Genomic DNA, 71,615 nt, shown 5'->3' on the forward strand with positions numbered 1-71,615 from the left:
TTGTATTAGAGGTGTGTGTGTTAGGGCTGAACCACACTGAACAAGAGACAGGTGTATGCAGCTCTCCATGTCCCCGTTCACAAAGGAATCAAACATCCTGCAGCATGTACATGTGAGTGGTGGGTGGCCATGCTTGTGCCGCTAACACACTCTGGGTCAGAGAACAACTTACAGGCACTAGTTCTCTCCTTCCACCCTGTGGGACCAGAGGATGCAGCTCAGGTAGTCAGACATTGAGCCATCTCACTGGCCCAAAATGTTTGGTTTTTAAATTGCTGTTTGAGTTACTGACCTGGGTTTTATCTTTAAAAAAAAAAAAAAAAAAAAAAAAAAAAATCATCAAATGAGGGCAGGGCAGGGCATGGCGGCACATGCCTTTAATCCCAGCACTGAGGAAGCAGAGGCAGGCAGATCCCTGGCTGTGAGTTCAAGGCCAGCTTGGTCTTCAAAGTGAGTCCAGAATAGCCAGGGTGACACAGAGAAACCCTGTCTCAAAAAAACAAAACAAAACAAACAAACAAAAAAAAAAACAAACAAAAAACAAACCCGTCAAAATCAAAACCAAAGCCCCAGGGCTGGAGAGATGGCTCAGAGGTCAAGAGTGCTGTCAGCTCTTCCAAAGGTCCTGAGTTCAATTCCCATCAACCACATGGTGGCTCACAACCATCTATAATGAGATCTGGTGCCCTCTTCTGGCCTGCAGGCACACATGCAGGCAGAATACTGTAAACATAATAAATAAATACATCTCTTCAAAAACAAAAAACAAACAAACAAACAAAAACCCAAACCAAACAAACAAAAACAAAAAAATCATTAAACTAATTTTAACTTGGGGTTAGGAAAGATTTTCCAGCAGTTTTTAAACTGACTCTAAGCATGCTTCCATTTTTACACTGTATATGCATGTAAAGGGGAATTCTTAGCATTAATGGATCTAAACCAAAATATCAACCAACTCAAAAATGTTGAAGATGCTTTGTGCTATGCAGTACCAAATACTCAGACAAGATTGAATTATTATGTAAAAATAAATAGGTACATGTATCTTGCTAATATGAAAAATTACTTTTCGTGGGTTTGTTTTTCCAGACAATGTTTCTCTATGTAGCCTTGGCTGTCCTGGACTTACTCTGTACACCAGGCTGGCCTCAGATTCAAAACAATTGCCTGCTTCTGCCTCCCTGAGTGCTATGATTCCATGCATGCACCACAGCGCCCAGTTTACACTCATCTTTCATAAGTGGTAAAATTACACATAGACCAAAAAATTGTTTTAGAATATGTCTATGATTTATTTTCAGTCAAGGCTTAAATTGTATACATATTTTATATATTTGTATATCTAGGGTTGCATAAACATTTCTCCAGCTAAAGGGGTTGCTGGGGATGGGGCACAGCTGATGAGGAATTCCTGTACTCACTCAAGCCAGGGAACTGCTCAGCTTGCTGCCCTGGGGGCAGCGAAGGTTGGATGGCAGCCTTTGCCAGGCAGAGTGGAGGAGTGGAGGAGGGCGAGGATTAGTGTTTCTCACAGATAGCAAGAAAAGGAACGCTTAAGCTGAGCTTGCCCTGTGCTGTTGCCAAATTCACCAGCCAGGTTAGCCCTTTCTCCATAGTCACCAAAGAAGGTGAGAGGAACAGGGCGGCCACTGATGCCACACACAGGCGGGGGGGGGGGGGGGGGGGGGGGGGGGGGGAAGAAACCCCAACGTGAGAAAGCAGGGGAGCAGGGGCAAAGAATGCTCATGGTCCCAAATACTCCTTTTAAATTTGTATGGGGATATGACATTCATGTGTGGTTTGTGTCTTAAAGCAAAAACAACACGCGCGCGCACGCACACACACACACATACACACCCACACGCACACACACACATTAACCAAACAAGAAAAAAATACATGAAAGTAGAAAGAAGTGATTTCTACTTCTGTGTAGGATGCAGGAGCCTTTAGCAAGGCAGAATTTCTGCCAAGAGAAACCGGAAAAACCAGGTTTAATTGGGGAAAGAAAAAAAAAAAGCTTTCAAAATCGCCATGGAGCTGGGCGAAGCAATAAGCTCAGGAGGGGCTGAGGTGCAGAGAAGGGAAAGCTGAAGCCTGAGTGGCTGGCTGGCTGGCTGCCACTTTGCTTCCGGGCCAGCAGATCCGCTGATGGGCTGGGAGTGGGAGGCTGCCCCGCTGTAGGCATTGTCACAGCCGTGCCGTGGCACACGGGACTGTTGAAAATTAAATGGCAACGCTACTTGGGTTTTCATGTCTCTCCCTCTAGGGTATAAAATCTAACATGTGGCAGAGCCCGTCTGTCTTTTCACTGCTGTATTCCAGCCGCGCACTTGGCACACACCAGGCACGTAGGAATATCTGTCGGGTTGAATCAAAATGGATCTAGTTGAAAGAGTGGATGGTCTTGGCTGCGGATTCCTAAAGCACCTCAATCCGCCCCTGGAGGCTCAGCTCTGTTAGAACTTTGCCCTCCTGGTGTAGCTGTAATACCTCCAGGGGTTGGAAGTGGGTGGAGCCGGACGGTCTAGCTCAAACTCTAACTCGCAGGCCACACCCAAGCCATTATTACCCCAGGAGCCCTTGGAGTCTCTAAGCACAAAAGAACCTAAGGCCTTCAAGGAAAGAGTCTGAGACTGTTCTGGGAACCTTGCGGGTCATCCAGTCTGTTTCCCTCTTCCCATTTCACTATCTTTCCAACATCTGGAAGGTCTCTCAAGTCCACCTGCGCTCCCACACCTACCGCGAGATTCCGAGGCCAGGCTTGCCCACTTTCACTCCCGTGACTAGGCCTCTGGCCACTCTCCCGATTCTCAGTGTCCACGGAACCCCTTGCCGGAGTCCCCTGTAGGTTCTCATTTGCAGGATGCACTGAGGACTCAACTTTGGTGGGGGGATATATATATATATATGTATATATATGTATATATATGTATATATATGTATATATGTATATATATACATATATATATATATATATATATTTTTTTTCCAGATAGAAAAAGCCCAAAACTAAAGCCCCCAGAGCTGGGATCCACTCCTAGTCTTGCTGCACGGTCTTAGGCCATCTGTTTTCTAATGGACTGAGTCAGTTATTTTTGGCTCAAGTCCAGGCGAGCACCGGCAGACAGCAAGCTCAGACAGTCAGGCCCAGGAAGACTGATCCGTGTGATCAACATTTATACATGGCTTAAAACCCTTTGGGTGACAATAGGAGTGGGTGTGGGGTGGCCATGGGTGTGGGCTAGCATGGAACCCTAAAAAGTGACATGGGAGCTTCACACCCTCCTTGTGGTGTTTCTCCAACCCAAGAAGGTTTCAAGAAGAGGTATTGAGTTGGCTGCCGGACCATGCAGTAGAGGTTTTGTTGTTGTCATTGTTTTAAAATATTGTAAATGATCTTGTGTTTGAAGGAACGTTATGATTTTGGGTTGAAACACATCTGTGCCTCTCCTGGGTGCACGTGGCTCATGGGCTTGCAGTTCGGACACATCTGAGGCATTACCTAGAGAGGGTGAATGGCTCAAGTCTCTACAGAGGCTTCCCTGTACCATGGCTGTCCTAAGCCCTCTACACCCGACGGCCCATTTAACCCACCCAACAAACCTATGGGATGCGTTTCTGTCTCTCTTTGGGCTTTATTCCACGTGAGTGTGTCGTGGCGGCGAGTTAGAAGGCAGGGAAGCATTTTCTGGCTGCCAGTTCAGACTCGTCTCTTCCCAGAATCCCAGCAGGGCATCAACAGTCTCCAAAATAACATTCTCTTCGATGGTTGATCGTGGTCACTCAATCCTAGATGGATCCAGGCCCAGCCCCAAGCTTGGATGCAAGGTGCATATTAATTAAGCCAGGTGTGGTGGTGCACACCTTTAATCCCAGCACTCAGGAGGCAGAGGCAGGTGGATCACTGTGAATTCGAGGCCAGCCTAGTCTACAAAGCAAGTCCAGAACAGCCAAGACTAATATAGAGAGACCTGGTCTCGAAAAAACAAAACAACAACAACAAACTCCCAGCCAATTCACCAAGGTCACAAAGATAGTGAATATGGGTGTCAAGACTCCCACAAAGCCTCTCACGGGTGGGGGCTTACTTCTTACCATGACAGAAAGCTACAGAGGGACAGAAATGTTGAGGGGAGTAAGTTCTTGGTGTGCTATTGTGTTATTACGTTCGGCAAGCGAGGGAGGAGAGGGTCTTGGTGACTCTCTGCCATAGAGCCAGACCTCAGCAGACACCACCCCCCACTTCCCCACAGTCAGACCTGGGCCACCAGGTTCCTGGCTTGTTGCTTGGCAGCTTTCTTCAAGGCCTGGCCTGGGCAGCCACACCCAGCATTCTCACCACACCCTGCAATTCTTGCCACCCAGAAGTTCTTGCCACACCCTGCCTGCTCCCGGAAGGTAAACAGGCCCTGCAAAGAAGGACTGCATTGTGTGCTTGCCCTCTTGGCCTTGGCTCTGGAGGCCGTGAGAGGGGCTCTGACTTACAGTGGCTGCAGATGAATAAACAGTTCAGTCAGAATAGAGGCCCTCCTGAACTTCAACCGACCTCCAAGCTGTCAGTTCTGAGGGACAAATGTCCTGCACCTGCCCTCAGGAGACAGAACTCCCTGTGTTGCCCAGAAGGAGGGAGTTTGCACTTGGGAAAAAGGGAAGGAGGGGTATTATGTTCCCTGGAGAAGACTAAAGTTTGGTCATGTCACCCAGAGCAGAAGAAACTGCTGGGACATTAGTGAAGACCTCAGCAATGAGAGATGACAGAGTCCCTTTCCATGGAGACCTGGCCTGCACATGCACAGCAGCAAAGGCCCTCAGAGTGCTCGCTGTGCACTGGGCACTGAACCTCAGATCCTTACCTTATTTGTGGAATGGGCCCAGCCACGCTGAGGGTGGAGTTGACTGATTTCATTTCGCTAGTGAGGAAGCTGTGATCTGTAGTTGGCAAGCAGGGCCTGCTGCTGAGCCCATGAGAGGCAGGACTGGATTCTGAACCCAGACATTTCCCTCTGAGTTAATGTTGCACCCACTTTCTTATGTCACAGGACACACAGAGAAGGTGTCATTTGGGAGTGTCGTTATCCATTTTTGTCTGCTGCAATAAAATGTCACAAAGTTAGACTTTTTTTTTTACAGACAACAGAAACACATTGCTAAGAGTTCTGGTCATGGGGGTGTGGGGGGGCATCTAGCTGTGGTTCTTCTAGCAAGAAGGGCGGGGCTTTTACAGGGCACTAGTGTCACCTCATGGCTTTCATATACCGGCTTCATGAGACACAAATAAACCATAAGAGAGAGATTGCTGAAGGTTCCCCAAACTTGTCAGGTCTCCTCAGTCTGGCAGGACCATGTGTAGAAGGTAGGAGGAACTTTTGTATACCCTGGAAGGATCTTGGTCTAATTGTCCTAAAAGTTCCTGAGTGGCACAAGTCTTTAATCCCAGCACTTGGAAGGCAGAAGCATGCAGATCTCTGAGTTCGAGGCCAGCTTGGTCTACAGACCGAGTGCTAAGGCTATACAAAGAAACCCTGTCTTGAAGTTTAAAAAAGGGGAGGGGGGCCGGATAGGTGGCTCGGGGGTTGAGAGCACTGGCTGTTCTTGAAGAAGACCCTAGTTCAATTCCCAGCACCCACATGGCAGCTTGTATTACCTGTAACTTCAGTTTTAGACCTGGCACCCTCATACAAACATGCATGCAGGTAAAGCACCGACGAACACAAAATAAAAATGGACTTTATGTACACACACACACACACACACACACACACACACACACACACACACAGGTACTCGTTGTTAACTGTGTGTACTGAAAGTGTAAAGAAATGCAAAGACAGCTGGGTGTGGTGGAGCACAACTGTAATCCCAGCACTCAGGAGGCAGAGGCAGGTGGATTGCTGTGAGTTCCAGCCCAGCTTGGTCTACAAAGCAAGTTCAAGACAGCTAAGGGTACACAGAGAAATCCTGTCTTAAAAACAAAAAAAGTACAAAAAGCGAAAGGAAAAAGAAATGCAAAGACTTCCTCATAGAGACTCCTCATAGATGCAAGAGGCAGTGAGAGCTGTGGAGGCGTGGCCTTCCTGGACTATCCCCTCTGAAGTAATTTCCTGCAAAGGATATGACAAACATCACTAGACGGAAAACTCCCCATCATGAAGGGTCAATACAGTGAGTGTGGCCAGGCTGAACCCGTAAACTTTACACGGCAGGAGGCTGCAGTCGAGGTAAGTCAACGGTGAGCAGGCTTTCCCACTGTAGTGAGGGAAATCTCACGCGTTTGGCCGTAAGCCTGGTCTGTTAGCCTCCTTGGTTATCAGAGCCCCTTTTGTAAGGCCTCCAAGAAATGTGTTGGAACATTCAAGTACTTTTTCCCATGTACTGGCTCTTTCCTCCAATTAGTACACTCGAAATATTTAAAAAAGAATGGACAAAGGCATAAGATCCGGGTTTTTCTCTAGCGGGAACCCAGATAATTTAAGCCATGAGCGCCCCCTGCTGGAGATTCAGGAAGAAACAAGGCCTCTAGCAAGAGTTTGCGAAGGTCGTCGCTTTCGTGGCTTGGCTGTCTGGTAAGGACACTGTAGCTTAGCAAGGAAGACGCTGGGGCTGTCCCCACATCAAACCCAGCTTCTGTGCGACCTTACGTTATTGAATCTCAGTGTTTATCATCCTCGTTTGAAAGACTGGGATGAAAATGAGAGCCTCCATCCCAGAACACCTATGGGATGTGAGTGAAAGAACGACCATCTCAAGCACTAAATGAAGGACCGTGTCGACCCAGGGACAGGAGTGAGTTCATGTTATGAATGGCACCTTCACAGTTTGCGTGACTAACAGCATCTGAAAGAAATCTTTCTTCTCCTGTCTGAAGCCCACGGGTCACTCTCGTGGCCATGAGGAATTCTAACGATTTAGGAGTCATTAATAGGGAGATGCCGCTGAGCCGGCTATGGCAGAGGTAACAGAACACACAAATAATACTGTCCATTAACAGTCATCTGGTGATCAGCTGGGAACCACTCCTGCTTTGGTGTGTGTCATGGAGCTTTCCTGTAGTTTGAAAAGGATGGAAGAAATCCCTCGCCGCGCCGCCGCCGAGCCCCCCCCCCCCCCCCCCCCCCCCCGCCCCATCATGCCATTGCTATCAAAAAAACCCTTTCCCAAAGGTGCAAGGGAGAATAAACCTCGTCTCTCTCAGGCGATTCCAGCATTTGCTGAGTATCTCAGCTTCATCTCTGATGGTAAAATAAGGCCCGGGCAGCCTTTCATTTCTAAATTGAGGAAGTTGGCTATAGCTTCGTTTCTGAGGAAGCAGCAGTTAATCGCAAGCAGACAGTTCTTGGGAAACCAGGGATTATGAGTGCACATTCTCACACATGAAGTACTTAGGCACACACGATACTTGTGTCTGCACACCTGTACACATTTAGATTGCTTTTGTTTGTTTGCTTGTTTTTTTCTTTTTGAGACAGGGTTTCTCTGTGTAGCCTCGGCTGTCCTGGACTCACTTTGTAGATCAGGCTGGCCTTGAACTCACAGAGATCCACCTGCCTCTGCCCCCTCAGTGCTGGGATTACAGGCATGTGCCACTGTGCCCGGCATTAGATTCCATTTTAAAGTGTGCAGATATATATACACTTAGAAATCTGAAGATGACTTATAGGTATTTGTGTCCCTTTGGGTCAAATTTTGGTGCTTGTGGGGGAGGGGAGTAGACACAGAAAAGATTTCAGTGTTACCTGAGCACTGCGTTCTGATAAGGCTGGAGGAACGGCAAGGCAGGCCTTAGGAAGGCAGGTGACATGATATTATACAGAAACATGCAGCAGGCAGACAGGTCCAAAAGGTGGTGTGGCAGGAAAAGCTTTTCATCGTTTTGCATGGAAGAGCTGTACTTAGATGTGCCAGACCTTTCCTAACCCTGCGATGTGGCATCTGTGACATTCCGAAAGCCAGCACTCTATGCCCCACCCTCACCAGAGTGCTCACTGCCCTCTCCATTCGCGACTTGCTGGGGTAAAAGGTTTCATGAGAGAGTCAGGGGGAGGAGAGGGGGCCTCTTCTGCCGGTTTCACCTTTCCAGACCTTAGCATGGTGTCTGCCACAATCGGCATGTGGTAAGTATTGATCACAAGGGCATACGGATGGACAGACAGACACAGATGGGCATGTGCATACATGAAGAAGTAAAGGAATGGGAGGGTGTAACAAAAATATTTTTTAAAAATTGAGATATAATATGAATAAATTAATAAAATATATTTTTTTAAAAAGGAATGGGAGGGTGGATGGAGGGAAGAAGTGGGGACCTGTGAGCCGGGTCTTGGTTTCGTTGCTGCTGCTGCCGCCGCCGCTGCTGCTGCTGTGATCAAGTGCGTTGACAAAAGCAACTTAAGGGAAGAAGGGCTTGTGTCTGCTCACAGTTCAAGGGTTCCAAGGAAGTCAAGACAGAGAGGGGCCAAACCACTGCTTCTTGGCCCCTTGTTTCCATGTGTGCAGTCCAGAAATCCCTGCCCAGGGACTTGTCCTGTCTACAATTAATATGGGTCTTCTCACACCCTCCAGGGCACGCCCCGCGGCTCATCTCCCAGGCGACTCCAGGTGCCATCAACAGCGGGATGATTAGCGCTAGCCACCGCAGCTAGGTCGGGAACTGGGCATTCTTCCCAGCTGAAGCGGTCCGAGGGGCAGAGCAAGGGCGTGTGGCATGGTATCTGCTCCTATTTGCCTTCTGGCAGAGAGAAGGACCTATGGTAATAGCATTCCGGGGTTAGTGTCCTGTGTCAGAGAGGCTTTGCTGGCTCTGCGGAAGGGTCACCTGGCTGACAAAATAGTCTCAGAGAGTCAGGTGGGAAGTCACTGTGGAAGCCACTCAGCGGTGGTTTTAAAAATTCTAACCCTATTGCTGTGTTGTGGATTGGATATGGGTCCCCCCAGCGGGCCACGGGTCTAAGGTTTGGTCTTCAGGATAAATGTGGCGCTATTGGGATGTGATGGGACTTTAAGAAGTTGGACCCAGCGGGAGTTTTTGAGTCACTGGGGTATGCCCAACCTTTCCCTTCTCTGCCTTACTATCAGATGCTCTGCCATGCACCCACATCATGATGTACCTAACGCCTCATCCCTGGCCCAAAAGCAATGATGTCTACTGATTATGGACCAGAACCTCAAAAAAATGAGCCAAATGCACCTTTTCTCTTCGTGAGTAGCTATCCCAGACAGTTGCTATAGTAACACAAAGCTGACTGGAACTGCGGGGTAGGCATTTCCCTCTCCGGTTCCAACTTTATGTGCCCTTGTGAGGTCAGCATGATCATTTTACAGATCAGAAGACTGCATCTCAGAGACACGATGGGGCCTTCAGTGAGTGGTAGAGCCAGGATTCAAACCAGCGCGGCTGGCTTCAGTGTTCCGCTGTGGTTACTAGGAATGCAGCAAAGCCAAAAGCCAAAGGGAGGAAAGTCTGTTTGCAGGGTAACAAAGACAGTTGTTGCTGTGGCAAACATTGCCCCAACAATGAGAATCCATTTCTCTCTCTAATGCACGTGCCACAGAATCCCTGATGCGCTGATAGCTCCAGACAAGCCCGCCCTCTACAACCTGGACTCCCTGCACCTGCAGCTCAGCAGCTTCAGTACGCGATTCCCAGCCACTGCACTCATCTGCTTCAAGCTGGCAACAAGAAGAGGTCAGGGCCAGGTGGTGGTGGCGCTCGCCTTTAACCCCAGCACTCAGGAGGCAGAGGCAGGTGGATCACTGTGAGTTCGAGGCCAGCCTGGTCTACAATGCAAGTCCAGGACAGCCAAGGCTACACAGAGAAACCCTGTCTTGAAAAACAATAAAAGAAGAAGAAGAAGAAGAAGAAGAAGAAGAAGAAGAAGAAGAAGAAGAAGAAGAAGAAGAAGAAGAAGAAGAGGCCTCTGCAGACCAAACAGGCATAGCTTACCATCACCCTTTGCCTGGGACTCGGTGACTTAGCCAATACTTTCCAGTGGACATAGGTTCAAGAGAGGCTGCAAAATAGAATGGAGCCCTATCTATGCCCAGAAAAAGAGAGCAATAGGTTGAGTGAACTGGGACAGTCGCTGTTTGTCACAACCCATATCCAGCAAGAGGACCGAGCGCAAGCGCAGGGTAGATTCTTATTGGTAGTTCAGCAAGCTGCTGGAAGCCGAATCTGGAAGCTTTGTGCCTAGCCTCATCTAGTGGGAACTGGTTATTTTACCCACTTCTTTGGAGAACATGCATATATGTACCCATTTTAGACATAGAGGCAAAGGGAGCCATGACAACCAGCACAATAATCTCCACTGACTATCCACTGTGTCACATACTGCTCTACATTTTAGAGATCTGACCGCCAGTCCCACTTATTCCTAGGACTGAAGAGTTGTGGTGGTCTTGACTTGAAGTCAGCTTACATCTGAGCCCCGCCTCCCTTTCTGAAGCAGAGTCTAGCTATGTTCCAAGGCTCTCCGGAAACTTCAGGTCTTCCTGCCTCAGCTTTCCAAGTGTTGGAATCACAGTCACGGACCACCGTGCCCTTTCGATCTGAAACCTGAAGCTTCTCGCCTCTTTTGGCCTTGGTTGTGTCACTTGAACTTTCACAAGTCCTATTTTCTCCATGGAATAACAATTTCGCTTTCATGGAAAGCGAATTTCTGTGAGCTGAGTCCAGTGATATGTGCATGAACTTGATGGCCTTTCAAGATGGCTTCCTCTTCGCTCTAACTCAACTGTCAACCCTTGGTGATTGGCAACTTGAAAACAGTCATGTTTTGTCAGTGAGGACAGTAAGTTACTTAAACAGAAGGCAACAAAGGCAAAATGACAAAGTACGCTACTGAATTGGATGCACATCTCCAGAACTAAGGTCTTTCTATCATATGATCTTCTTTGAAAAGGAAGACCCAGCCAGTTGCTGGTGGCACATACCCTGAGTTCCAGCACTTGGGAGGCAGAGGAAGGCAGATTTCTGAGTTCAAGGCCAGCCTGGTCTACAGAGGGAGTCCAAGGGTACACAGAGAAACCCTGTCTCAAAAAACAAAACAAAACAAAAAAACAGGAAAAGAAAAGGCCCAAGGAGAATAATCTGCCAGTAAAACCCAGTATGTAAAAATCCAGGATAGAAAATCCTGTAACGACAGGCGAATCTGCAGCACATGTGCATTCATGTCCCAACCGACAATATTCCCTCCAATGACAGGCCACACCTATGTGTTGGTCTGAGGTATTTTGATGCTAATTAATAAAATGCACCTGGGCAGGGCAAATGAGATAGTCATAGCTAAGGTTCCCGGGCTTGGGGAGACAGAGAGAATCTTGGGAAGAAGAGAGACCTGAGGAGAAGAGAGGAGAAGGCTGCGCCATCATGGGTTAGATGGAAGAGAAGCACATGGCTGGCGTGGATGGAGGATTTGGCCCAAATAAAAAACATTAACAAGTATTTGGGATTATGGATGGAAGATAGCTTGATAGAAATGATTAGAAGCAGATGGCATGGGATTGGGGCAGGGATCCCATACCTGCCCCACTATGGGAGGTAGTTTAGAGGATTGATATCTGCCTTGCCCCAGGTTAACTAAGGATATTTTGAAATATAACAGGTGTCCGTGTCTTCACTGATTGCTAGAGGGTTAGAAAATACTGTTGTAATAATAATTATAGGCTTGATAATAAACGTTAGGCCATACTGGTAAGTTAACAACAACATAAATGATGGTGAACCCCATGAGGATGAATGACTTAGTGGTTCAGATTTTGTGTAAGCATATTCACACAATGGCAGACTTCCCCAACAACACACTCCCAGGACTCGTCCAGTCGTTAACCGACATGTGACTGCATTTGAAATCATGCAACACTGAATGCTTACAAGGGCTCATAAGAAATGGCAATTGTCCAAGTTACAGAACATTCAGAATCGCTTAGTCTCAAAGCTGCTCAGACAAATGCATTACAAACTGTGCCATTTCTGCCATAGGACAGGAATCCATCCCATGAGCTGTGCAGCTGCTCACCCAGACAATTGAGCTGTTATTAGGATCTAAAGTACCTTCCTATATTATAAAACTGTGTCATGTATTTATAACAAGTAGTGCAGAAGCTCACCAGACGCGATGCATTCATCTCAGATGTTAAGTGTCATAAAAATGTTCTGAGGACATCACAGCCATCATAATGCGATAGGCTTATAGTTTAGCAGATCAATTTTTCTGCACACCATGAGCAATCATACCTGGGAAATGAAATGTGCCATTAACAGATGGTTCTGAGCCATTGAGTGTGGATTTATGAGCTCTGAAACATTTGCTCATACTTTATTAATATAGGAAAAGTAGCTCTGAATCCCATGGGTGATCTCCAGCAATGCCTTCACAGCGTAAGGCTCACCAGCTTAAAAGATACTGCTCACTTCTCAGAACGCAAATATCCAAGGTGCTGAGCTCAGCTCCTCGCTAGAAGGGAACAAAAGGATAGTTTGATACACTTAGTTTTCATAAGTTGCCTCTTGAAATACTGAAGAAAATCAGTCTTTCCCAACTTGCAAGCCAGGGCTTAGGGCTGGCCTTCATGTCAAGGCAACGCAGCCCAGTGAGTGGTGCACCTCTCCACTTTCGCTCTGCCTTCCCTCTGACAGACAAACCAGAGACAAGTGGGAAGCACGACACAGCTAAGAGGAGAAGCTGCCAGTCATTAGGTGTTCTGGTGTGTCAGGCATAATTCTAGCCTTTGGTGTACTTTCTCTTTATCAATGCAGTGGTTCATGTGTTTAAACAAATGGTGACACTGAGGCACAGAAGCATTGAGTAACTGCTTGTCTAGATTGTCCATTAGGATGCAGCAGAAATGGTTGCATTCCCTGTCCCAATTGGCCTTGCCTTTGTGAATGGGTGGTCTCAGGAGCTGAGGAGCCGGGGAGCAGGGTCTCCAGCAGTGGCGAGTACAAAGGGTATAAACCATGAAGAACAGCTAGATTATGTAGCTGGGGTGGGAGGTGGGGAGCGGAAAAAGGAGGAGATACACCTAATTTGCATATGCGGACCTGATTGAAGGCAGGCAAACATTACCGATTTACTAATTCAGATTCCAAAGCATGCAGGAGTGGGCCAGGACGGTCCATTTAGAATAGCAGACTGCTGGTCACATGAGTTCTAAGAAGCCAGTTCGCTGGTGGGGAACAGAAGCTTAACTGGCTTTGTCATGATGTGGCCTTTGTCTCAATGGGGTTGAGTAGACCCAAGCCTGATTGGGTAGGAAGCGGCCCCACTCTCCCGCCATGCTTTCTGAGGCATGTCTGGGGTATGTGCCATGCTCTACCATGCCTCATCTGGCTCGGGAACCCACAAAAAGGCAACTCAGTTCGACATGACTCTGTAGGAGGTTCAAACTTCAGGCATCTGACCCTCACTTGTTTATGTATTTATTTTCTCTATGTAACAGCCCTGGCTGTCCTGGAACTCTTTGTAGACTACACTGACCTCAAACTCACAGAGATTTGCCTGCCTCTGCCTCCTGAGTGCTGGGGTTAAAGGCGTGCGCCACCACGCCTGGCCTGAGTTGTTTACTTTATAGCACAGTATAATTTGGTAAAAACTTCCCCGGTGATAGTTAACTTGATTCCCTATGCACAATAAAGCTTAAGACAGGACTAAATTGAAATTCTTCGTAAAGTACATGTGACATAGTGCAAAAGGTCAGCAGTTATTAAACACATCGGCTCTTACCCTTCTGAGTGAATAAGAGTGTTGAGGGCTGGTCTGGTGCTATGAATTTAATTATTAATTACTACCTCCCCCCAAGATCTGGTTACACCCCAGATGACCATATTCTCATGTACACCAAGTGATACTGTGCAACTTTGCCCTCTCCCCTCTGTTATCCCTAATTGGATAATAAAGTTGCTGACAGCATGGGCTGGGCAGAGTTGAGGCTCCCTGGGATTGGGGCTGGAGAGACCACAAGGCAGTAGGAGAAAGGGGGAGCAGGGGAGGTAGCAGGAGCCGGAGAGAAGGAAGTTAATATGGGGAGACTAGACCATGAGACCGTGGCCATGAGGACAGAGTGATGGAGCTGATCCAGCCCAGACAGGAGGACTTATTGGCAAATAAAGTGGGATGTGTAGCTGGGAGATAGCAAAATAGCTTAGAGGGTTGATATCTGCCCAGCTCTAGTACTTTAAGCTTATTAAATAAAGCATGGTTTCTCTGTGTCAATTATTCAGGAACTAGCCAGGGTAGAGAAGCATTCAAGAGTCTATTATCAATTAATATAACAAAACAGGTTATGTATCCCTTTCTTTGAAAAAACAGCCCTGTGTGTTTAACATTCTTTAGAGCTTATCTGGGTGCACACGGACCTCAGTGCCTCCCACAGCTGAGGCTCAACTGGAACTCTGCATCATCTTGAGCCCTGGTTCTCATCTCTTTCCTCCATTCCTGTCTCAATTCTGGGTGGCCCACATCACTCCAACCAGGGAGGACGTGAGGAAACAGAGCTGGGAGACCATCTAGACCAGTGGTTCTCTACCTGGGGATCGTGACCCCTTTGGGGGTCGAACAGCAGATATCCTGCATATCAGATACTTACTTTACAATTCACAACCGTAGCGAGATTACGGTTGTGAGGCAGCGACGAAATAATGTTATGGTTGCGGGGTCACCATAGCATGAGGAACTGTACTGAAGGGTTGCAGTGTTAGGAAGGGTGAGAACCGCAGGTCTAGAGGAAAAGACTCAAAGAAACTAGCAAATAAGACTGTCCTGTCCCCCCACCTCACCCCCCCCAAAAAACCAACAGCTGAGCAAGACCACCCGGAAGAGCAGTGCATCTGTTAGTAAGTGCCGGTCAACACCAACATATAAGCTCACAAATGCACAAATTACACATGTGACACACACAAACACCTACAAACACAAAGGCACACACACACACACACACACACACACACTACTAGCACACCTACAGACACAAATACTCTCCCACACACACACACTCCGCAATTCACTAACACAAATACACTCACCCAACGTATTCTTACACAAAACACACACACAAACTGACACACTCACACGTGTATGCACACATACAAACACACATTCTCACACACTCAGAAACTTACAAATATTTATAAACACGCAAACAAGCGCACATAAGCACACACAAACACATTCCCACAAGCATGCACAAACAGACTCTCACGTACATGCATGAGACAACACAAATGCACACACATACACACACACATTCATACACACTGTTGCACTAAAATGTAGCAGGCCACTTATGCTTCCTTATAGCCTGGTGACAGACTTCAGGGTGAGCATCAGGCAGAAGGCCAGCCAGCTTATAAATTAGCCGCAGGAGCCAAACGTCTGGCAAGGATCTCACCATTGAGGCCCTGGTGGATTCTGCCCTCCCCCACTTTGGTTCTCAGCACAGGAGGGGAAAAAAAAAAAAAAAAAAAAGCAATCCAGTCCCATGGCGGGGAATAGAAAGTGAGGATAGATTGAAACTAGTTAGATCGCCGATTCCCATTTTTGGAAAACTCCATCATCACCGGGCGAGCAGTGACTTTGCCAGCTCCTGGGTTTGTAATGAAAAGCCTTGGCTTCTGGCCTCAAGACGAGAGAAGGGACGGTGTTTTCATGAGCAGAACAGCTAACAGTCCCATTTTAGAGAGTGACTAAGAGCTAGGGTGCTTCTGGAAACACAGGGAGGGCGTGGGGTGGGGGTAGAGAGCAAGCCCAAATCTAGAGCACAGGACAGCTTTGGGGGAATTGACGCAGAGCCTGGGGAGGATGTCATCCGTGTTTGAGGAGATGCCAACAGAGATCTGTGGACGGTGACTTCCACTGGCCTACTGTTGGCAGCCACTGGTACAGACCCTGGGGTACTACTGGCCAGCCACATACCTTCTTAAGGTTGTCCTTGGTGTTCTTGAGAAAGACGTGGCTCTGCTGGGAACCTTCCACACACACTATTTGGTGGTCATGGGCTTGGGCCAGCTGCATGGAGATGGGGGCTTTGTCAGGGAAAGTTCCCCAGAATAAAATGGGGGGTAGAGGGGCACACATATCACTGTGGAATATTCCACAAGGTTGAATGCTAATGAGAACTTTATGGCTGTGGAGTGTTACAATTGGCACAGACCCAGTAGTAGCCCATTGCTCATCTCTGTAGTTGACTTACCTAGGTCCTCCTGACTCTAGCTCCATCACACCAAAAGCAAGTCATCCGCTATCATCTGAAACCTGGGGCGGAGGTCGCTGCCCTTGCCTGTAACCCACCTAGTTGATGTGTCATCAAGGTACTTGGTAGATGGCTTGATTCAGGACGGCCTTTGTTCTGTAACTAATGAAATCTCACGTGATTCCTTCCTTGGCAGAACAGGTTGCTATGTGGAGCAACCTAGACCCGTGTGTCTGGGTCATGGTAGCTCTCTGGGTCTGTGTCTGCATTAGCTCTGCATGGACAATCCCACCCAGGGAAGCAATGGCAGTTGTCAGAGAGGAGTCATGTCTCAGGACCAAGTAGTCAGCATTCCCTCACCGCTCAGCCAGGGTTGCGTTGAAAGCAGTCTGAGGCAGAGATAAAAGAAGCAAGCCTGGGCTATGGCTCACCTGTCTCAGCTTCCCCGCAGTTCTATTGGCTCCAGAAGACACTGGTGGGCACTGCTGATCTGGCTCCACCACTGCATTACAGAAAGGAGACACAGCCTGGGACACCCAAGGGAATCACCCAGGACCACTCAAACTTGGGGTTTGTTCAGACTGTGCAAAGCACCCGAATGTTTTCCTTTGAGACACATGCACACCTTTGGGGTGCAGAGAGAAAGCAGGCAGATGTCACTTCCTTTCATAAGTCACCCCGTTAAGGAGGCTCTGTTCTCCCAGATTCTATGGCCTGAAATCCACTCATTTCTTCCAGACGAGAGATGCAAAGGGGGTGAATGAATGAGTGATAGAAGCTTTTAATTTGTTTTTAATTACCCGGGCGCTGGTAACCTTCCCAAAGGCCCTTCACAGAGAAGTGGTTGTATTTTTCCACTTATTAACCTCATTCTCTGGGCTGAGAAAGGAATCCCCCATTTCTCAAAACCTCTCCCCTTCATTCTTGCAATTTCTTCTTTCGCAAAAGTAATGTGTGTAAAATGAGAGGCAAGCACACTGCGGTTTCAAACTCAAGCCTGTTTGAAGCAAGAGCCCCGTGGGATTGCTGGGCCTCAGGCCCCTGGGGGACTGGCCTCTGCGGCCTCTGTTAGTGCAAGGGAGGGGCCTGAATGGCCCTTTGATTGAGCCGGAGTCTGGGGGTGGAGGGTAGGGAAAGAACAGGCCCGTTATTTGACACTCTGTTGGGCTTGGCAGGGCTCAGTCCCTCTCAGGCCTCCCTGGAGCTCACAGGCCCTAGCTGAGGATGCCCTGACTTGGCAGGGACTAAAATGCATGAGATTCTTGGCTCCCTGGGAAGTAGACCAGCTATCCCAGGGGCTCGGTGGATTCCACTCGCTTACAGAACAGAATCCTCTTCTGAGAGTTTCCCCTCCCAACACTCAGGCTCAACTCATACACTCACACGCTGTGTGATTGGCGGCTAGTTGATTTGGGAACAACTTGCTATTGTTGTTTGAAAAGAAAAAGCAGTAGACAGGTAACTCATTGGAAGCGTGGAAAAGCTGGGCAAGTGTAAGAGGGACCTATGACATCACTGTCTAGGGTCTTTACTGCTATACAATGAGTTCTAATCCTGGCTCTACCATTTATGACCTTGAATAATTTACTTAACCTCTGAGCACTGCTGGAGTCTCCAGATGCCTTGGCCACAGATAGTTACAGTAATAACATCTTCCCAGAGCGACGGAGAGAGAATGCCTTCCATCCCCACAAAGTGCTGGCTGCAGTGTCTACAGCTGAAGATTGTGTCAGTGCCAGCTGCTGTGCGGTGGCGCGATAGCACCCTGAAAAATGTTGAGATTGACATTCAAACACTGGTTCCATTCCTTCCACAGAGTGTAATGATACTTTGACACAAAAGAACTAAAAGACCATGTTCATGTTTGTTGTCATAGTACAAAACAAAATGCCTAGGAGAAGCCTAAAAAGAGATGTACATAAAGTTTAGGAAAATTCTAAGTTTTAAAAATTGTATGCGTGTGTATGTGATGCTTGGTGTGTGTATGTGTATGCGTGTGTGTGTGTGTGTGTGTGTGTGTGTGTGTGTGTGTGTGTGTGTGTATCAATGTGCATGCCAGGAGGTATGTCTTAGTGAGGGTTACTATTGCTGTGATGGAACACCATGACCAAAACAACTTGGGAAGGAACCAGTTTACTCAGCTTCCGCTTCCAGATCACAGTTCATCATCAAAGGAAGTTAGGACAGGAACTCAAGCAGGGTGGGGACCTGGAGGCAGGAGCTGAGGCAGAGGCCATGGAGGAGTGCTGCTGACTGGCCTGCTCCTCGTGCCTTGCTCAGCCTGCTTTCTTATAGAACCCAGGACCACCAGCCTACGGATGATGGCCCCACCCACAGTGGGCTGCCCACTTGCATCAATCACTAATTAAGAAAATGTCCTACAGGCTTGCCTGTTTACAGTTCAACCTTCTGAGGGCATTTTCTCAATTGAGGTGCTCTCCTTTCAGGTGACTATAGCTTTCGTCAAGCTGTCATAAAGCTATCCTGTACCCTTGTCAACCTGACACACAAACTCTTTGCCGCCTTTGTTAGAACCTCTCCTTTTTCACTTGTCCCTGAGATGGCACATCAATCCCATCTCTGATCCTGGAGAGATGGCTCAGCAGTTCAGAGCACTGGTTGCTTTGCCAGAGGAGCCAGGTTTGATTCCCTGCATTATGTTTCACAGCCATTTATACTCAGAATTCTGACGCCTCACGTCCAAGAGTGCCACATACACAATGTGTAAAGACATACACACCACTTATGCATATAAAAAATAAGACACATAGATCTAGTTTAAAACATTTTAAAAATATATCCAATGTCTTAAAAACAAAACAAAACAAAACCCAAAATCTCTTTTTTTAAAAAATTCAGAGTCTCTCAGCTGTGGGCTGCTGTAAAAAAAAAAATCAAAATTAATTTAGTACCCTCTCTCTTCAAGAGAGGACCAGGGTGCAGTCACGGTCTGAACAAAGCACGCACAGCTTGTCTGTCTTCTGAGCTTCGGTGGGCTCCCCTCCACTGCTGCTTCTGTTCTTGGTGGTCATGCCGTGATCCTGGCATCTCCAAAATGTTAGAGTCTTCTGCGAATGGGCTGCACTTTCCCCAATTGCCTCTCCTAGGCCCTCCTCATGGTGCCAAGCCTCAATTTCTCTGCATGATCGCTTCAATCCTGGGCCTTCAACCGCCACCAGAGCAGTACCTTCACCAATGGCCTCTCCTGGCCTCTCACAGTGCCAAGCGTCAGCTGCTCTCCACGACCCCCTCATGTGTCCAGAACCAGTACCACCTGGGTGACCCTTATACTCACAAGTTCGGCCACCAGCTTGAGGTACAACCGTGGCTGCCTCTGGATCACAGCTTCTGTGTGCTGACTCTCAGGAAACACCCCCAGAAGATTTCACCTCAGTGATGCTGGGGCTCTTCACGACCACCACTGCTTTCTCAGCTCCGGTTGATACAGCATCGAGTGTCCCCGAAAAGCAAAGGTTTTACTTTAGTAATTCTGGCCTTCTTATTAACCAGAGCTGATTCTTCAGCCAGCTAAACAGAACGAAAAGTCTTACTTCAAAGTCACAGACGGCCCCAGTAGAGTCTTTAAAATTCTCTCTGAAACTTCACAAGCCAGGCCTCTACTGTCTGCACTGCGCCTCATGTTCTTGTCTTACAGGCTCCCACAGAAAAGCCCACTGAGGCCTCAGTACCCAATGCCTTTTCACCTCTGAGGTCCCAAAGGCCACATTCCACTAACAAGCAGCGTGGTCAGGCCTGTCACATCAGGACTCCACTCTCTGGTACCAACTTCTGTCTTGGTCACTGTTCTATTATTGTGAAGAGACACCATGACCTTATAACTTAAACCATTGAGTTGGGGCTTGCTTACAATTTCAAACGCTGAGTCTGTTATCATCACAGCAGGGAAGCGTGGTGGCATGCAGGTAGACATGGTGCTGGTAAAGTAGCTGACACTTCAACATCAGGGATCCACAGGCAGCAGGAAGAAAAAGGGACTCTAGGCTTGGGATAGGCTATTGAAACCTCAAAGCCCACCCCCAGTGACACACTTCCTCCAATAAGGCCACGCCTCCCCTTCCGCCTCCTTCCCCCCACCCCCACCCTCCCACCCCCACCCCCGAGACAGGGTCTCTCTGGGTATCCCCTGGCTGTCCTGGGACTCCCTTTGTAGACCAGGCTGGGTTCGAACTCACAGCGATCCGCCTGCCTCTGCCTCCTGAGTACTGGGATTAAAGGCGTGCGCCACCACACCCAGCTGTATTTTTTTGAGACAGGGTCTCTCCAGCGCTGAGATCACAGGAAAATAGCTCCATGCCCATCTTCGTTAGGGCTCAGGCTGTTCATAACAACAGAAATGAACTCAGTCTGGACTATAGAAGGATTTCTGGGGGTTAGATAAAAGCAAGTACTCCTCAGAATCCATGAAGGGTTTTGTATCCCCACAACTACTCTTCCTATAGTCCAAATGATTTTGTTTGTCTGTCTGTCTGCCTCTCTCTCTCTCTCTCTTCCATCTATCTATATGTTATCTATAATCTATCTATCTATCTTTCATCGATCTACCTACCTACCTATCTCAGGCTCTCTCACTATGCTCTATGTCTTTTGCTATCTCTACTCTCCCCTAATCTTCCGGCTTCACTATCCGCGGCCACATCCATTCTGTTTCTCTTTCTCTCTGATCTGGATTCTTCCAGATGCCTCTGGTTATATACAGCCACAATAAGAACTCCTCTTCCTAATGGAGAGGCTGTGCCGGCAGTTTCTTATGGTGACTCTCACACAGACCCTCACACCACAGACCCTGGCACCACAGACCCTCACACCACAGACCCTCGCACCACAGACCCTCGCACCACAGACCCTCGCACCACAGACCCTCGCACCACAGACCCTGGCACCACAGACCCTGGCACCACAGACCCTCGCACCACAGACCCTCGCACCACAGACCCTCGCACCACAGACCCTCGCACCACAGACCCTCGCACCACAGACCCTCGCACCACAGACCCTCGCACCACAGACCCTCGCACCACAGACCCTCGCACCACAGACCCTCGCACCACAGACCCTCGCACCACAGACCCCTCGCACCACAGACCCTCGCATCATAGACCCTCACACCATAGACCCTCACACCCCCGCACCACAGACCCTCACACCACAGACCCCCGCACCACAGGCCCTCACACCACAGACCCTCACACCACAGACCCTCGCACCACAGACTCTCGCACCACAGACCCTCACACCACAGACCCTCACACCACAGACCCTCACACCACAGACCCTCACACTGGACCCAGACTCAGGCCCTCACACAGCCCCTCACACTGGACCCAGACTCAGGCCCTCACACAGCCCCTCACACTAGACCCAGACTCAGGCCCTCACACAGCCCCTCACACTGGACCCAGACTCAGGCCCTTATCTTTGAACAGCAAGTTCTTCACGCACTAAGCCATCTCTTTAGCCACACACTTATAAATTTTTATTAACCGTAATTAAAGACGACTTGAAAAACTGAAAAGCTGTTCACTGAGGAGGCAGATTCATTATCTCAAACTGTTTTCCCCACAGCAGTGTTTCATTCAAAGTAATTAAAGCCAAAACACTGACCGGTGGTTTTAGTGTGTGTCTGTGGAACTTGAAGAGTTGATTCTACATGAGACCTGGAGGGCAAATGACCGAGTCCTGTGGGGTCAGCCCAGAAGTGGACAGGCAGAACAAGGAAGTGCAACTGAGTCCAGAGAGCCACTCCTGCGTATATAGGAGCAGTAGGTGACATTGATTATTTACAGAATAAATAAAACAGCAGAGACAGGAAGGGGTTGGATCAAAGAGTCACTGAATCCAAAGGCAGGGGGTGACGACTGGGCCCCACTTCTGCAGTGACTACAATGACTTCCTAGGGACGAAGATGTCTCATAGACCATCATTTTTTTTTTTAAGATTTATTTATTTATCATGTATACATTTTGCCTGCATGTACACCTTCAGAAGAGGGCACCAGATCTCATTATAGATGGTTGTGAGCCACCCTGTGGTTGCTGAGAATTGAACTCAGGACCTCTGGAAGAGCTGACAGCGCTCTTAACCTCTGAGCCATCTCACCAGCCCTAAACCATCATTCTTTATGATCAGTCAAGAGGACACAAGGAAGAGGCTAGCACAAAGGGCAGAGCAACAAGAAAGCTCTAGCTACCACACAGCCTATTTCAGTTATGGGCAGATGTGCAGAACGGCTGTGTTGTAGGAACATTAGCCTTCTTGGAATATGTACATTAATGGAAAAGCAAGATTGACTGCAGATCCCACCTTTAACAGCCCTCTCAAGGTAGATGTGTGAACTAGACACTTTGAAGACTCAATAGATCTACAATGCATGCAAAGCATCCCTTATCCAAAGTGCTTGAGACCAGAAGTGCTTTCTTTCTTTCTTTCTTTCTTTCTTTCTTTCTTTCTTTCTTTCTTTCTTTCTTTCTTTCTTTCTTTCTGTGTAGTGAATTTTATTGATGAGTATCAAGAAAGTAGGGCTCCCTGGGCCCCTCCCATTATTCTGGGGGTCTAGGACGGAAACTGTGAGGGGAGAGGCTCAGTGTTAGGGGCTGAGGTGGAACAGGGACTCCTTAGCAGCTGAGGGCCTCTCTTTTGCTCTCATGTGGTAGCTGGGGTGGGTGGTCCAGGGTTTCTCATTCCTTTGGAGGCCATGTAGGCCCTGAGGTCCACCACCCTGTTGCTGTAGCCATATTCATTGTCATACCAGGAAATGAGCTTTACAAAGTTGTCATTGAGGGCAATGCCAGCTCCAGTATCAAAGGTAGAAGAGTGGGAGTCGCTGTTGAAGTCGCAGGAGACAACTTGGTCCTCAGTGTAGCCCAAGATGCCCTTTAGGGGGCCCTCGGATGCCTGCTTCACCACCTTTTTGATGCCATTATACTTGGCGGGTTTCTGCAGTCTGCATGTCAGATCCATGTCAGACACGTTGGGGGTAGGAACACGGAAGCCCATGCCAGTGAGCTTCTCTTTCTGGGATGACCTTGCCTGCAGCCTCGGCAGCACCAGTGAACGCAGGGATGATGTTCTGGGCAGCCCCACGGCCATTACGCCACAGCTTTCCAGAGGGGCCACCCAGAGTCTTCTGGGTGGCAGTGATGGCATGGACTGTGGTCGTGAGTCCATCCGCAATGCCAAAGTTGTCATGGATGACCTTGGCCAGGGGGGCTTAGCAGTTGGTGGTGCAGGAAGTGTTGCTGACAGTCCTGAGTGAGTTGTCACACTTCTCGTGGTTCACACCCATCACAAACAGGGCATCGGCAGAAATGGTGGAGATGATGACCCTTTCGGCCCCACCCTTCAAGTGGGCCCTGGCCTTCTCCATGGTAGTGAAGACACCAGTAGACTCCACAACACACTAGGCACCACATAACCCATTGGATGTTAGCGGGATCTCGGTCCTGGAAGATGGTGACGGGCTTCCCGTTGATGACAAGCTTCCTGTTCTCAGCCTTGACTGTGATATTGAACTTGCCACAGGTAAAGTCGCAATCTTTCTGCCCTTGCCTGCCACGGGACGGAATTTCAGACTACAAGTGAGTACCACTATGCTGGGCTGACTTGCTAAACTTGGAGTGGCAAGTATGTATAGACATCAAGGGCCTAGACATCACTCGGCTAACACGTGCTGATTAAAAGCCAGCCATGATAAAAAGCAATCCTCACACCCCCTAAAGTGGGATCTCCTCCCTAGATGTTTTCTAAATTGACCTTCTCCCCGACCCCCATGTTGTTTCAAGACAGGGCTTCTCTTTGTAGCCTGGCTGTCCTGGAATACACTCTGTAGACCAGGTGATCTTTTATGGCTACAGGATCTTATATTTTTAGAAACATGAAAATGAGAGCGGGAAGAAATTCCTGGGTGTGTGACGTCATTAGATGCCATCTCTGGTGCAGAAGACACCTAGGTCCACCGGCAGCTCTTCTGAATTAGGAGAGAAGGCATCCTTGAGAGAGAACCTGTGTCCTGTCGATGGATACTGTGGGGAAAGAGGCCGCAGTGGGAGAGCTCTGGGTTCTGTTCATTTGTCATCGCTTTGGTCATCCCTTCCCTCCAAGGATGAAAGTCCTGAGCCAATTCTGTTAGTTCATCCTCCCCAGAGAGCAAGCGTGACTACTGATGTCACCACAAGATGGCGCTATAACACAAAACTTCACACAAGCTCGCTAATGACAAACCTAGGTTCTTTTTAAGGCTTTCTTCCCCAGGGCTCTTGGTACTGTTGTGTCCTGGAGCGATCTTGCTGGCAGGAAAGTTCTGGTTCAGTAGATCTGGGGTGGAGCCTGAAATTCTGTGTTTCTAATAGGCTTTCGGATTATCCTCTTTTATTAATTCTGTCCCTGGTTCTAGGCCGGAGTTTTGTTTTCATTTCTTTAGTGTTGCACCTGATTGGAAAGGAGTGGAAGAGACAGTGGAGGGGGAGGAGTAAAGACGGGGCAGCTATCTCTGGAGCAGTCCAATCTCCAAGTCCAGTTGAGCGGTCCTCTGAGCACCAGCCGAACAGGGTGCTCTGGTCCAGGTGAGCTGAGCCAGGATCCTTCCCAGACCTTGTTTCTGGCACACATGGCTTATTTGAGAATTCAGCACAAGGTAAACAGTAGACAGTTCCAGATGCTTCAGCAAGCACTTCTAAATGCTCTCCTCAAAAGCCAAGCTAGAGGTGCCAGTAGAGTCCATCCTGGGGCGAGCCAGCCACAAACTATGAAACTGAGTGTAGTAACAGGAAGAGCTGCTTTGCTGTTGGCGTTACTCTTGCATGCACAATTGATCTATTTTAAAATACGAACTTCTGCTTTCCCACATGAGGAGGGTGTGCAGGGAACAGGACATGAAGTGAAACCATGTCTTGTCCAGAGGGGCCCTTTGACTCCTGGGAGGCCTCCGCTTCAACACTGGGGCATCTAGGAGAAGTTCCTTTTCTCTGGCTGATTCTGACCTTTTATTTTCTAGCGCTCTCTCTCTCTCTCTCTCTTTCTCTCTCTCTCTCTCTCTCTCTCTCTCTCTCTCCTTCCTCTGTAGCTGAGGATGGCCTTGAACTTCTGATATTCCTGACTCCACTCCCAACTGCTGGGATTATAGGCATGTGCCATGGTGCTTGGTTTATGTGGCGCTGGCAACAAAATGCAGCCCTTCTCAAATCCCGACGGTCTAGCAACCGGCTTTCACCTCCGTGCCCCTTATCGTTTGTTCCTAACATCTCGTTTAAAGCAAAGTTATATGGACAGTTGGTTCTTACCTACTTATCAGTTTAGTTTAATGTTTGCCCAGCTTCTTACTCAAAAAGCCAAGGCCAGAAACTTCTGCGGGCCCTAGATTAACGTAATCCTGGAGTTAGCGTTCTCCCCAGTTTGCATACAGCCCACAACAGAGAGTTCAAGCTGCCCACACATGGGGAAGTAGAAAATGGATTTTTATTGCGTGGCGTTGGCCTCTCTCTAGCTATATGCATGAGCTGACATGTGCAGGCAGGAAAAGGGGCAACGGATTGCAGGGTCAACCAACCGGAGAGGCAGTGAGAACAGGGGAGGGACCTGTGGTTACGGACATAGTACACTCTCCCTGTTCTTCCATGGACTTGTTTGGCACCCCAAGGAGTGTGGGGTGGATACTGAACAAGAGCATCTCCCTACAGACTCTGGTCCCTGCACATCAATACGCAGGTGTTTACGGTTTTGTTTTGTTATTCAACATATTATTATAGAATTCCCATCAAAATAGAATGACCGAATTTTATCACATGAAAACTGCACACAATATAGGCATTGATTATAAATTCAGCATTAGACTACAGAATAAAGATGGGACCTTTTTAAAGTTTAGAAAGTTTTCAGCCATGGCTAAATACCTCCAAGGAGAGATCAGAACTTACGGTGCTTTAACCCACTGTGACACTGAATCAAGAGTGACTTTTCATGCCTTTCTAAGTTTCAGTGAAGGCCATCGGAGGAATTTCTCACAGCTTAATACCACGGTGAAAGAGCTTGCACTTGACTCCTGGGCCCTTGTGTATAGAAAGTTAGGTTTTAAAATGTACTTCAGTCCAGATGAACTCCCATGAGGGACGCCCATATGTGTCTCATGACACACAAATGCGCCTCAGTCCCAAACTGGCAGAGTTCATTAAATTTATTTTTATGTTTAAAATTACATTTATTTACTTGGCATACATGCTACAGTGCATACATAGGGGGCAGAAGGTAACCTGTAGGAGTTGGGTCTCTCTGTTTGCCATGTGGGTGCTGCACATCAAACTCAAGTTGTCAGGCTTGGTGGCAGTCACCTCCACTCGCTGAGACATCTCACTGGTGGCAGTCACCTCCGCTCGCTGAGACATCTCACTGGTGGCAGTCACCTCCACTCGCTGAGACATCTCACTGGTGGCAGTCACCTCCACGGCTGAGACATCTCACTGTGGCAGTACCTCCACTGGCTGAGACATCTCACTGGTGGGCAGTCACCTCCACTGGCTGAGACATCTCACTGGTGCAGTCACCTCCACTGGCTGAGACATCTCACTGGTGGCAGTCACCTCCGCTCGCTGAGACATCTCACTGGTGGCAGTCACCTCCACTCGCTGAGACATCTCACTGGTGGCAGTCACCTCCACTGGCTCAGACATCTCACTGGTGGCAGTCACCTCCACTGGCTCAGACATCTCACTGGTGGCAGTCACCTCCACTGGCTCAGACATCTCACTGGTGGCAGTCACCTCCACTGGCTCAGACGTCTCACTGGCCCCAAGTCATTTTCCACCATCACTATCTCACTGCCAGTGAGTTATCTGAAACTGAAACAAGTCATACACCCATGGGGGGAGCATTAACTAATACATGCCAAGCTGCATAAACCAAACATTCTCCTCCTGGGGCTGCCCAAGAGAGTGCACATCCCCCGGGGAAAGCACAGGGCCCTTGTGTATAGAAAGTTTGATTTTAAAACGTACTTCAGTCCATACGAACTCCCATGAAGGATGCCCATATGTGTCTCATGACATGTTTGCTTTCCCAGCAGGATGAGGGCCTGAACTGGCTCTCAGCACCTATGTAAAAGCCAGGCACCTGAGGCAGAGGCAGGCGGATCTCTGTGAGTTCGAGGCCAGCTGGTCTACAAAGCAAGTCCAGAACAGTCAGGGCGTCACAGAGAAACCCTATCTGGCCAGCCAGCTTAGCTGAGTCAGTGAGCGACAAGTGCAGTGAGACTCTGCCTCAAACACTAATGTGAGGGATGGTTGAGAAGACACCCAGTGTCAACCTCTGGCCTCCATTGGCATGTGCACTCATATTTAAATGTTCACGCACACACACACACACACACACACACACACACACACAAACAATTAAAAAAAGAGAATAGTTACTCGTGGATTATTCATCGTCCTGCAGCACATGCGAAGATTATCTGCAGGCTCCAGGCCCCATCTCTGTCCGTTTCTTTGCAGGGGGCAACATCTGCACACGTGATTGTCAGGGGTTTCCCAGCTGGCGTGCATTTATTTCTCTTGGGAGAAGACAGGAACGGGGCACTAATGGATGGCTAGGCCATGCTCTTCACACCCTGCCTCCATTAAGCAGAGTTGACCGTCTGGTCTCTGCGTCCTTACTAACAGCAGTGTTGCCATGCATCCAGCCTGGCATCCAGTGACTCCCCAGCGCCCTCCATCGGCTTTCTTCAGGACCACCTCCCCAGAGAAGCAGTTTTTTGGTTGTTTTGTGTGTGTGTGTGGGGGGGTGTAGCTTATAGTATTTTCAGCAATGCTCCTGTCAGGGTCAAAGTTTCTCCAGGGAAGACAAATCAACACAGAGCCATCTTGTGTCTCCAGATTGTCTTCCTAGCCCCATGCAGTGTGCGAACCCACTGGCCCAGCATCCTGAGATACCAGGGCAGGTCAACCCAGAACCCAGAACCCATCAGCCCCATGGTGACAGTTAACAAGGTTGTGTCGCAAGAGAATTCAGGAAGATAAGCATCTTTTACTGGAGTCCCCTTGAGACACAAAGGGTACTCACAGGCGTATGAGTCTGGCCATCCGACCATCTGGTCCTTGGAATGTTTTTCAAGCCAAATGGAATCTCTTAATTCACAAGTACCCTAGAGTGGATTTTTTCCTGCATTTAGAGTCTTTGCCTCTTGGCAGCTCCAGGAAAAAAAAAAAAAAAATTCGGAGATTGGCTGACAATTAAATCCATCTGTGTGAAATGATTGCACCCAGGGAGGTCAGTTAGAAAATTAAAGTCAACACTTAGCTCTCATAAAGAACGCGGGTATGTAATCTTTTTAGCGACTGCTCAGATTTCGTTATTGTTCAGATCAAGTATTTGAACACTTCTGGGTAAACATCTGAAGACAGAACATCAAATTTAGTGGATGACAAGTTCAAAATGACCAAGGTGTCTGGCCACACACAATGTTCTCTATTTCCATGACATAATAGGTTCTGGCGCAGAGCCAAGTGAAACAAGGGCACGCAGCTGGCATAGAGACTCAGCAGAGAAAGCATCTCCAGTTTGCTGGCTCTCAAAACAAGAGTTTTCAAGTAAGGCAGCTGGATACGGTTTTTTTTTTTTTTTTTTTGTTTTAAGCAGGTTGTCTATTAAGATGTTATTGGCAAAATTTAAATATTGGACACTTTGGGGGTATTCCATTGACGTCTGCCACAGGAACTGGAAGATGTGGGGAGGGTCATCCCAGAAAAGCCAGCTTTATGAACTATCGGAGCGGACGCCCTGGCATTCTCCACAATAAGACCTCGGGGAGTCTCCTAACTTACAAACTGGCTCTTGCCATCTATATTTGTCACGTCTACTATTTTTTTTAAGTCTTTATCCCACCACAGGAAAGCACCCAGAAATTTGTATTCCTCGGTAAAAACAATGTGATGGGCCGCTGTGTCTGGGGTGGGCAGGCTGCCTTCTTCATACTGAGAAAGGGTGCTCAGCCCTGATGACGTGACACTGAGAGGCAAATGAGCAGATTTCTGGAGATCTAATTACTGTATTTTTCATCTTTTATGCCCAGATCACTAGATTTCCCAAAGACCACCAGGAGTCCGAAGCTGTATGCAAAAGCAAGGGACCGTTATTTCTTGCAGAAGTCCAGCATTCAGGGGCCACCATTTAGACAAAATGGCGATCTTGCCTTTCTAAAGGCTCTCAGGGGAATTCCAAGGGAGGGGTTGGCGACCTTTAACACGATTGGAACATTCAAACTGAAAAAGCATGCACATACTGAAAAGGTGCGGGCAGCCTTAGTCAGCGGTCATGAGTTCGTCCTAAGACAAGAGATTTATAAAGACTGGTAGTAAACTAACCCTGAGCAACCTTATCTTCCTCCTTCCTCCAGCCAGGTAGCTAGGCTGTCTCTAGTTGGCTGCCCGTTGTCTGTGGTATTCCCAGTAACTGCTGAGCTGCTTTCTGAGGAATGGAGGCTGAGGCCTGCTTTAAGCTAACAAGAAACTGATCCTGTCATGGAGTCAGCTACACTTATATAACCAGGCCTCCTCACACCCGCTCAAGCCTAAGGTTTCCAGATGTGGCATGCTGCCAATCTCTTCACAGGTAGGCAGAGTGTCAAAGTCGTTAAAAGAAAGATCTAAATGTCTGAGACCTGTCAAGGGAAGACCAAATTATGATCTCTGGTCTATTGTAAGACAAGTCTAAATAGCTTAAATCCTTGTTCAGGTCAAAGGTTATGGCATAGGATCAGAAAGTGCAGTTTGGAGAAAGAGTGGAAATCTGAGCTCCTGAGTTTAAAAAAAGGAGGTTATGGGACAAATCTAGTATGGTTGTCACATCTGGAGGACCCTTCCTTAAAGCCGTGTTGGAGCATTCGGAAATCAGTTCCCTTTCTCCTGTCGGCCTTGGAGCCCAGGCTTCTGCCGACAGACCGGTTATAAAGTGTATAGATGCTGCCGATGGCTCTCGTCACAGCTCCATGGCGTCTGCCACTTGTTCCCTCATATGAAGGATGAGCATTAGTCTAAATCCCCAGGAAGGAGCCCAGAAGCGTGGGCTTTATTGGCTTAAATACTGGAGGACTTTGATCTTTTTAAATCCCAATATCCGACTAGAGTCATTGACAGCCATACCGAGGCTTGCAACTCAGCTCAGAGTCTCGGTTGCTAGATCTCGAAGCCAGCTGCTTCGAGTGCCATGTCCCTGACAGTGATGGGGGGGGGAGAGGGGATGGGTGGGCCGGGGTGGGGGGACAGTGGCGCCAGATCTGCAGAGAGAGAGAGAGAGCACAAGGGGTGGGAGATGCAGGCCAGACTTCACACTTCTCTCTCTCTCTCTCTCTCTCTCTCTCTCAGACACACACATACACACACACAAAAGTGCACTGTCTCATTTGATAGCTTGAGGGTTTTAAGATTAGAAAGGCTGGAGAGATGGCTCAGTGGCCAAGAGCACTTGTTGCTCTCGCAGAGGACCCAGGTTAGATTCCCAGCATCTACATTAGGAGACTCACACCTACCTGTTACACCAGCTGCAGGGGATCTGACGCCCTCATCTGACCTCATTTGACCTTCACACGCAGTGCGCACACTTCCACTCAAGTACATACATTTACACATGAAACAAACAAACCCTTAAACATATTGACAGTAATATTTCTCACCGATAGCGTATGTCCTGAATTACAATGACAGGGGGACTATTCGGCCCTCTTTTGTGGCTAGAGCGTTCCTGTGCCGGGAGCTGAGGAAGTCCTGAGTGAAAGTGTGTTGGTGTGGGCACAGCCACGTCAAGGACACCAGGGCCTCAGACCCAAAACCTATCAAAGCCTTCCTCCAGGAGAGCTGAGAGGCAACGGCAAAGCTTTTCTCTGGCCGGAATCTGACTGTTTCTCAAAGGCTGAACACGGTTTGCAAAAAAGTAGCCAGAAGCATCTTCCTCCTCCCAAATGCCTGCAACCTGAGGCTGTTCCCCTGCAGAGAGCTCCTGCTAAAACAAGCTAATCCCTCCTTCCCTTTCCCTATTCCATCGCAGCTTGGGGAGGTTCTTAGTTGCTGCTGCGTTAGTGGACTCTGCTCAACAGAGTGAGCAGCACACCAGCCACCCGACCTCAAGAATTGTTCGAGCACCTGTGTGTCTACTCTTTCCTCATTCCCTCATTGCCCAGCCAGGTTTCCAGGACCAATCTGTGCAGGATGCGGCACTTTCGAAAATAGTATTTAACTTTTAACAACTCTCATCTACACACATGGAAAGCCCATATGTTTTCACATTGGTGGCAAAAGCAGTCTGAATCACTGCCAGTTAGTTTCCTTATTGTTCACTGGGTCAGATACATACTTCCTGTCTCTGTGTAGCCTTGACTATCCTGGACTTGCTTTGTAGACCAGGCTGGCCTCGAACTCACAGCAATCCACCTGCCTCTGCCTCCCGAGTGCTGGGATTAAAGGCGTGCGCCACCACAGCCGGCTTATCGGTTTATCCCCGTACTGTGTAAGGTGGTGCTGTCTCAGGTTTGCAGTTGCACTTATGGATGGAGAATCATGCTGATTTTGAACTAGAAGAGGCTTCCCGTTGTTGGGCTGACAGAGGTGGGAAGAGGACCACCCATTTCACCATATCTGTTGTTCAAGACATGTATCCGCTGCTGTGCTGCCAGGATTTGTCTAGACACTGGGGAGGCAGCTGTGCATGGAACTGGAGAGTGCCCACTCCCACACAGCTTACATTCCAGGGAGTAGTGTAAGGAGAGACATGGGAAACAAAGTCCCGCGTGTATATACTGGGCGCTGATAAGGACTCATCAGAACAGTATTTACCGTGACGGTACCAGCTTGTCAGGTAGATGTGGTGGGAGCAATAAAACAGGCAGCAACTGAAATACAAGGCACCTTCAAGGAGACTCCATTCCTACGGATTCCTCTTTTTCTAGAACCTTCTCAAGTTTCTCCCCGCCCCGCCCTGCAATGAAGAAATTCTTTAAAAAAAAAAAAAAAAATACACACATACACGGCAGCCTTCCAAAGTAATTTAAAAACAAAAGCTCTGTCATCTTAGTCCACGTTGCTGTAATAAGTCAGGGCAGGCTGGGTGGGTACCTCATACAACAAGCAGTTTCTCCTCACACCCGTGTAGTAAGATCTCCAGCTGGGGGGGGGGCTGTGGGGAGCTGGGGGGGGCTGTGAAGGGGGCTGTGGGGAGCTGAGGGGGGCTGTGGGAGTGTGGGCTGGGGTTGAGGCCACTAGGGACCGGCTCCTTCTGCTTCACACAAAGGAAGGGAGAAGAAAAGAGAAGAGAGGAGGGGAGGAGACCAGAGTGCAGAGAGTTGCGGGATCACCTATACAGCTGTGAAATATGGGTAGGTCTTTTATTTGGAGAATTTCTACATTTTACAAGAAAAATATCAGTCGTCCATGTTGATGATATAAATCTTATATTCTATAAGCTTCTGTTCTTGGTAAGACTTCTCAATGTCTTGGAGGTAAAATTAGTTCTAACGAAATCTCCATTGCTTAAACACATGAGTGCCAATGCTCTAAGATGCCCTCAAAGCATTACACATATTAACGTATTATGGTATGTTAAAATGTACTTTAATACTTTTAATATTTTATCTTAAAAAGTAAATTTGGTTCCTGACAGACTTTCAAAACCATTATATATATATATATTTAAGGGTAAGTTTTCTGCATCGACTTCAAAAATATTCCCCGAATGCCAGTTTTTAACTTGACTAAAGGGATAATCACTGATCAAATGATTTTGTCTGAAGCATCCAGGATGGAACTGTGAAGTTTCATTTTCTTTCTATTTCCTTAAGACTACATGTTAAAGGGGCTGGAGAGATGGCCCCTTTGATCTCCACATTTGCAATGTGGCACAAGCAAATACACAACAAATAAATGGAAAATAAAATTTAAAATATTTAAAAAATGAAAAAAACAAAGATCATGCTACCAGCTGCAAACAGTAATTTCCACACGTTTAGCATCCCTTCTGAAGCTTTGTTCTTTTGTAGATCTGTGCTCAAGCCTAAACTTAACTAGTCACGGGCTGTGCGATTATTATACCATCATTTAGTTTTTAAAGGTTTCCCATCCACACAGCGAGGTTGTGCACAGGTGTATAATAGGAAAAAAAAAAAAGTCCTTTAGTAGCATGCTGGCCACCTCACACAACACTTACTAAGTATCGCTATCATAGACAAGAGCAGACTGGGACAAATGATGTACCACTCTTGTTTGTTTTTTTGTTTTTTGAGACAGGGTCTTTCTGTGTTAGCGTTGGCTGTCCTGGACTCGCTTTGTAGACTGGGCTGGCCTCGAACTCACAGCGATCCACCTGCTTCTGATGTACCACTCTTAAGGGTTTGAGAAATAACTCAGTCATCAAAACGAATAATGCTTAAATCAAAATTAATGTGAAACCTACATTAAATGCATACAAAAATTTTCACAAAGATAGAGCTGATACTCTGATTTCCTCCCAGCACTCAGGCTCAGGTTTGGTTTGGCAAGATCACTAGGCTGACAGGTGATGTCAGTGTTTTCATCTTGGCCCACTTAAGCTTCTAGATCTGAGAGCCAGAGCTCCCACCCTGCTACTTTGTTTGGAATCCCTGGGGCAGGGATGTCAGAGTCCCCAACTCCTAAGGTACAGTTCCTCCTGCTCTGTACCACAACCCAGTGAGCTGTAACGAGAGAGGAAGCAACTCCCAGTGAACTTCTCTTAACTTAAGACAATGAAAAGTTCTTGTTTCGATGGGCATGGTGACGCTCGCCTTTAATCCCTGCACTCCGGAGGCAGAGGCAGGTGGATCGCTGTGAGTTCGAGGCCAGCCTGGTCTACAAATCGAGTCTAGGACTGCCAAGGCTACATAGAGAGACTCTGTCTTGAAAAATCAAAACCAAAACAAAACAAAACAAAAAAATTCTTGTTTCTCAGGCAATGCATATGTGCTGTGGCATCTCATTAAAACCTTTTAAGAGTAAGGTGTAAACATTCTGTTATTGCTATTGTTGTATAGAGGATTAAATCAGGACCACAGGCATGCTAAGCACACACTGTACCACTGACTTCTGACACTCTCCTCCCACATGAAACTCCATAAAAAATGCATCTGGTAAGTAGTGTATATTGTTATTACATTGATGCTATTGCCAGTGCGCTGAAAAGCCGAGGAGTTCCCAAAGACACTACACAACAGTCAGTGGTTTGCCAAAGACTATCTCCTGAGTCATTTTCCCTTTAATAGTTCCAGTAAACGGAGAAAGCCTCAAAAGCCCACCAAAGGTGGCATGGTCTTGCAATATGAGAGTAAGAAAGTCCACTTTTTAGAGTTCCTATGGGTCTGACATGGTACTGTGTGCACTCAACACAACATCTTATTCAATCTTTCCAACAACCCAACGAAATGCTTGGCACTATTATTCCTACTTTTCAGACCGAGAAGCTAAAACTCAGAGATTAAGTAACTTGCCCAGGGCAGCCTAGGAAGTAGTAGAAGAGGAGTTTGAATCCAGATCGGTCTGGTTCCTTTTTGCTGGGAGTTCAATCCCAACCCAAACTCTAAAGCAGCGGCTTAGGTTGTGCTGACCAAGGTGGGTTGCACTCTCCTGGCCAGGGCTCCCTCCTTTTTCTCAGCTGCTGTGGCGTCACATGGCAGAGAGACTTTGCCTGCATGGTAACTATATCATTAGTTTACAAACCCAGACTAGGTACTCTGTGAGAACGCTCTTGTAGCCCCAAATCCCTTGATGTAACCCAAACACCACTGCCAACCCTCAGCCACCATTGGCCACTTCAGACTCCAGCAGCAAGCACTCCCCACCGAGTCATCTCCGCAACCCTCTTTGTTTTTTTGTTTTTGTTTTGTTTTGTTTTTGCCATAAGGTCTTGCATGTAGCTTGGGGTACCCTCAGCCCTCTGCTTCAGTTGTTTCTAGAATTTCAGGAGTGTGATCCATGTCTGACTTCTCAGCTCCAACAGTTTGTTTCTGTTTGTGGTGTGGGTGATGCTGAGAGTGCAAGCCAGTGTCCTGTGAGTGATAGGCAGGACCCTATCGGTTAACCACACTCAAGATCCTGTGTGTGTCCGTACCACTTAGCTACCCCCAATACCTACTGCAGCTGTCTGTGTGACTGTAGTAACGAGTCACTGTGTCTCTGGGGCCAGGCATGCGATAAACATCTTGTCAGACACTTCAGCTCAAGGAGTTCTCCGGAGACTCCCTAGTTTGCATGAAAGCCGCTCACCACTATTTTCATTGAATGTGGAAAAAACACCCCAGTGCACACTGAGTTATGCTTATTAAGGTTTTTTCTAACACTTCCAGTTTATATTCACTTAGGGGAGCCAGTTTTTAACTTTTAAGGAGTTTGTGAGACTGTTAAAAGCAACCAACACTAAAAAATTGAGTTGTGTCTGCTTGTAATTTGAACAAATGGCCTTAAAAACAAAAATAGTAAGAACTCGAACCCTCCACTTTCTGATCATTTTACCATGCACACCCTGCCTGTGCCCTAGAGACCTTTTATTTCTACTGGATTAGCATGATGAAAACACTGAACTGCGACATTTGTGTCTATGTCTGTCCAACTCCACCGGCAATGATGTCACATTAACACCTTGAAATTGGTCATGAAGGGAATGTGTGTGTGTGTGTGTGTGTGTGTGTGTGCGTGCATGCATGTGTGTGTGTCTGTCTGTCTGTCTCACAAAATTGGCAAACACCAATCAGAAAACTCACAGTGATCCACCTGCCTCTGCCTCCCGAGTGCTGGGATTAAAGGCGTGTGCCACCACCGCCCAGCTTGCTCATTGTAAACTTTATATGTATGGAAAAGTGTGAAACAAAACAAACACTAAGCTGCAGGCAACAGTGATAATGCTTTTGCATATTTCATCTAGGCCTTTTTCTATGCGTATCTTAACTAAATTGAAACCGTGGTGCTCTTGCAGTTTTGCACGCTGAACTTAATGTAGGTATATAAGCCGCCTGCTTTGCTAACAAAATGCCTCCACTCTGCTTTAAAAACTTATGGTTGGAAATGCATAATGCAAAACTCACTATCTTAACCCCTAATGCTTTATTATATTTATTCATTTATTTAGTACATACACAAGTGTGCCATGGCATGCATTTGGAGGTCAGAGAGCAATTTGTGGGAGTCAGTTATCATCTGAACTGAAGCTGTCAGGTTTGACAGCAGGCACCCTAACCCACTGAGCCATCCCACCAGCCCATTAACTCTGATATTTTAAATGGCTATACAGATGTCCCTAATTGAACACAAGACATTTGTCCCTCCCTGGAAAATTGGAATGTTTAAATTTAACAAGCTTGTGAGGAAATATTCATCCATATCTCAACTTATTCTCTGGGGTGGATTCCCAGAGCCACCGTTACTAGATATGGAACACACACATTTTACAGGTCTCAACTCATCACCAAGTCACAGTCCCTTCTTATTGGCACTGCATAAAAACGACCATTCTTCTGCCGCTGGCTAGTGTGATGATCTAATAAAATGGAATAATGTCAGCCTCAGTTGGGGAAGGCTCCACAAGCAAGTGGACCCATGTGTTACCAGTACCATTGCCTAGCCTGTTGCTGCTCTGCCTCAGGAAACAGCTCAGCTAAAAGGAAGTGGAGGACCCACTCCACAGGCCAAGGGAAGCCCAGCTTCTCCTTCCTCTGGAGGCTAGAGAATCCAGTTTCTTAGGGTGACCACAGTGAGAGCATGGACAAAGACGAGCCGCCCAAGGAAAGACCAGATGTAGTTGCTTGTGGCTGTCAATCCCAGTTCTTTGGAGGCTGAGGCAGGTGGATTGCCTGGAGTTTAAGGCTAGCCTGGGCTACAGAGTAAGACACTGCCCTGAGCCTAAACTCTTAAGAAAGGAGGAAGAAGAGCTGGTGAAGCTGCTGGGATCAGCTCAGTGGACAGAGGACTGCGGACAGAAAACCAGTTACGCTGCATTTCATGCAGGAAATACATTTAACAGCAAGTTCTTGAGGGAAACAAGCAGAACTCAGAACTCACAACAGCAGATCAAAAGCAGCAGCCTCCTTTCTTTTCTTTTGACAGTGAAGAGAAAAAAAATAATATACAAGGGTTTTTTGGTTTTTGTTTTTAAATTTCTTCCTATAGTTTTTTAAAACAAAAACTTCTTATACTCTAAGTTCATTACAGAACATTTAGAACACTCAGGGAAACTTGTTTTGTTGTTGTTGTTTGTTTTGTTTTGTTCGTTTCTTTTGAGATAGGCTTTCTCTGTGTTGCTTTGGCTCTCCTAGTTTTGTAGGCCAGGCTGGCTTTGAACTCACAGCGATCTACCTGCCTCTGCCTCCCAAGTGCTGGGATTAAAGGTGAGCCGTCATGCCTGGCTGGGAAATTATTTAATAAAATAAAAACTATGTGTATTGATCAGTACTCCACTAGATATTAACACAGTAGAAGTTTCTAACTGCTACTACTGTTTTATTATTTCTCATGTGTGTGGGTATAAATATTGTCTTACTTTCCTACTGCTATGATGAAACACCATAACTGAAAGTAGTTGAGGAGGCTTCCATAACTGGCTTCCATAAGCTGAGTCAACAGTCTATTGAGGGAAGCCAAGGCAGAAATTCAAGCAGGGCAGGAACCTAGAGGCAGGAGCTAATGCAGAGGCCATGGAGGGGTGCTGCTTACAGGCTTGCTCAGCCTGCTTTCATATAGAGCCCAGGACTATCAGCCCAGGGAAGTCCCCACCCACAGTGGGCCGCCCACCCCCATCATGTGTGTGTGCACACATATACATGTGGAGGTTAGACAACAGCCTCTTGTGTCATTGCTCGGGTGCTGTCCACCTTTAATTAATTAATTTACTTTTTTGAGAGAAGTCTTCTCACTGGAAGTCACCAGATAGACTAGCTTGGCTGACCAGTGAGCCTTTGTGGCTCCACCTGGAGGCAGGCAACCCGAGGGCAGAACTTTGAAAGCCCAGCATTAACAGCTACAGAAGGTCACAGTGAGGCACAGAACTTTGATAGCCCAGCATTAACAGCTAGAGTGAGGCAGAACACCATGCTTGTCTCCCATTCAAAGAACTCCACTTAAACAGCGGACATGATAATGTATTTAAAACGCCCCCTCAGTCCTGCTGCGGATGGTTCTGACATTCCTCTATGAAAAATTAAGAGATGCATCTGGCAGCTTACATAACAAAGCTGCCAGGCTTTCATGCAAAAGGACAGACTTGGCAAACCTGAGCCTTTGCCCTTAGCTCTTATCCTTCTTGGAATGAAGAAACAGCCAAGGGACATTTTTTTTTTTTTTTTCAGACAAAAGGAAAAAGATCTATTTGCTTTCAGCATGGAAGTGGAAACTCAGGAGGCTTGGGTCTTGACAGTGTGTCCCAGCTTTGGGTTGGTGGCCTGTAAAATCAGTGCGTGAGAAGCCTAGCCTCCCCATTTATTTCAGCACAGCACCATGAAGGTGAGTTTTGTCCTTTGATGGGTCCTAGCTACCCCAGAAGAGAAAAAAAAATGTGCATCTCATACCTCAGTGCTAGGAAATAGAACTGAGCCATGTGGGAAGTTTACTCTGTGAATGCTGCACTTTGGGGAGCATGTTTGAGCAATCCTCAGTTCATATCTGGGGATCTAGAGGTGTTGGCTAGTCTACCTGGCTACCAGGCTAGCTACCTTAAGGGTCCTTTTTTTTTTTTTTTTAAAGTATAAGTCATTTATTTTCCTTCTAGTCCTTAGCTCAGTACATAGATGGCTTTTCTTTATTTTATTTTATTTTTAATTTATGTGCATTGGTGTGAGGGTGTCAGATCTTAGAGTTACAGACAGTCATGAGCTGCCATGTGGGTGCTGGGAATTGAAGCTGGGTCTTTTGGAAGAGCAGGCAGTGCTCTTAACCACTGAGCCATCTCTCCAGCCCCTAGATGTCTTTTCTTTACCCTTTGGGTTGACAGTTTTCTTTAGGTTGCTGCTGCTGCTGTGATAAAGCTTAGCCTAGAAGGCCCTCAGGTCCAGCGCCATGGCCCTGAGCTCCCTGAAGGCTGCTTCATCTTGTTCATGTACCAAGGCCCGGTAATCCATTACATGGGTCTCCTTGGAGGCCTTGGCCACAGCATCCCCGCCTCCCGCCCCTGTTCTGAGAAGTACTCGGAAATAGTTGTCTAGAAAGCTTCTACTTCGGTTTTGACAGCACCTTCTCCCGAATTGCCACTCAGAAATCATTTCCATCCTCAATCTTGGGGACCAGGTGCTGGATCCATGTGATTACCAGAATGCACTTCTCTTTGAGAGGCCAGATGTCAGGCTTAACCAGAGGCAGCAGGACCGGAAGCTTCCCATTCCTAGAGAGAAAGCCGCATTTAGGGACTTCTTTCTTCTCCTGCTTGTCTGTTTCCTCCTCATCATCCTTGGGTGGAGGGATCTGCGATGGAGATGTCCAGAGAAGCCCTGTGGGAGGAGAGGTCAGCCACATTGAGGGATCCTCCTGCAAGAGCTGACTCAGGTGTAGGATTTTCTGTGCAGAGGAAACCGTCAGCCTCCTGGAAAAGAGTTTGTCTGAAGGCATGCACCTGTTTACAGGCTTCTCCACTCAGGCGAACCCCACAAGGCGTGGCCTTGCTTCTTCAGTCTCCCCTTAAGGGCACTTCTTATCTTAACCTGTTGTGGTTAATTTAGAAGTATGGCCTAATAACTGTTTATTATTAAGCTAATATTTTCTAATCCGCTAGCAACCAATGAACACATAGACACCTGTTTTACCTGTTATGTTTTTTAAAATAGCCTTGGTTCACCTGGGGCAGGGCAGATATCAATCCCCTAAACTACCTTCCATATCTCCCTGCCCCAGTCCCGTGCCATCTGCTTCTAATAAATTCTACTGAGCTACCTCCCATCCATAATCCCAGATACTCGCTAATGTTCCTTGTCTGGGCCAAGCCCCCCCTCCCCCAACCTATGCTAGCTATGTGCTTCTTCTCCAGCTCCCTCGTGGTGGCGGCCTCCTTCTTTCTTCTAAATTCCACTCCTCTTCTGGTCTCCGACTGTGTCCCTTCCCAAGAACCTCTCTGTCCCACAAGCCCAGGAACCTTAGCCACGCCTATCCCATGTGGCTTGCTTGGGTGTGTTGGCTTTTTATTGGTCAAACAGGAATAAGTTTTTAGGCAAGGTTACAAACATTTTGGGGTACGTGAGTCTGCTTATCTGGGCAGCAACCAGACCAGCTCCCAACATTAACCTATAATAAAAACAATGATATCAGCTTATAAAGTTTAAGTAAGTTGTTTAACATAATAAGATATGAATGTAAAAGCTGGAATTCAAACCCAAACTGGCTTCAGAGATTGCATTTGAATTCTAAGGTTTTCTTGTCTATTTGTTTCCTCTTTTTCCTCTTCTTCTTTTAGTTTTTTTTTTTTTTTTTTTTTTTTTTTTTTTTTTTAAATCAGATTTTCTTATCTCTCTGTAGCCCAGGCTGCCCTGGGCTCAAAAAGATTGGTCAGCATCTGCCTTCTGAGTGCTGAGTGCTGAGATTAAGTATGTATGCCTCCACCACCTGGCTTTATTGCTACATTTTTCATCTACACCTTGACCTGCATTTTTCACCCCTCAGCTTGGAATTCAGCAGGAGATGTCACAAATTCGGTTGCAGCCTCTTCGACCTCCCAAAGCTTCTCCTGAATTAGGTTGTACACATACAGGACTGACCTAACGTCTCAAAATCCTGACTTTGTGGGATAAATTCTAGGAAGCTCTGTACCCTTTAGACTTGTGAGGTGTCAGGGGCTGAACTGTATCAACCAATAGGTCGTACCCCTCATGGGACCATTCTTCGAAATGCAAGCATTGCAAGTGTAGTTAAGAGAGGAACATTAGTATCGGACAGAGTCCAGACCATAGATGTCTGTATGAAAATGGGAAATTAGCACATAGAAGCAGACCTGCAAACCGGGAAGACAAGGTGAAAAATCGTAGGGAGAAAACAGCCAAAAGCAAATCAAGAAGAGGCAGGGAGCAGACCATACCCCGCCCTCCCCTGCCCGCCCCCCACCTCCCTGCCACCGCCCCCGCCCCTGAAACCTGCTCTCATAAGGAGTCAACCCTGCTTACACCGTGGCTGTGAGCATCCAGCCCCGGAACTGGGAGATGATAAACATCAATTGTTCAGTCTGTGCAGAAGCAGTCTCTGCACAGAAGTCCCCGAGGCTACTACAAAACTGCTTGCTAAGGAGTTGAGGCTGGGTTGTGAAATCTAGAAGTGTAATTTGGGAAGTGTAGCAGACCTAGAGGAGATGGAAGAAGCCAGTTAGAATGACTGTTGCAACTCCATTACAGAATAACAGTGTTCATGGCTCATGGCCACTCCCCATTGTGTTCCATAGAAATCCCTGGTCCCGACTCAATAGTCTAGATAAGACCATTGACAAACTGCCCCTCCTTTTCTTTCTCCTCCTCTTCCTCCTTGAGATAGGATCTGTGTAGCCCAGGCTGGCCTGGAATTCAGGACCCTCGTACTTTAGCCTCGGAAGTTGCTGAGATTGCAGGCATATACCAGCATGGCTGACTGCAATATGGTTTTACCTAACTGTTGACAACCATATACTTGTCTCACTTGTCCTAAACCTCATATCCAACCACACCAGGACACCAGCCTCAGAGTGAGTCTAGGCATCTCAACTATTGCTCTCTATATTGTAATGGTCTTTCCTGTCTTCACCATTACATACTGAGGCTTCCTTCAAGACTCATTGGAAAAACTATCATTTCTGGGTCTTTGTTTTGTGTTTGTTTGTTTGTTTGTTTGTTTTGAGACATGGTCTTTCTATAGAGCCCTGGCTGTCCTAGAACTCGATATGTAGACCAGCATGGCCTTGAACTCACAGAGATCCACCTACCTCTGCCACCCAGGTGCTGAGATTAATTAGCTGTTATTTCTATTATTTCTAAAATGGCTAAGTTAAATAATCTCTGAATGTTATGATGTGTTCTCGTTTCATTACTCTTTCTACATCTGGAGACATAAAGACTTCTTTGATTCACTAGAAGTTCCTTAGAACAGTGAATTTACAGTATCTGAAGTCATGTGTAAACTACGTCTTCCACTGCCCCTCAATCCCTCTGCTAAGTGGGAACTGAGATGAGAACTTTATATGCAGGTGATTTACGTGGGAAAGTAACACCAGGGCCCAAGAGTGAAGGGATTCAGAGGGTGAACCCAGAAAGGACAATGGAAAAGTCAACCTGAAGTGAGCTGAGTTGGAGTTTTCCACTGTTGACCTGGCACACAGAAACACACATATCTGCAGAGCGAAGAGCTCCTCTTGATTCTATGATAAATTCAACATACGTGGTTATAGCAAAGAAACAACCGACTCCTGTAAGTGTTTGAAATTAATGGTTTGGGGGGCCTGGAGAGATGGCTCAGCAGTTAAGATCACTGGCTGTTTTTGAAGAGGACTCAGGTTCAATTCCCAGCACCCACATGGCATCTCACAACTGTCTGTAAGTCCAATTCCAGTAACTCTAATGCCCTCTGCTTGCCTCTGAGGGCACCAGGCATGCATGTGGTGCACAGACATACATCTATCCACATAAAACAATAAAAAAAATTGATAGCACTCAGGAGGCAGAGGCAGGCAGATCTGTGTGAGTTTGAGGCTAGCCTGCTCTACAGAGTGAGTTCCAGGACAGGACAGCCAAGAGTACACAAAGAAAGCCTGTCTTGAAAAACCAGAAAGAAAGGAAAAAAGAAAAAAGAAAAAAAAAAAAAGAAAGAAATAATTTCAACTCAAAGTATAGCATCCCACTATTTTTATTAGCACACACTAGCGGTAAACTAGGGCTTAAAAACACAGATTGCCATATCATAAAGTCAAATCACTTTAGGTTCAGGCAGGTACCAGCAGCACCATTGTTAGGGCTCCCCAAAGCAGCAACACTGATGGGGTGAATATTGTTTGTTTGTTTGTTTGTTTTTAGAGACAAGGTTTCTCTGTATAGCCTTGGCCATCCTGGACTCACTTTGTAGATCAGGCTGGCCTCGAACTCACAGCGATCCACCTGCCTCTGCCTCCGGAGTGCTGGGATTAAGGGTGTGTACCACCACGCCCAGCCTGGGGTGAATAGTCTTATCGCTGTATGAAACATGTTCCTTCTGCTTGGCTAACCAGCTTGACATTAATGGCTGCTCTTAGGTTTGCCCAGAAAAGTCCATGTTTGCTCTTCTCTGTAGGCCATTCCAAATAAGTCCTCTGTGCCATGAGGGTCTTCAGCTTGTGGTAGTTGGTAGGGATGGAGTACTGTGGGATGGGTTCCAGCAAGATCAGGATCAAGTTATCAGACCCCTCGTGGAAGAGATTGTGATGGGCAAAGTAGAGCTCATAATGGCACCACTCACTCTGGATGAAGTGGGGGGACAACACAAAGATGGACTTGTAACTCTTCTCAATGAAATGTATGATGTTCTCCACAATGCTCTTGCCAGGGACAAAGTTTCTCTCGTGGAGGCAGACCCGGATGCCATCCTTCTCTAGGTTTGGAAGCAATTCACTTTTTACCCAGGAAGAATCACGCCCACTGTATGAGACAAAAGCATGGAACTGCAGGTTTCTCTGGAATTCCTCTAAGGGGATGTTCCTGGCCCTGTGCCGGGTCTGTGTCCACTGACAAAGCATCCTGAGATACCAGGGCAGATCGAAGTAGAGGCAGAGGAAAGCCACGGTGGCAGCCAACACCAGCACGCTGGCCCCGATGGTGACAGTCAGCAGAACAGCATCACAGGACAGTGGAGAGAGGTGGAAGTCCTTCAATGGGGTTCCCTTAGTGCTTTCTGGGTAGTCACACGTGTAAGAGTCAGGCCAGCCTGCCACCGCGTCTCTTGACAGCTGGCTTATGTTTTTGACAAACTCTCTCAGCTCACATGTACATCGGAATGGGTTGTCGCCCGCTGCTATGGACCTAATATTCTGACAGCTCTGGAAGAACTCCTCGGAGGGGTGGGAAACTGAATTATGGTCAACGACCAGCACAGAAAGGCTGCTGAAGGCCCCGCACCCGGGAAGGTCAGCTAAAGAGTTGAATGCTACGTTGAGTTCCTGCAAAGCTTCCATGTGGGTGAGTTCTTTAGGGATGGCCTTTATTTTGTTGTTGTGAAGGTCAAGGACCTTGACCTTGGGAGGCAAGCACCTGAAAACAGAGCCGGTAAGCATATTTGAAGAAAGATTTAAAACCAGCAAGCTCTTAGTCCAAAAGCATTGGCTTCCCGTATCACTGTACCTTAAAGAATTCTGGCTGACGTCTAGATTTTGTAGAGACATCATCTTCTCAGACATAAGAACTATATTTTCAAGGGTTTTTAACTGATTCTTTTGCAAACTAAGTGTTTTCAATTCAATTAAGGTTCTACAATCTTTAAAAACTATGTCTGTTAAAAGGTTGTCGGTAAAGTCCAAATACAGAAATGGGCTAAGTTGGGACGGGCACAGCATGTGGACCATGCGTGTTCCTGATACTGTAACGTTTTGGATGTTCATGTTGGAAAAGATACTGTAAATGTAACTTTGCGGGAAACTGAACACGTCGCTGACAACTTGATGTATCGACAAAGCCTTCAGGGAAGTGTCGGAATAACGGAAACGTGTGAGGTCAAGGTGACCTTGCAGTTTCAGGTTTGAAATTGAGAAACGCTCGATGGGTAGTTGCCAAACCAGCTGGAGCAAAGAAATGAAGGAGCCCCATGTTGTTTCCACATTGTTTAGGATGAGATTTGACAGCTTCGGATTCCTCCTGAGCGCTGACAGAGCGCGTAAGAAAGAAGAGCAGCCGTTGTCTTCATGCACACACTTGATGTTAGACAGTTCCAAAGTGACCGTCGTCCTCACTGACACATCCAGAAGAAAACGAAACTCTCCTTTCGAAGGGAAAACAATGTGCAGGGTCTCAGCGCTGATGTGCTGAAGGCACGTGGGGTCTTCTCTCTCTCCGTAAGTGTCTCCTAAAACCAGCAAGACTTTACTGATGTTCGAATGAGCAATTGGCTGCACACTGGAATTTTGCACCTTAGAACCACTCAATCCCAGAAATTTGAGTTGGGACATATTGCCAAACTCTTTGCATATGGGCAGGGCATCAAATGCATTGAAGGAGAGGTCTAAGTGCTTGAGGTTGACTGCTGGGTGGCAAGAGATGACCCTTAACTCATTGTGGGACAGATCCAAATATTCCAGGTCCAAGTTGAATTTGAAAACACTGATGTCAAGATACTGGAGTCTGTTGTAGGACATTATCAAGACCCTCAGCTTGGACAAAGAGAGGATGTCAGAAGTCTGGAGCTCAGATATATTGTTTTGTGATATATTTAAAATAGTTGTTTTCATGGGTAGGTCCTTGGGCACTCTGGTGAGGTTTGCTTTTGGCCTCCTAATGATAAGCTCACTTTCGTCAGATAATTTGATTTTGATAAGCAGAAGCCCCAAGACAATGATGCAATAGAAAGTGATAGAATTTGTTTTAGTCATTGTATTGACATTCCTGAGGTGGCTGCTACTCTTCAGAGCATCTCCACATAGGTACAGATCCTAGAAAAAAAAAAAAAAGTCACATCACATGATTATATTAAATTAGGCATTTAACATCTTTGTTATTAGAGATGCACAAAATGAAGGCTACAGTCTCCCCAAACCAGAAAAGACCGATAAGTTAGGTAGATGGTAGATAGATAAACAATAGGTGGTGCAAACGCTAATCAAACAAATACCTAGAGAGACATAGGTGATATGGGTGTAGATAGGTATGAATATAGACATGTAAATATATGTAGGTGTGTGTGTGTGTGTGTGTGTGGTGTGTGTGTGTCACAGTGCATGTGTGGCAGAGAACCTGTGGGAGTCGGTCCTTTCCTTCCACTGTATAAGGCCCAGAGACTAAACTCAGCTTGCTGGGTTTGGTTAGCTCGTGCCTTTACCCACGCAGCCATCTTGATAACCCCAAACAACTTTTTATACGGCAGGAGCTGGAGGAGGGTCCAAAGAGACCACAGTCCTGCTGATGCCTGGCTTTGAACTTTCAGCCTCCTGAATAAATTGCCATTGCTTTAAGCCACTAAATTCATGATGATTTATGGCAGGAGCTGTAGGGTTGGAACACAGATGGTACCTAGAAACTCCTTATCCTGGATAATTTAATGCTAACTTGATACAAGCTAGAATTATCTGAAAGGAGGAAACCTCAATTGAGAAAATACTTCCATAAGATCCGCCTGTAGGGCATATTTTAAAAGCAATGATTTATGAGAGAGGGTTCAGTCCATTGTAGGTGTGGTGGCGTCCCTGGGCTGGTAGTCCTGGGCTCTATAAGAGAGCAGGCTGAGCAAGCCAAGGGGAAGCAAGCCAGTAAGTAGCACCCGTCCAAAGCCTCTGCATCAGTTCCTGCCTCCAGGTTCCTGCCATGTTTGAGTTCCTGTCCTGACCTCCTTCAGTGATGGAACAGTTAGGAAGTGTAAGCCAAATAAACCCTTTCCACACTAAGTTTCTTTGGTTGTGCTGTTTTATTATAGCAGTAGTAACCCCAACTAAGACACTCCCCTGACTCTGACCCTCTCAAGCACTTATTGAAAATCCAGGCTGAGACTCAACTCAAGCCCTTTTATGCTTTGACATGAAAAGTTCAGGTATCTCATAACTTTGTAAAGAGAGCCCTGGGTGGCTGAGTGAGAACTGCCTTGGCATCACTTGTTACCTACACAGGTTTTTTTTTGGGTCTAACTTTGGTCTTACTCAAAAGCTGTTAAAGATCACAGTTGAAAGTTCATTCATTCATTCATTCATCTACTATTTATCCAGCCAATGTATATGAGTTGTCCACTAGCCATGTTTTAGGGCCTAGACACAGAACAGCGAAGAAGACAAAGGCTGGTAATAAACAACTAACTTTAATTTCACGGAGTGCTGAAGTGTAAAAGACCGAGTCAGGGGAACGGTGATCACAGCGACAATCAGCTTTGGTTGGTTCACTGGAGAAAGCCTTTTTGAGGTGGCCCTGGGGTAGAAACTGAATGAGGCCAAAGAACTGAAGGAAGAGCCCTTCTAGCAAATAAAATAAAATAAAATAAAATAAAATAAAATAAAATAAAAGGCAGATACAAAGTCCGAAGATGGACCTTGGCTGAGCTGGTAGGAGGAACAGGGAAGTCAGGTAAGGCAAACACAAGCAAAGGCTTAGGGTTAAGATCACTCGAGGCCTTCCTGATCACAGCAAGGAATCGGGGTTAGAGCCCATGTTAGTTACTTCTCTCTGCTGTCAGGAAATATCCTGACCAAAGCAACTTGCGGAAGAATGGGTTTGTTTTAGTTTATGGCTCCAGGGGACAGAGTCCATTATGGCGGAGAAGGCCTTGCAGTGGGAGCAAAATGGATGATCACATCTTCATCCATGCACAGCAGGCAGGAGGGGAGGGCACTAAGGCTATAGATCCTCAAAACCCACCCACAGTGACATACATACTTCTCCCACAAGGCTCCACACCCCAAAGACTTCATAATAACACAAACTAGGGGCCCAATGTTCAAACGTGTGACCCTTTGGGGGCCACTTCCCATCACGTCAGATCCTACCTAAGTCACGAGGACATTGAGTCATAAGAATAATGTATCCATTCATTTATCCAACCAGTATTGGAAGGATTTGAGGACATTCATTCATTCATTCTTTTATCCAACCAATATTGGAGGGATTTGAGGATTAAAAATCTTCAGAAAATCTTTTTTAATCCATCTACCAAATGAGTATTTTCCCCTCAGAAGTGCTAGACATTGTTTGGGATTATGCCCTTTGCTCTAGTTATCAACCCATAATACTTTGGATACTGACCCATTGTCATCTGTCCAGTGGCATATGAGAACAGAGGGAGATGTGTTGAGATGAACCTTAGAGGCTCTTTCAATAAAGAAGAGCCAGATTCCTGTCCACATGTCCCTCACCATACATCAAAGGGCAGAGATAGATCTGAACAGTTCAACCCTCAGAAATAAACCTGGGCCATAAAAGTTCCCCAGGCTACACATGTGGACCGCCCAGGTTTCCAGAACTCTCCCTGGACTCACCCCTCTTTAGAGGTGTCCACGGTTGCCCTGGCTAGCCTGATTTCTTCACTAGCTGCATTCATCAAGACTGGGCAAGAAAGATGACCACACATCAGTGTTCGTGAAAAAGGCAACGCCAGCCTTTTCATGGCATTGACTGCCCTTGGAGAGCCCTAGAACCGTCCCAATCATGCCGTTCCAGCATTCCAAAGGGGCTGGAGCCATGTTTAAAGGGTGTTACGGGCATGAATGGGCTCCCGGAAAGCTACATGTTTGAATTTGAACCTTCAAGGCGGTGGTGGAATTAGAACACGGGCCCCTGGGAAGGTAATAAAAATAAAGTTATGAAGGCAGAAGTCTCATGAATGGGATCAAGGTCCTTACAAAAAGGACTTTATAGGCCTCTCTGCCTATTTCTTCCATGCAGGCATGAGACGGCCATCCATAATAAGATGGCTTTTGCCAGCCCCCAAGCATAGAGCACTTTAAACATGGACTTGTAGCTTCCAGAACTCTGAGGATAACTTCCTCTTGCTTTGGTGTGTGTGTGTGTGTGTGTGTGTGTGTGTGTGTGTGTGTGTGTGTGTGTGTGTGTGTGTCTAGTCCCAGGGATAAAACTAGGTCCCAGTACGTCTCTCTGTCATGAGCTACCTCCCCAGCAACAAGGTCCTGTCATTTCTGAGCCACCATCAGTCTTTTTACAGCAGCCCAATCTCAAGAAGAGAACGAGACTCAAAATAATCCCCTGTTCCCTCCTGGGCAACCCTGGGCATCCCAGGACAGAGCTGCATGGTGCAGTCAGGCCGGAGTTTGCATAACTGGGCTTAAGAGTCGCTTGGCTGGGCTGGAGAGATGGCTCAGAGGTTAAGATCACTGACTGCTCTTCCAAAGGTTATGAGTTCAATTCCCAGCAACCACATGGTGGCTCACAACCATCTATAACAAAATCTAGTACTCTCGTTTGGCCTGCGGGCAGAATGCTATATACAAAATAAATAAATAAATATTAAAAAAAAAAAGTTGCTTGGCCTTCCCCACTTATTTCCATGTGTGCATCTAAATCAGAGACTTTCCCACTGTCCAGCCCAGACTTCAATGGGGCAGTAGTCAGCAGTGTCAGGCATAAAATGTGGAGAGGTCACCATGAGCAAGATGAAGTATCATTCATTGTTTCTTTCTTTCTTTTCTTTTTTTTTTTTTTTTTTTTTGTTTGTTTGGTTTTTTGTTTTTTTTCCAAGACAGGATTTCTCTGTGTAGCCCTGGCTGTCCTGGAGTCACTTTGTACACCAGGCTGGCCTCAAACTCACAGCAATCTGCCTGCCTCTGCCTCCCGAGGGCTGGGATTAAAGGCGTGCGCCACCACTGCCCAGTTATCTTTGTTTTCTTAACAGCAACAACCTCAAAGGGCTAGAATCTGCACATGGCCAGGTATGTAATGAAACAGCCTGTCCCGACCATGTAAAAGTGGGCCTAAATCAATTGACCCCAGAGCCATTTAACCTCAAGTCATTAGCTGCAGGTACTCAGTTCACGAAACCACTTTTCATTTACATAATTAAGAATAAAAATCTTAGGGCTGGTGAGAAGGCTTAGCAGGTAAAGGCAGCTGCCATCAGCCCTGACAACCTGAGTTCAACCTCTGCAACCCACACAGCAGGAGAAAATCAACTTCCATAATGACTTCCACATGTGCACATATAAACACACATGCTCAAAAATAAAGAAGTAATTTTTTAAAAAAGAAATCAAAGTATTGTAATTGAAAAAAAGTGAATTTTACATATTTGCAGAAGCCGTAAGTTGTAGATAACAAGCCTGCTAAAGTCACTAAAAATCAATGTCTAAATTTTCTAGTTGAAACAAAACCAAATTCTTGTTATTATTTTAGGGTTTTTTGTTTGTTTGTTTGTTTGCTTGCTTGCTTTGTTTTGTTTTTTGTTTCATTCTGTTTTTGAAACAGCCCCTCAATATGTTACCCTGGCTATCCTGCAATTCACTTTGTAGTTATGTAGACCAGGGTAGCTTCAAACCTGCGGTGACCTCCCACATCAGCCTCCAGAATGCTGAGAGGACAGTTGTGTGCACCATGCCAAAGTATTGTTGATCAAAGTCTTAATGATAGTCACGTAACTCCCATCTATTTTAGAACCTCAAAACCACTTTACCATGAACTAAGAGAATGATTTGTTAATTGAACAGTGAAAGGAAACTTTAAAAGCTTGAAATCTTCAGATATATTTATGTCCACTTTTATGATCCAGGACAAGCTTAACAGCCATCAAACGACACAAGGAAGCAAGACTTCTGAGTTACCTTTGTTCAGCAACTCTGGGGACATCAAAGCAGGCTTTGGCTGGCCTTAAATGGACAACACGCACACAGTGGACTTGGCTCATTAAGTTCAGTTCTATAAGCCCGTGTGAAGAGAAGCTATTAAATACCCCTGGAAGGACTGGGCAGAGGGTAAGGCCTTTTCTGCTTGGCTTTGGGAACTTCTGCACTGACCAACATGGACATGGCTTAGAGAACATTCTGAAAACCTACTTCCAGCTCCCCAGAACAGTTTCAATAATCTGAGGAAACAGACAGGAATATCCAATAAGAATAACTCAGAATAAAAATGAAAAGAAGATTTCCCATTAAAACAAAGCTGTACTTCTCCAGGAGGAACTGAGTTGCCCTGCACAGCCTGTTTTCATTGGCACAGTGAAATGCCTGAGACAGACTTCTTGATAAAGAAAAGTTAATTTTACTTACACTTCTGCTCAGCAATCAAGCAGCCACATCTGGCGATCTCCTTGGTAGCAGAATCCCAGCGCGGTGCAGGGCATCTCATGGCACGAGATAGGGACCTATGTATGTATGCATTCTGGCTGCTCCTTTTTTATTAAGCCACCAGTATTCAATCACGTGCTCCTTCTCTGATGATCTGATAAAACTCAATCCTAGTTTCCTCCCAAAGGACCACCTCCAAATGCTACAGTTAGACTGAGCTTCTGCTCTCTTGGTGCCTCGCAGAGGGTGTCACATTCCAACACATGGGCTCTCGGCAGACACACTCAGTGTATGCAGGTCACAGCATGTCCTGTTTTCCTGAACACTGCATTGAGAGGAATATGAAGGGGGAAGCAAGAGGGGAGGAGATGGGAGGAAGGGGAGGGAAAGAGAGAGGGGAGAGGGGAGAAGAGGTCATCAAAAATGAAAAACAGCTGTGTCCAAAAATCAAAAACACCTGAGACCAAGAACTCATCGCTTTACACACACACACACACACACACACACACACACACACACACACAGAGAGAGAGAGAGCTCTTGAAAACAAATCACATGAGGGGACGCTTTGATCAGACTTAGGTTGGACAAATACTAGCTTCAAACCACACAGCCACACTAAGTGAAGATCAGAAACAAGCCTACTTAAGAGAAACATCCATACCTTGATCTTAGAGACATTTTCTATTTCCACATGGCAACCAGCACGGCCCTTATTTTTAAAAACAGAGTAAAGTGATTTGTTTTACTTACCAAGACAACCTGCCTGTCCGGCATAGCAGTAAGAAATTCAAGCCCTTACTTCCTAGATCATTCCATTGTTAACTGCTTTCAGCATTGAAAGAAATGGATCTTTTACTGCCACCTATTGCTAATCCCTGGAATTACACCACATGGAAACCTTAGAGCCCATTTTCTCCAATGAAAATAATTTGCAGACTTATACTCGAATAGAGTTATGGTTCTATATTTTACTACAGTAGCCTCACTGCTGTTCCCAGTAGTGGAGTGAACCAGTGGTTCTTAATAATTCGTAGATTGTTATTGCCTAAATCCAACCTGCTTACCACGGTGGCTGTGACAACGCTGGGTGCGAGGTTCCGGTGCGTCCCAGTAGCTTTGCTTTTCCTCTGGCCTTTTGAGAATCAGCTCACTATCTTGTGACTGAACAGTGGCAGTCAGCAGGGCCAAGATCAAAGTTTTGCAAAAAAAAAAAAAAAAAAAAAAAAAAAAAAAAATATATATATATATATATATATATATATTATATCTTTAAGAGAAAAGATAATTCGTGAGAGGCTTGCAGGACAGATGGACAGACGTTAACCATGCCTTTGGGGTTACTAGTTTTCAGATGCGCTTTGGCACAAAACTTCTCCATTGATATTTTCTAACTCCATTGAGAATATGAGCTTTTAAAGTGTTAAAAAAAAAAAAAAAAAAAAAAAAACAAAACAAAAAAAACTAGTGCCACCAAGGCTGTGTTTTATCAGAGAGGGCCAAGATGCTTCCTCTAGCTTGGTTTTGGTCTGCAAACTCAAGGAATCCGTTCTGATGGTCACATTTACAAAACAACCACACAAACAGGCAACCAAAGCTAAAGAATGGCATCTGCCTCCATGCTTGTCCTCAGGCCAGTGACAGTAACAGTGTGGACATGGAGATGACCAAACTCCCTCCTCCTCCCTCTCCACACGGATCGAACGTAATCATCCCTGCTCAGGGAGTGAAGGTCACTTCCCCTAAACTAAGAACTCTGAGGTTTCACTGTGACCTGTCTCTGTTCCCCAGCTCAGAATTTGTTTAATGGGGGAAATGTGTGGTTAGATATATTTATGAAACTGAAAGCACTCACTACCCCCCAAACACACACTACTTCTTCCTTTAAACTCATAACCAGAGATCGGGGGTGTCTTTGAGAATTCAGCCCTTGGCTCCTGTGTTTGTCGGTGTTCTCTATAGGAACAGAACCAACAGAATTTATATTTACATACAGGGGTTTATTAGAGTGGCTTACAGGCTGTGGTCCTGCTAGTTCAACACTGGCTGTCTATAGAGAAAGCTCAAGTGTCCAGTAGCTGTTCAGCTCATGAGGCCAGGTGTCTCCACTGGTCTTGAGTATACACTGGTATCTTGAAGAAGTAGGCTCTAATGCCAGCAAGGAATGGAGAGAGACAGAGAGAGAGAGGGGGGGGGGGGGCAAACGGGCAAAGAGGAAAACCTTCCTTCTTCCTTATATAGGCTGCTACAAGAAGGTGTGGCCAGATTTAGGGTAGGTCTTCTGATTTTAACTGATTGGAATTGATGTGGGTCTTTCTACCTCAAAAGATCCAATTCACTAAAAAATACCCCACAGCAGCTTGGGCTTCTAGTTAATTCCAGACAGTCATGTTAACTACCAAGAGTATCTATCACAGCTCTCGAAGGTTCAGGCTTTGTGATCCCAGATCTAAAGAAATGCCTAAGGATGTGCCCGCTGGTGCAATAGTGGCAGAAAGGTTATATAACCGACCACTCCTGGGTCAGATCTGGTGAACAAGAAGGAAGCCCTTCCGGGTACCCAGTACTGTAAGCCTGGTCAGTGTTGGGGGATGGTTTTGTGCACTGTGTACTGATTTCCGTGCTCAGGGATCTTACGGTTCTGGTCCTGGGCATTGTCATCACTACTGAAGAGTCTTCTGTCTCAGTGTTGTGTAAAGCTTGCTCTGGGTTAGGGTTCAGGTATAGCCGCACACTGACCACTCGAACACCAGACTCAGGTTGAAAGATATTTATCGACGGCTTAACTAGGAACTGAGTGGCCAGGAATACAATCTGAACTCAGGAGTCAGACGGTGGCGTTGAGCTGTTTTCAAAGTGAGTCTTTAAAGGAAAAACAAAACGAAACCCACAACCAGGTAGGAGAAACCAATTTTTTTCCAGGGACAGTGTGTTCACCCAACTGAGAATTATTCTCCGTTGTGTCCAGGTAGCTAAACGAAGCACTTTAAGCTGATTGATTGGCTGGGAGCTAAAGTAGGGGAACATTGAGGGGCTTCCCAGCCCTTTGTGAGAAGGAACACAGCAGGATGCTACTTTCTTAATTCTAATAGAATGTACATTTATCTTTAGCGCAAGCAGAACATGCATTTATCATTTATTTTTTTCTTTTTAAATTTGTAATTATATTTATGTACAGAAAACTTAGCAGTGTACATTTAACCCAGTTTAGTGGCAAGGTATTAGAGCCTTTGCCTTTTCCAGCTTGGCAATGTGAGCCGCGGATTTAGGACCCAGGACACTGCCTCTCCAGTGGCGACGATGGATCTCACCGTATCTGTCATTGTAATTGGTCCTAAGAGCGTCCGCCAGCTTAGCCAGAGCTCCCTTGTCTTCCGAGGTAACCTGTGTGCAGGCAGCAGTGGTGCGAGTCTTCCTGTGGACCAGCCACCCAGCCTGGCCTTTCCCTTGATGATGCAGTAGGGACCCCCATCTTTCCACACAGGGCAGGGAGGAAGCTCAATGAGGTCTACGTCATGGGCAATCACCGCCAGCTGAGCCTTCTTGTTCTCCACCAAGGTGGTGACAGTATTGACCGCTGCTCGGAGGACAGGTGGTCTCTTAGTTGGGACGTCCCCTTTGCCAGCAGCTTTCTTCTCAGCACGGGCCAGCAGCCCTAGCTTCTTCTCCTGCTTTGTCTCTGGCCTGTACTGTGGGCAAGCTTAAGCAACTGGATAGCAGTTTCCGGTCCAGGGCCTGGGTGAGCTGGTTATGGCAGGAGGCACTCTGAGCCACTTATTTGCCGCTAGAGCCTGATGTAGCGGGGTCGTTTAACGATGCGAGTGAGATCTCTTTGGGGCTGGATATCCTGCCCAATGCCGAAGTTCTTGGGCCTTTTCTCAAACAAAGGATTAACCACCCTTTTGGCCTCCTGTTTCTTCAGGACGGCGGGGGCGTCTTCCTCTTGGCCCTCTTTCCCTTGGGTATCTTGCTGGGCTGGAGGAGCAAGCATTGAACTTTCCTGGTTTCAGGCACCTAGGGCCCAAGAACTTGAGCTTAATTTCACCTTGTGATCAAAATGGAGACTTGAACTCAAACCGATTTCTCATATGCTAAGAGCTGATGTTAACAGAAAAGCTACAGTCATGCTAAGAACTCAAGTAGGAGTTAATGAGGGGCTATTATTATGTGAAAAGTTTAAGCTGATTATAATGTTCTCCATCATCTCTGATTGGTTAATAAAGAGCTGAATAGCCAATAGGTGGGCAGGAGAGTTGAGGCAGGGTTTATGAGTCCCAGGGTTTATGAGGAGGCGTCCAGGTGGAGAAGAAGAGAGATGAGAAGGTCGCCATGACGACACAAATGGAGCAGGAGCATCCAGGGTGAGACCAGATGGCAAGCGATGGGGCACGCGGCTGGGAAAACAGTCCAGACCACGTAGACGGGTTCGAATAGATAAGTATCTGCCCAGCCATAGTGCCTTAAAGTTTATTAACACATGTAATAGGTCTCCATGTCATTATTTGAGAGCTAGAGTGGGCATAGAAAAAAAAAAAAAAACCTTTTATTTCCACAGGTGAAACTATGATGAATCAGGAGGTTATATGCCCCAGAGGCGAACTAACCACTGGTGTCTTGCTAAATGGACACCCTGTCAAACTGCCTTTTGAATATTAGTATTTATAAGCATAGGTAGCAGTGTCTTCAACCTTGGCCAGAGAGGCCTCTCTCTGCAGGGGTCATCACTTAATGAAGAGACCCCTAATTTTCAAAGTGCTGAGAATAAGTGACTATTGAGCGTTCCCTAAAAAGCACATCTAATACCAACCCTCACGCCCAAGGCTCAGGGAAGAGTGTGGAAGACAAAGTATAAAGTGTGTAAGAGCTGGTGGGTGCAGAAGAGTGCTATGGATGGCCGGCTTCGGGACATGACATGACCACTGCCCTCATGAGCTCACTGAGGCTTTACTTGCCTGCACAAGATCTGCACAAAACCAATCCAACAACATAACCCAACATTCCGGCAGGCAGCACTAAAGCATTACAGGGAGGGGGCATGAAGGCCTGAAGGGATGTGATGGGGGTGCCTGGGAGAGTGAGGGGGGCAATTGGAGTAGATGCTATTAACATACATCATACACATATGTATGATTGGCATTCAATGTGTACGTTGTATTGACACAAAATTGTCAAAGCATAAAAAATATTCTCTTTTAAAAATAAAGTTAGCCAAGAAAGGACATTAAGCAGAGCATCAGGCAAAGCACATTATTATCCTAGTACCCCACTTCCCTCCATCCTCCACCCCTTGGTGAGCCTCCTCCTCACCTGTTCTCTTCTCCCCTGTTATCCGGTGGACAACCCTGACAAATGTGAATCTGTAGTGATGCACACCCATGTAGCCATACAGCGCCCCCTCCTTAACCCTCAGAGAGTGTAGCTTTTTAATTTGAAAAATATTTAAAGCATTAAAATAGTATATTTTACAATATTTTATAATATAAAAAGTATATCCAATACAAAACATTAGCAATTAGGATCTCTGTGTGTGTGTGTGTGTGTGTGTGTGTGTGTTTAAATTAAGTCTTCAAAGTCTGATGTGTGCTCTGTGCACCTCTATTGGGCCACTCACATCTCAGGTGTGCAATAATCCTATGTGGCTAAGGCCATCATATTGGACGGCACCAGGCTAGTTGACACTGTCACAGCCGTGAAAACATGTGAGTCCACCTCTGTACTTCAGGCAGCCCTCAACTTTTCACCACAGCCACTTCTCTGTCCTTATTCCCCATGTCCAGGCATGCCTCTTTAGATCCAGGGCAGTGTAAAATCAACTGTCAAGCAAGTTTGATCCGTGATTAGTTTTTTTTTTAAAGCTTTATTGAATTATAAATACTCTACAAATAAAAACATAAAAAGCAAACCAAAAAGTATAACTCACACACCATAAACCCTTTCAACAACAATAAATACTTTTGATGCCTTTAGAGCTGTGCCATCCTCATCACAATCAATTTACAAGATATCATCACCTTAAAATGAACTGCTGTGTCTGTATACACTACTCTGTAGAAGACATGAATTTCTATGAATTTGTCACTTCTGACTACTTCAGGTAAGTGGGTTTATACACTCTGGGGTCCGTCTTGGCTGGCTTCCTTCCTAGCATCATGATTTCATGGTTCATCCATGCTGTCCCATGTATCTACCTCTCCTTCTCCTTCTCCTCCTCCTCCTTCTTCTTTCAGACTGGGTTTCTCTGTGTACCCCTGGTAGTCCTGGAACTTACTCTGTAGACCAGGCTGGCCTCAAACTCACAGAGACTCGGCTGCCTCAACCTCCTGAGTGCTGGGATTACAGGCGTGTGCCACCACCATCACCTGACTGATAGCCCACTGTTACTGTCCAACACTTCTTAGTTGTATGAATAACCCATATCGGTCCACTTATCACCAGATGAACATCATAGCTCTTGTGAGCAATGCTGGCATGAGAAGTGTGCACACCTTTTGGGGTAGACATAGTTTCTCTTGAGATGTGCCCAGGACACTGTATGGTATGAGAATTCTGTTTAGCCTGTGGGAGAGCCACCAGGCGGAGAGGAGCCGCAGTCCGATCCTGCCCAAGCAGCACCCTAGAGGAATTCTCATTCTCCACATCTTTGATAACACTTTTTATTATCTGTTTTAAAGCTGTCCAACTGGACACAAAGAGGTACTACATTGTGGTTTTAATTTGTGTTTCCCTGGCTGATATTGGCGTCAAACATCTTTTCACGTATGTTTTGACTATCTATCATCTATCTATCTATCTATCTATCTATCTATCTATCTATCTATCTATCTCTTTTAGATTTATTCCCTGCCCTTTTTAAAAACAAAATTAAAAATACAGGTAGGGCCCAGATACAGCCTAATGACAGAACATTTTTATTTAAAAAAAAAATTAGTCTCTCATATGTTACATCCTGACCATGGTTTCCCTTTCCCTTCCTCTCCCTCCGCCTTCTACCTCCCCTCCCCTCTCCTCTAGATTCACCCACCCTCTGCCTCCCAGCAGTTGGCAGGATCTCTGTGAGTTCAAGGCCAGCCTGGTCTATAAAGTGAATTCCAGGACAGCCATCGTTGTCTTTTTGTTCTATTTTATTTTCTTATTTCTACTTTTTTTTTTTTTTTTTTTTTTTTTTTTTTTTTTTGTCTTGCACTGCTGGAGGACCAAACCCAGGGCCTCACACGCATTTAGAGGTGCTCTACCAGGGCCAGGGCCTCCATGAGGACACTGCCCACAGAATCACCTGACTGGGACTCATGGGGACTCATGGAGATCAGGGAGCCCTAGGGGTCTGACTTGCCCGTGTTATGTCTGAGTGGCTTGGTGTTCACTGTGGGAGCCCTAACCGTGGATGTGGGGCTGTCCCTGACTCTTCTGTCTACTGTGGGACCCTCTTCCTCCTCCTGGGGTGCCTCATCCAGCCTTGATGTGACAGTGTGTGCCTCGGCTTACTGAAGCTTGCTATGTCGCATTTGGCTGATGTCCCTGGGAGGCCGGCACTTTTCTGGGGGGAGGTGGAAGGGAGGAGGAGGGGAGGCAGAGGGAAGGCAGATCTAGAGGAGATGGGAGAGGTGTGGAAAGCTAAGGGGGAGGGGAGGGAGGGGAAATTGTGGTCAGAATATAATATATGAGAGAAGAATAAATTTTTTAAAAATAGAGGTGCTTTGCAATTAGGCTGTATCCTGGTCCCTACCTGTCTTTTTAATTTTTAAAATTCATCATCATCATTATTATTATTACTAGTACTATGGTGATGATGGTGATGATGCATTCTTGTGTGCACGATGTGTTGGAGCAGGTGCATACGTGGCGGTCACAGGACAACTTTGTGGAGTCAATTATCGCCTTCCACATTTATCTGGGTGTCAAGGGTTGAACTAGGGCTCCCAGGCTTAGGGCACCAACTGCTATGCCTGCCCAGCCCTCTCATCGGCCCCTTATTTGTCTTTTTAATGACTGAGTTGTTACAGTTGTTTACACGTACTCCAGACATTGAAGGAACTGCAGATTTCCCCCCTATTTTGGAGTGATCTTCTCTTTCTTGAAACACAAAGACTTTAGTGTTTTGTTATATTTGATTTATCCTTTTTTTTTTTTTTTTTTTTTCTTTTGCTGTTGATATACTTGGAGTCACTTCTAAGGAAACACTGACAAACTCAGTGTGCCTGTGTTCTCCCTTGGAAGATTGTTTTCACTCTTTGGGTCGTTGATGTTATTATTGAGAGAGGATCTTGCTATACAGCCCAGGCTAGCCTGGAACTTACAATCCTTCCGCCTAGGCCTCTTAACTGCTGGAATTACAGGTATATCCCCCTACGTCCTGCCTTTTTGTCTTATGTGTCTTGTGATGGATCTTAAACCCAGATCCCTATGCACGCTGGGCAAGCACTCCACCACTGAGCTAAACTTAGCCTTTCATTACTTCATAATCTTTCATCTGTGTACACAGTGTGAGACAGGGATCAAACCGTTTTTGCATGTGGCTATCCAATTGTCTCAGCCGTCTGACTGAAAAGACTTCTTTTTTTTCCCCCATGGAATAGTCTTGGCACCATGAAATAGTCTTGATGGAAGCCAGTTGACTGTAGATGCACAGGCTTACTTCTAGAATTGTACCCTGTTAATTGGCTTGTTTATCCTTGGGTTGGATGGCACCATTTTGGCCACTATAGTCTTTTTAAAAATTTTTTAGTTATTTATTTTTTACTTTATGTACATTCATGTTTTGTCCACATGTATGTCTGTATGAGATGTCAGGACTTATGAAGTAGGGCTTACATACAGATGTGAGCTACCATGTGGGGGCTGGGAATTGAACCCAGGTCCTCTGGAAAACCAACCAGTGCTCTTAACCACTGAGCCATCTCTCCATCCCAGCCACTTTTAACTTGTAGTGAGTTAAAAAAAAAAAAAAAAAAAAAAGCACAAGTCCTCCTTTCTCAGCTCACATTGACTCTTCTCTCTATAGGATATAAATTTGAGTAACGTCTGCGTAATTGCATAATGCTAGGCAGGTGTGCTGACACTTGCTCTGTTTTGTGAAGACAGACTCACTCCATGTAGATCTGGCTGCGTTTGAACTCACGACCCTCTGACTTCATTTCTGAGTGTTGGGATTATGAAGGTACACCGCCACACCTAGCTGGGAAGTATACTTTCTTTTTTCTTAAAATTAGCATACAAAGTAATGAACTTTATTATGCATTTGCACATGTATCATTTTACTTTGTCCCAATTTCAACATATAGTTCAAATATAATTTTAAATATAAGTTCTATCTATGAGAGACAAACATGACATTTGTCTTTCTTTATACGTCTCCCCACCTCAGCCTAACCTAGAAATCTACTCATAGACATGCCCGGAGGTTTGTCTCTTAGGCGGTTCTATATCCTGTCACGTACATAAGCAATAGTAACCATAAAAGTTAATGGGCCTCATTATGTCATTTGCATACGCGTCATTATACTTGACCCAATTTGAACATATAAGTCAAATATAATTTGAATTGAATAACTGGGTCCTATGACAGCTCTATTTTTTAGCCTTTTGATCAAGCTCCATTCTGATTTCCATTTTGGCTGCCCGTTTGCTTTCACACCAATGCTGTACAAAGATGTCATTTGCTTCCTTGATTATAGTCTTTCTGACTAGACTGGGATGGATCTTAACACAATTTCAGTTTGTGTTTTCCTAATGTCTAAGGGTGTTGAACACTTCAAGAGTTTATTGGCTTTTTAAAAAAAATTTTTTATTATAATTTACTTAGATTATATCTCAGGATTGTTATCACCTCACTTGTATCTTCCTGTTCCCACCCTCCCTTCTTCTTCTGCCCTATCCCCCTCCCCTAGACCTCTGACAGAAGGGGGCCTCCTCCCCCACCATAAGACCACAGCCTATAAGGGCTCATTTAGATAGCCTGCTTTCCCTTCCTCTGTGTACCCCAGGCCTCCCCACCAAGGGGAGCAAATCTGGGGCACCAGAGTTCATGTCAGAGGCAGTCCATGCTCCCCCACAACTGTGGAGAAGGAGCTGTCCATTGGCTAGATCTGAACAGGGGGGGTCTAGATTTATTTCATGCATTGTCGTTGGTTGGCGCCACAATTTGTGCAGGCGCCCCCTGGGTCCAGATCCACAGAAGCTTATTGGCTATTTATATTTCTTCTGCTGAGAGCTATCTGTTCAATGCATTCTGCTCAGTTAGTAGATTAGTGATTTGGCTCTTTAATGATTAATTCTTGTGGCTCTTTATAGATTCTGGCTATTAATTCCCTGCCAGACGTGTAGTTGGCAAATATCTTTTCCCCCATTCTGGGCTGTCTCTTTATTATGGTGATTGTTTGCTTTTCTGGTGAGGGTGCAGAGTTTATGTGATCCCAATTGTTGATCATTTCCTGTACTATTGGAACCCTTTTCTACATCTGTGTGTGGAGGTGCTGTTCATGTTTTCCTCCAGCAGTCTCAAAGTTTCAGGCCTTACCTTCAGGTCTTGAAGCATTTGGAATTCATTTTTGTGTAAGGTAGGAGAGATGGTTGTAGTTTTATTCTTCTAGTTTTCCCTACACCAGTTGTTAAAGAGGCTGCCTCCATTGCATGTTTCTGTGGGGGTCAGGTTTTTGTTTTGGTTTTGGTTTTTTTGGGGGGTGGTCATTGTTCACTTATTTATTTGAGACAATGCCTCACTAGTAAGCTTGGGTGGCCTGAAAGTTACTACTTAGACTAGGTTGACTTCAAACTCATAGAAATCAGCCTGCATCTTCCTCAGAGTTCTGGGATTAAAGCTGTGCATCACTGTGATGGTTTCCAATGCATGTTTTTTTTTTTTAATTTTGGTTTTGGGTTTTTGAGACAGGGTTTCTCTGTGTAGCTTTGGCTGTCCTGTACTCCCTTTGTAGACCAGGCTGGCCTCAAACTAAAAAAGATCCACCTGCTTCTGCCTCCCGAGTGCTAGGATTAAAGGTGCGTGCCCAATGATTGTTTTTGACAACTTTGTTAAAAATTAGGTGTCTGAGCCAGGCATGGTGGAGCACCATATTACACTTAATACTCTGTGTGTGTTGAACTGTGGGTTGAAACCAACTTGGTCATAGTATGATCTTTTAGAATTGTTCTTCATTTAATAAAGCAGAGACTAAAAGAGAATAAAACAACCATACTAGAATCACTCAAAGAGGTGGCTCTCTGAAAAATTAATGAGATAGAAAAAAAAAATGCTAGCCAAACTAATCACAAGAAAAAAAAGAAAACCTAGATCATTAAAAATAATTGTTTCTTTTTCACTTTGTTATGTCTTTGGGCTTTTTCCATGTGTAGTGACATTTTGTACCTCTTTAGTGAGTTATTTGTTCATGGAATATTCCTATTTTCATAGTAAGGTTATAGTTTAGTACTTTGTTGTATATTTTCTTTTATGTTGCGGACATTGGTTTCTTCCAAACTCCCTGCTTCTCTTTTTATGGCATGATTTTTGCAACAACGAACCTATATATTTTACGTAAATGGATTCAAGTTCAGAGTTTTCTTTGGTTGTTGCTGCTGTTCAGCTGAGAGTTGATGAGCTAGGTGGAAGAAGAGTCTGGTTTTAGCATTTGTTGATACTTGGAATGCCAGTATTCTCCCCACAGCTGCTCCCTGGCTGCCAGCTGCTCCCACCGCACATGGTCATCACCAGTCTGCACAAGCCAGCTTCTGCATGCCATTGGTGTTTTATTTATTTGTTTTTTGAGACAGGGTCTCACTGTGTAGACCAGGCTGGCCTTACACTCAGAGATTTGCCTTCCTCTGCTTCCCAGTGAGAGGATTAAAGGCACAAGCCTTGCTGCTTTGATATTTTAAAAGTTCCTTCCTACTACAAGATCACATATCTGTATCTATGTTTTTCTCAAACAAAAGTTCTAGGTAATCTCAATGTCTTATTATTGAAATAAAATGTTTACTAAGAAAAGTTAGAGCAAACAAGTAAATGAGAAGAACAAGGTTAACTCAACGATCATCCCACCACACTTCTGTAGCATCAACGGAGCTTCTTTATTTGTTTTTTGTTTCCTTCTAATCCTATGAACATGCTTCAGCTCTTGGTGCCTACTGACAAACTGTTGTTCAGAAACTTTTACCAGTCTACCTATACGCACCCAGTAGGGCAAAGCTCAGCCTAAAGCCAACAATGGCCTACAGGAGTCTCATGGGCTGACCCATACAGTTGAGGTTGCCTTCTTTCTTGTAACATGAAGCCGTGTAGACTCCTTCTCCTACTGCATCCATCTGGGAAAGGAGGCAGGACAGGGACCTTTCCGTGAATGATGGAGTATTTGCTCAGAAAAGACTGCGTCGACACGACAGCAGACAGCTAAGCCTCATGGGACCAAGGTGCTGCCACTGTATAACAAGACAAATGCCACATCCACCCCTCGGCCTCATCCCACAGCTCCGTGGAATCAAGGTTTTCATCAGGTGTCTGTCAAACATTTGGAGGAAACAGAAGCTGGAGCTGTCAGTTTTGTGTCACTGCGATGGAAGACCTGGCGTTGGGACCTGAGGCCATGCAGTGTCATGACGGTGGGAGGCATGTGGTGGATGGGTTGGTCACCTTGTGGGGACAAGGAAGCGGAGAGAAGAGGGTCAGGTGGAGAGAGAGCACACTCCTAAGATAATTGTGGTGGTTCACCTCGGTGATCCTAGCTGTTGGAAGGCCGAGGCAGAGGGGACACTGAGCTCAGTAAAAATCTGGACTATACACAGTGAGACCCTGATGTCAGAACAAGAAAAATGAGCCTTGAAAAAAAAAAGCCTTCAAAGGCATCCTGCCAACGGCTTGCTTCCTACAATTAGGGTCCCATCCTCACTGTCTATTAAGCTGAGAACTCAGCAGTGGAAAATGCCATTAGTGAACTTAGCACCTTCATAAACAACTTCTAAACAGCACAGTCATATTTTCCCTCAAGGCCTTCAAGCACAAGCATTTGAGGACATTTTAGCTCTGAACTATATGGGTTAGTTTGATTTTCATCAACCAGACACATGTTAGGGTCACGTTTGGGAAGAAAGATCTTCAATTAAGAAAAATGTCTCAATCAGATTGGCCTGTAGGCAAACTTGTTGGGGCGTTTTCTTGATTAACATTGATGAGGGAGGCCCAGCTCACTGCGGGTGGTGCCGTTCCTGGGCAGGGGTGGTCCTCAGTGCTATAAGACAACACATTGAACAGGACATGGAGAGCAAGGCTGAAAACAGCATTCTTCCACTACCTCTGCCTCCCTTCCTGCCTCCAGATTCCTGTTTTGATTTGCTGCCCTGACTTCCCTTCCCAGCAGACCGTAACTATAAGCCAAAAGAAGCCCTTTCTTCCACAAGTTGCTTTTGATCATGTTGTTTATTATAGTCATGGAGACCAAACTAAGGCGCCACAACCAAAGCACCTCCAGATAGGAACTTAAATCCACAATGCTCATCAGAACCCAAGTTAACACTTTATTAAGTTGGAAATCCAAGCTTCAGGTTTTCACATCGTCTTCATTGACCACTGCTAACTTGGTAATAAAAGAAGCTCTAAGGTTGGCCCAAAACAGTCCATGTTTGCTCTTCTCTGTAGGCCATTCCAAATAAGTCCTCTGTGCCATGAGAGCCCGCAGCTTGTGGTACCTACTGGGAATGTTGTCCTGTGGGATGGGTTCCAGCAAGATCAGGATCAAGTTATCAGACCCCTCGTGGAAGAGATTGTGATGGGCAAAGTAGAGCTCATAATGGCACCACTCACTCTGGATGAAGTGGGGGGACAACACAAAGATGGACTTGTAACTCTTCTCAATGAAATGTATGATGTTCTCCACAATGCTCTTGCCAGGGACAAAGTGTCTCTCGTGGAGGCAGACCCGGATGCCATCCTTCTCTAGGTTTGGAAGTAACTCATTCTTCACCCAGGCAGAATCATGCTCACTGTATGAGACAAAAGCATGGAACTGCAGGTTTCTCTGGAGTTCCTCTAAGGGGATGTTCCTGGCCCTGTGCCGGGTCTGTGTCCACTGACAAAGCATCCTGAGATACCAGGGCAGATCAAAGTAGAGGCAGAGGAAAGCCACGGTGGCAGCCAACACCAGCACGCTGGCCCCGATGGTGACAGTCAGCAGAACAGCATCACAGGACAGTGGAGAGAGGTGGAAGTCCTTCAATGGGGTTCCCTTAGTGCTTTCTGGGTAGTCACACGTGTAAGAGTCAGGCCAGCCTGCCACCGCGTCTCTTGACAGCTGGCTTATGTTTTTGACAAACTCTCTCAGCTCACATGTACATCGGAATGGGTTGTCGCCCGCTGCTATGGACCTAATATTCTGACAGCTCTGGAAGAACTCCTCGGAGGGGTGGGAAACTGAATTATGGTCAACGACCAGCACAGAAAGGCTGCTGAAGGCCCCGCACCCGGGAAGGTCAGCTAAAGAGTTGAATGCTACGTTGAGTTCCTGCAAAGCTTCCATGTGGGTGAGTTCTTTAGGGATGGCCTTTATTTTGTTGTTGTGAAGGTCAAGGACTTTGACCTTGGGAGGCAAGCACCTGAAAACAGAGTCCGTAAGTACATTCGAAGACAAATTCAACACTGATATGCTCTCAGCCCAAGCGCATGCTCCTTCGTAGGCATGAGAGTCCAAGGAATTCAAGCTAACATCCAACGTTTCCAGGGAGGACATATTCCTCGTCATAAGTCCTACCTTAAAGAAGTTCTTCAAGCCGTTCCTTTGTAAGATAAGCGTCTCCAGTCTCTTTAATGTGGAGCAGCCTTGAAAAACACTGTCTGTGAAAACGTTCTGCGTAAAGTTCAGAAACATAAATGTGCTTGGAAACCGAGGGCACATCATGTGGATGAAAGGTGTGTCTGAGATTGTCAGCATCCTGATGTTCATGCCTGCAAACAGGGAGTACAACGCCTCCTTTGAAAAGATGAACACTTGGTTCGCAACATGCTCTATCTTCAAACCCTTTAGTACTGTCTCCACGTAAGTAAACTTTTCCGAGTTGATGCTTTCAACTATCTTTAAGGTGTCAATGTTGAGATACTCCACCGGTCGGGGCCAAAGAAACTGGAAAAGTGTAACCAAGCACTTCCAGTTGGTTTCTATGTGACTGAGAGTCAAATTCAATAAGGTTGGGCCTCTCGTGAGCTCTAATAAAAATGTAACTAACCCTTGACAGTTTTCATTGTTTAGTTTTATGTTACTCAGATGCAAACACTCTAAAGTATTTACAGATATGTTCACTTGCACAGAGAACAAACTATTCGGATCAAAGACCAGATGGAGGACACTGGTATTTGGAACCTGGAGACTTTCTGTCTCGCCATCTTTTATATGATAACCCACTAAATCCAGAAGAATGTACTTTAGGTGCAAGTGAGCAACCGGGAGCAGATCCAGTTCTCGGAACTTTGTAGCGCTTAATCCTAAGAAACTCAGCTGCGTCAAGTTACCAAATTCCTTATGCACAGGCAGCTCGTCAAAGTCGTTGAATGAGAGGTCTAGGTGCCTCAAGCTCACCATCGGGCAGCAAGAGATGTTTCGCAGCTGATTGTGCGAGACATCCAGGTATTCTAAATTCCGATTGAACTTGAACACACCGAAATCAAGTCTCTGTATTCTGTTGTAGGAGAGTCTCAGAGCCCTCAGCTCTGACAGGGAGCTGATATCGGACACTTGAAGCTCCCGTATAGAGTTCTGAGAGAGATTTAAGGCTTTTGTTCTTGGTGGCAGGTCTTTTGGGATGTGAGTAAGGTTCCTGTTTGAGAAGTCTACAGTAGACTCACGTTCATCAGAGACCTGGACCACCGTGCCGACTATTAAGGCCAGGATGTGAACAAAATGGAAACTTTCCACAACAGGTTCTCTGTCTTGGGTCATGTTGCAATGGTTGTCCCAAAGGGCCGTTACCGTTCTTTACAGCATTGTTACTCTAGTTCAAGCTCTAGAAATAAGACCGACATTAAGATTAATAAAGCTTAGGTAGTGGCTTCTATTTAAGCTATTAAATAGCTTCCATTTGTCAGAATCTCAAGTGCTTTCTTCATCCACTCTCAGATTCATCCCTAACCTCCCCTTATATTTTTATGTGATTTTTTTTTTCACCATAGGGAACCATGATATGTGTGTTTTGACTAGTCTAGGAGCTTCCTGAAGGATTCCTTAGGGAGGTGCCTCTTTGTTTCACACTCAGAGTTTTCTCAGGGCTGGAGCAAAATTTACAAAAATATCTACTAGCTGCAGCCAACTGAGGCTGACGATAACAAAGGATGAGCAACAGACACACGAGAAGGCCAGGGAAGTACGAGGAAGGGAGAGAGGATATACACACACCGCGCAAGCAGGACCAGAAGAGACAGGGAGACGGGTGGAGGCAGGGGAAAGGCGGCCAAGAGGTTCAAAGGCACCAACACAGATGCACACTCAGGAAACTATACCATTCAAGCTCTGAACTGCACAGAAAAATATCTGAGCTACTTGGGGGCACAGAAGCCAGCAAGAGACTGTGTGCCAGCCCTTGAAGTCAAACAAGTCTCCAGAAATAACTTAATTCTCATTTAAAAAAAAAAAAAAAACCTTCAATGTAACATTAAGTGAATGGAAGGTAGCCAAACTGTATGTACTGAGACTCTAACTGTAAAAGTATAGATTCTAACTTGGCACACATGAGACCTATGGATGGGTGGGGAATGTGAAAAGAAATTATGCCAAATGCTAATAGGAGTTATCTCCGAATCGTAGCTACATTTAATTTTCTTTCTTATACAGCTTTGACACTCTGTGACTATTACTTACAATCTTGTAAAGGTTGCCTTTAATAGAACTGCAGCATGGAGCGGGGAGGAGGCAGCAAATCCCACCTCTAACTGGAGCAGTCCATAGTTCCTGAGGGAGGGAGAGTCCGGTTTCTTTTAGGGCGGAGCTCTTGGTAGGTCTAACACCTCCAGTCACACACCCAGGGGTATATGGCCTGAAGAAATTGGACTTGAGGGGGGGAAAAGGAGACCACTAAGGTGGGTGGGTAGGGAAGAGGGCAGGTCAGGGAAGAGTTGGGGAGGGGTAAATACAATCAAAGAACTAATAAATTAAAAAACATTAAGCTCTCTTAAAACATACCCAAAATAAAGTTTTATATGCAAATGAGCATGTTTGTAGTATTTGTGATACCGATACATAAAAAGATAAAGAGGAGCAGCCTCTACAACAGGATGGTAGAGAATTGACACTTAGGGATGAGGTTCCATCCTACAAGTGTGGCCACAGGGACACACACACACACACCTACACACACACACATCTCCTTTGGGGATGGTGCTCAGAACCTCAAGCAGTTCCTAGAGTACACATTCTGAGAAACAGCCCCAAACTTTAGTGTATATGTAAACCAAGGGGTGGGGCAAAGGGGGGCAAACACTGGAAAATTCAAGAGTTCATTTGTTTTAAAGTAAGTATAGCAGACAAGAGTAAGAATTTGTTTAGTACATCAAACAAAAAGTGAAATAAAAAGAACAGCTGACATAACCACTATTTCAAAACCATAAAGGTGGTGGGTGGAGGGAGCACTGTAAAAATTAAAATTATGAGAACGGAAGAGTAGGAAATAACAGTAAGCAAGGGCGAGCGTGCAAGGCGAAGGGTTTGTAGTCAAGTCTACACAAGCGTGAAGAAACCAGGAGGAAGGCAAGTGCCACCTCGCTGCTGCATTCAGAGTTGCAAAGAGTTCAGGAATCTGATATCCGGCACTTCCATCACTTTAAATAATGTTTATTCAGAGTCCTTTGGACAAAGGGCACAGTAGAAACTGGGGTGGGGGTGGGGTCTGGGATGGGGGTTACGAATTCACAAAGGAATGACTGACCTAAGTCCTTCCTCCAAAATGCTCGTGAATTAAGGAGAGGCGCAGACCAATAAAAGATTATAGTACCACGTGAATGAAATGAAACACTGTTTTAGATCCAGCACAGGGTGCTGTCATGACCACAAACGGCTACAAAGTCATGAAAGGAGAAAACAGCCCAAACCAGGAAGAAAAAAAAAAAAAAAAAAGTCACAGGACTCAGCTCACTTCCTTGGCTTCCGCTGAAATGCCAGCTGTTTTGTCTACCATAAAGTCACACTATCTGTCCATAAGTAGTCCAAACAACAGCCAACACTTTTAAAACACACAAAACCGTTTTTGCAAAAATTTCAAAGAAAGTTTACCTAGTCCCCGCACTGACATTAACTCTTTCTCATCTGAAACGTCAACACAATAGCTTGAAAAGTCCAGAAAAGCCTTCTTACTTACCCAGACTTCCTTCTCTGAGGAGACGGTAACCTCTAACCTGCCCGGAGAAAAGAAAAGGGCTGGACCAACCCTTAGTCCCGACCAGCAGCACTTAGGAGTGGTTTGGCGCCATCTCTTGGCCCTTGGTGGAATCAACCCACGGATAAAACCATTTCAAAACAGAGCGGCTCCTCTAAGCTGCAGTCTTAAGCTGCTGCGCTGTACAAATCCTTCGATTCAAACAAGCAAGCAGATTATGAAAATTTTATTACCATACATTTTTATTTGCTGTAGGTTTTTTTTTTTTTGCGTTTTTCAACTGAATTTTAAATCGCCACCAAGATAGAAACTCAGTTCTCTGCTGTGACAGTTCTTCATACCCCCCCAATCCTACCTACCCCCCACTGCCCCCGCCCTGCCCGCCCCAAGTCACTACTGTCTTTCAAGCAGGGTTTGATCACCTTGGAGCCGATGAGCATACTTTTAAAATAAGCTGAAGCTCATGGCTTGCTTTCGGAAAGTCAGTTTCCGAGAGAAGTTCTGTGGGTGATACACGGTTAGCCTGACTCGAGAGTTTCTCAACATTTGACACTGTTGAGCGTTTTAATTTTTGATTCTGGGAGAGCAAGCAACAGTGGGACCCTTCTGGACCAGCCCCGAAATCGGTTTTCTAAAGAGTGAAATTTGAGAACTCTTTTAGTCAAGGCTGGAAGGCAAACGCTTCAAGCCTGCGTCCCTGCACCCAGCCTCCTCACCTGTTTAGCTTTTGCAAAGAACTGAATGCCTGAGCCAAATCATCATCCCCTACTGACCCCACCGGCTGCCTTGCTCTCAGCTTTACAACAAACACAAGTTAAGGCCACCCGCGTTGGTCAATGACAAGCAGGAGTAGAGATCACTTCCACTTTCAGGAGGAAGGGAAGGGCAACATCTTACTTACTGTTCATCCTTACTCAACAAATGTAAGAGGAAGTCTTCTCAGAACCAGGGAGGCTCAGCAAGGAGTGACGGCAACAGAGCTGGCCGCTAGTGTGCAGATGGTATGAGGGGAGACACTGGGAGACCTGATTGGAGACATAGGCCGAGAGGAGCCAGTGAGATGCAAGGACCGCAGGCCACACGGGGCCCACTTCTTAAGAAAGCACATGATACAGATTTATAAACACAAGCTTGCCCGCCCCCCCCCCCACATACACAAAAACACACATACCACACATACAAACACACAGCACACACACACACAAACACACAGCACACACACACACACACCATACACAACACACACACCACACACACAAATACACACACCACACTCACAAACACACACCACACACACACACAGAGACAGAGAGACAGAGACAGACTGGTCCCATGACTCACGTCTCAATTGTATTGCATAATAATGCCGCCTTTGGGGAGTGCAGGCACTGTTCTTGTTGTGGCTGTCACAACTCTAAGAAACTCCTTTAAGGGGGAGATATAACCAACTGAATCCGTGTAACTAACATGGAAGAGACCATATGATGGGGAAACGAGCAGAGAAGAGACCACGCTGGGCTGAGGTCCTCACTCCGCCACTTGATAACTGTGAAGCTTTGGGCGAGTCGTGTGACCTCACCCAGACTGTTTCTTGTCTACACAATGGTCGGAGCTGTGATTTTGAGGGTGGTAATGAATATCAAGTGGCTGGAATGGTGGCTGACACAGAGGAAGAGCGGGAGGCTCGAACTCTGTGAAAACCATGGTTTTAAACGGGGAAGCAGAGATGTCGCTGTGACCAAACAAAGCAGAGCAGGCTGCAGAATCGGTAAGGTTGTCTTCCTGCCAGCTTTACTCTGGGCTCTACAAGTACTTCCTAACACTCACAAAGGTGCTGTGAGGTAAGTACCGTCACCACCCCCACCTAACGCTGCTGCCTCAGGAGCCGGTAGGAAATGGACCAGTGAGGGGCGGGCAGCCCCAAGGCCACATGCTCAGCATCATGGTGCGAGCGGTCGGTCCAAGGTTCACATAAGCTCAGAGAGGCGACCATTTGTTCAGGAGCAGGGGCTGACGGAGTGGCACGCTGATGGATGACCGCCGGCAGCCTGAAGGTGGTGGGAGCGTGCCCTGCCTTCGTTTCCAGTGTTCTGACCTCAAGAGCCGCAAGAAGAACAAATCGCTGTCTTAAGCAACATGGCTGAGGGAAATTTATTATGTCAACCTCAGGAGACTAATAGGATTGCATATATATGCTAAAACCTCTGAGAAATGCA

The 71,615-nt window shown here is 46.2% G+C and overlaps 3 protein-coding genes and 2 pseudogenes across 3 annotated transcripts; all 5 read right to left on the minus strand.

Annotated features, from left to right (window-relative positions):
* Positions 1–22,851: 22,851 nt before the first annotated feature.
* LOC127205760 (glyceraldehyde-3-phosphate dehydrogenase-like) lies at positions 22,852–26,942 on the minus strand (annotated as a pseudogene).
* A 677-nt stretch (positions 26,943–27,619) lies between these two features.
* Positions 27,620–30,767, minus strand: Tlr10 (toll like receptor 10). The gene is given in 14 exon segments (XM_051165002.1): positions 27,620–27,748; positions 27,852–28,079; positions 28,142–28,398; positions 28,401–28,601; positions 28,604–28,793; positions 28,876–28,946; positions 28,949–29,063; positions 29,066–29,116; positions 29,118–29,253; positions 29,755–29,867; positions 29,869–29,935; positions 29,937–30,001; positions 30,004–30,155; positions 30,722–30,767. Coding segments are annotated over 14 exon segments (1,821 nt in total).
* Positions 30,768–36,640: 5,873 nt separating this feature from the next.
* On the minus strand, positions 36,641–41,367 carry LOC127205762 (proteasome activator complex subunit 2-like; annotated as a pseudogene).
* Positions 41,368–43,248: 1,881 nt separating this feature from the next.
* Tlr1 (toll like receptor 1) lies at positions 43,249–45,780 on the minus strand. Its single transcript, XM_051164794.1, has one exon. It carries the CDS (start codon positions 45,724–45,726, stop codon positions 43,339–43,341), a length of 2,388 nt encoding a protein of 795 aa, XP_051020751.1. The 5' UTR covers positions 45,727–45,780; the 3' UTR covers positions 43,249–43,338.
* Positions 45,781–63,887: 18,107 nt separating this feature from the next.
* Tlr6 (toll like receptor 6) lies at positions 63,888–67,040 on the minus strand. Its single transcript, XM_051164795.1, has one exon. It carries the CDS (start codon positions 66,972–66,974, stop codon positions 64,587–64,589), a length of 2,388 nt encoding a protein of 795 aa, XP_051020752.1. The 5' UTR covers positions 66,975–67,040; the 3' UTR covers positions 63,888–64,586.
* Between the last annotated feature and the right edge of the window lie 4,575 nt (positions 67,041–71,615).

This window comes from Acomys russatus, chromosome 22 (genome assembly GCF_903995435.1).
Source record: "Acomys russatus chromosome 22, mAcoRus1.1, whole genome shotgun sequence".
Classification (NCBI taxonomy): Eukaryota; Metazoa; Chordata; class Mammalia; order Rodentia; family Muridae; genus Acomys; species Acomys russatus.

Coding starts and splice junctions, on each gene's coding strand:
- Tlr1 (XM_051164794.1), bottom strand. CDS start 45,726: ATGACTAAAACAAATTCTATCACTTTCTATTGCATCATTGTCTTGGGG.
- Tlr6 (XM_051164795.1), bottom strand. CDS start 66,974: ATGACCCAAGACAGAGAACCTGTTGTGGAAAGTTTCCATTTTGTTCAC.